Source organism: Gracilinanus agilis, chromosome 1 (assembly GCF_016433145.1).
Source record: "Gracilinanus agilis isolate LMUSP501 chromosome 1, AgileGrace, whole genome shotgun sequence".
Classification (NCBI taxonomy): Eukaryota; Metazoa; Chordata; class Mammalia; order Didelphimorphia; family Didelphidae; genus Gracilinanus; species Gracilinanus agilis.
The window spans coordinates 599,194,282-599,266,370 of NC_058130.1; the positions used below are offsets into that span (position 1 = coordinate 599,194,282).

At 37.5% G+C, this 72,089-nt stretch overlaps 1 protein-coding gene across 1 annotated transcript; it reads right to left on the reverse strand.

The window, feature by feature from the left end:
• Positions 1-30,539: 30,539 nt before the first annotated feature.
• STMND1 (stathmin domain containing 1) lies at positions 30,540-59,758 on the reverse strand. Its single transcript, XM_044658134.1, has 5 exons — positions 59,678-59,758; positions 47,714-47,894; positions 42,329-42,480; positions 34,669-34,800; positions 30,540-30,834 (listed from the first exon to the last, which is right to left on the reverse strand). The coding sequence occupies exons 1-5, from the start codon at positions 59,756-59,758 to the stop codon at positions 30,544-30,546; spliced, it is 837 nt and encodes a 278-aa protein (XP_044514069.1). The 3' UTR covers positions 30,540-30,543.
• Between the last annotated feature and the right edge of the window lie 12,331 nt (positions 59,759-72,089).

Consider the following 72,089-nt stretch of genomic DNA (forward strand, 5'->3'; position numbering starts at 1 on the left):
TGCTTTTTACTTTGCCGCCATCTTAACCTGGACATCTGTCCTGACTCTTGATAGCAAGATTCTATTATCACTGTGATAGGACTAGAGCAGAGCTGCCATTGCTATCTCCAGAACCTTCTGAGGACTAGCACTTCAGATACCAGGCCTCTACCACTAGGATCCTACCCAGGACCAGAGCCTCAGACACCAGACCCCCACTTCCAGGACCCTGCCTAGGAGTAAAGCCTTAGACACCAGGTCTTCACCTTCAAGACCTTGCCAAGAGCATGGTTTAATTTAATTTTGTTCTTCCTGACTTCCCAACTAAAGGTCTGATATTCTTTTCACTTTACATAGTTGTCTCATGATTAAATTTAAGGGTATTTGCTAATTAAGACAACCTTTCCTTCACTGTAAATAGTTTGGGGGCAGCTAGGTGACTCAGTGGGTAGAGAGCCAGACCTGGAGACAGGAGGTCCTATCTTTAAATCTGATCTCTCACACTTCCTAGCTGTATGATCCTAGGCAAGTCACTTGACCACAATTGACTAGTTTTTAATGGCTCTTCTGTCTTGGAACTGATATTTAATTTTGATTGTAAGATGGAAGATAAGGGTTTAAAAAATTTATGAAGAATTATGAAGAAATCATAATTATCAATAATCACATGAAAAAGGTTCTAAATCCCTAATTAGAGAAATGCAAATTAAAGCAACTCTGAGGTAGCATCTCACACCTAGCAGATTGGCTAATATGAAAGTAAAGGAAAATAATGTTGTAGGGGATGTGGCAAAATTGGGACACTAATACATTGCTGTTGGAGTTGTGGCAAAATTGGGACACTAATACATTGTCGGTGGAGTTGTGAATTGATCCAACCATTCTGTAGGAAATTTGGAATTATGCCCAAAGGGCTTTGAAAGAATGCTTGCCTTTGGACCCAGCCATACCACTGCTGGGTTTGTACCCCAAAGAGATAAGGAAAAATGTTTGTACAAAAATATTCATAGCTACACTTTTTGTGGTGGCAAAAAAATTGGAAAATGACGGGATGCCCTTCAATTTGGGAATAGCTGAACAAATTGTGGCATATGATGGTGATGGAATACTAATGTGCAATAAGGAATGATAAATTCCTTGATTTCCAAATGAGTTGGAAAGACCTCCACAAACTGATGTGAAATGAAATGAACAGAACCAGGAGAATATTGTACACAGAGTCTGAAACATTGTGGGATGATCATATGTAATCAACTTTGCTACCAATAGCAATGCCAATGATCTAGGACAGTGATGGGCAAACTTTTTAAAGAGGGGGCCAAAGGAAAGGAAATGCTCATCTGTCAGTCTGTTTCTAAGGTAACTCATTCAAAGTTTCATTGTATTGTATCCTACTCATTGTATTTGTCAGATTAGGAATAATGTTGTGGGGTGATAGACCATTTCAGGGGGCTGCATCTGGCCTTCAGGCAGTAGTTTGCTCATTACTGATCTAGGACAATCCTGAGGGACTTATGAGAAAGAATGCTATCCATGTCGAGAGAAAGAATTGTGGGAGTAGAAATGCAGAAGAAAAACATTTGATTTTTCACTTGTTTATATGAGTATTGGATGTGGGGTTTTGAGTTTTAAAAGATTATTACAAAAATGAATATGGAAATAGATATTGAGTGATGATACATGTATAACCCAGTGGAATTGCTTGTCAGCTGTGGGGGGGGGGCGGGAATAAGAGGGGAGGGAAAGAATATGAATCAGGTAGTCATGGAAAAATACTTAAATAAAAATTTTTTAAAAATGCAAATAGAAGAACTGGAAAAAATAAGGAGGAATCTATGGGCTTAGAATCAGGAAAAGAAGCTCAAATCTGATTTCAAATATATACTAGCTGGGTGACCTTGGATAGGTCACTTAATTTATATTTGCTTTAGTTTCCTCATCTCAAAAATAGGGATAATAACCTACTTCCCAGGGTGGTTGTAAGAATCAAATAAGATAATTGTAAAGCACTTAGCATAGTGCCTGGCACATAGTAAATGTTCTATCTTGTTGATGTTCAGTTGTTTTCAGACATGTCCAATTCTTGGAGACCCCATTTGGGGTTTTCTTGACAAGGATGGTTTTCCATTTTCTTCTCTAGCTCATTTTACAAATGAGGAAATTGAGGCAAAGTTAAATGACTTACCCAGGGTCACACAGTGTCTGGGACCAGATTTGAGTTCAGATCTTTCTGACTCTAGACCAGAACCTCTAACCACTGTGCCACCTAGCTGTCCAAAGCCTTATATAAATGTCAGCTATTATCTTTAGTATTTGCTTTGCATTGAATTAATCCCTCCCTTAAGCTATCCTTCCTTTAATTCCTCTCCTCCCCTTTTCCCCCTTTCCTCTTATTTCACTTTTGAAATGAAATGTATTTCTGTATCGAATTCTGTGTATGTATATGTTCTTATCTCCTTTGATAATTTCAAAAGAGAGTGAGGTTCAATTCTCAGCCACCCCACCCCTTGTTTATATATATTTACTGGTACACATTATGTGAGATTGTTTTCCCTAACCCTCTCCCTGTCTCCCAGTGTATTTCTCTTCCCCTCTCTTTCCATTCTTTTCTTTAACTCTAGACATGACAGAACCACTCTCGGGCTTTGTCCAATTGGACTCCTTCAAATGTTGATGATAATAAGGATGAAGGAGGACACATATATCAACTCCTTGTATTTGAATGTAAGCAGTTTATATTGGTTTAGTCCTTTATCTTTATTAATGTTTACCTTTTTATGTTTCTCTTCACTTTTGAATTTGTACTTCAAAGTCTCTATGTAGTACTAGTCTTTTCATCAGGAATGTTTAGACGTTCATCTTTAAAATGAACTGAAGAAGGAAATGGCAAACCATGCCAGTATCTTTGCCAAGAAAACCAAGGATGGAGTTATGAGAATCAGACATAACTGAAATGACTCAGCAGCAACATTACATTAAGGGTCCATTTCCCCCCTGTAGCTTTATACTATTTTGCTGAGCAAATTGTTTGTGGCTATAAGGCCAATTCCTGGTCTTCTGAAATATCATGCTCCAAGTTCCCTGCTCCTTTATAGTGGTGGCCGCTAAATCATGTGTGATCCCGATTGTGGTTCTTCAGTACTTGAATTCTTTCTTGATAGTTGTTTGCAGTATTTTCCCTTTGACCTGGAAGTCCTGGATTTTTATTATGATGTTCCTAGGAGTATTGATTTTGAGATTTCTTTCAGATGGTGACCAGGGGATTCCATTTCCACTTTTCCCTCTAGTTCTAAGAGATCTGGTAATTTCTTTTCTGATTTATTGAAACAGGATGTCTAGGCAATTTTTTTTTATCATGACATTCAATTAAAACAGTGACTTTTAAATGTTTTTTCATCAATCTGTTTTCCAGGTCAGTTGGTCATGTTGTGAAACATACTTTCATCACTCCTTAATTTTGTTTTAATATTTCTTGTTGCCTCAAAGTCTCATTGGCTTCTATTCGGTTCATTTGAATTTTCAGTTAATTTGTTAATGGGCAGGGATTTGTACCTCTTGTGTCAAGTTGTTAATTCCCTTTCCAGTTCTTTCTTTCTCGGCTCTCATTTCTCTTTCAATGTTTTCCTAAAATGCTTTCATTTCTTTTCCACTTCCTCCCAATATTCTCTCATTCCATTTATAAAAACATTTTAAGTTTAAAAAAGTTTTTACTTCATCTCTACTAGGAATTCTAGGTGAGTGTATGCTCAAGTTGTATTTTTCTCTGAGGCAATGCTTGTGGATATTTTAGAGTCACTTTTTTTTCTTGTGTCTTGAGCATTCTTGCCACCATAAGTCATTATGGTGTTTTTGTTTGTTTATCCCTTCTTGCAACCTTACTTCCTAACTTCATGTTTAATTTTAGGGCTGAGATGTGGCATAATTTTGGAGAAAAAGTCTGGGCTGATCCTGTTGCCGTTTTCTTGGGGTATCGAGTGTTGTTATTCTAGGATCTCAGAGACAGGCTAGAGATCTGCAAGTTTTCAGTTTTCCCAAATGTTACTACCTCCCCACACACCCCCCAGACCTGCAATGCCTGGTCTGAACACTACAAGCTCTTAGCCTGGGTTTGAGTTTGAGCAAGAATACCCTGTTACTGGACTATCAGCCATCTGGAAAGCTGCGTTGACTCCCCTTTAGTCTGAGATTCCTAACTTGGTTATTCCTCTGTAGATTAGGCTTCACAATGGAAGTGAGACAGTGCTTTACATTTGAGGTCTGAAGCACTCTACTACTGCTGCTACTGGTAGCTTCCTTCTTTCTTCAAACACTGCTCAAGGCCTTTCTAGTGCCATTGCTGTGAGTGGTCTCTTCATACCACCCTGGATGTATGTCTAAGGGCTGGGTAGTAGGTGACAAAGCTTCCACTTGCCAGCTATCCCCATTACAGTATCACAGTGTGGGTCTGGAGGTGCCCTAGAGTTGGTCAGATACCTCTTCTTGCCCTAGTTCATAGCCTTTCTCAGGGCCAGTGCCCAGAGTGCTCCAAGCTCAGTGTCTTCATAGGCTCAGAGTCCACAGACCCCCTTATCTGTCTCCCTGTGTGGATCTGGACTTTATCAAGGACTTAGTATGACTTTTACTGGATCTCCCCATCAGGAGTTGGTCTGGTCCATATACTAGCTTTGTTAGGAGAAATTTGTGGAGAGAAGCTCACTGAATTGCTTTCTATCACTCCATCATCTTGGTTTTAATTCAACATCTATTAACTGCCAAATCTTTTTCTCGGTCTTGATAATTCTTTAATTCTCGCTAGCATTTGACACTGTTGACCTCCTTTTCCTCCCTTAACTTTCATGTAACTGGTTCCACTACTGGTTCTTTCCCCTCCCCCAACCCCATTACTCTTGGTTGTTTGGCTACTTCTATTTCTTCTTCGCAATATCATCATCCATACCCCAATCCTGTATTTATGTGTACCCCAAATAACATCTTCAGGACTTTTCTTTGTGTACACCCTTTTTCTCAATTATTGCATCAACTCCTGTGGATTCAATTTATCCTCTATGTATGATTCCCAAATCTATATATCTGGTTCTCTTTTTCTTTTCTGAGATCTAGTCCTATAACACCAGAAACCTAGAGGACATTTCCTAAGATATTTTTCACAAACATTTCAAGTTCAATACGTCCAAAGCAGAACTCATCTTTCCCCCTCCAAATTGTCCCCTATTCTTACTTTTTTATTTTCATTGTTGTTGATAAGGGTGCTACCTTTCTTCTGATCATCTGGGTTCACAGCCTGGGAGTCCTCAGCTCCTTACTCTCCATTATCCCAGTATTCAATCAGTTGTCATCTTTTTACTCCTGCTTCCACAACATCTCTAGTATCTGCTCTATTCATTCTATTCATATGATCACTACTCTAGTTTAGACTCTCATCATTTCTTACCTGAATTATTACAACAGGCTTCTAATTATACGCTCAATTTTCAATTCCCCCACTTCCTCTTATTCTCCATCCAATTTTATGAGTAATAATTCTTATGCTAAAGTCTGACCAAGTCACTCTCCTGCCCAGGATTCTTTCATGCTTTTCTTTTCACTTGCTTCCAGGATAAAATACAAATGTCTTAGCTTAACCTCTTAATCCCTTTAGAATCCAACTTCTAATTCTATATCACACTCTTCCATGCCCCCAGTGTTCCCATAAAACTTATCCATTTATTGTTTCTTGAACTTAGTGTCACAATTTCTGACCCAGTACTTTTACACAGTTTGTCCTCAGTGCCCTCCCTTCTCACCTCAGCCTCTTAGAAACCTTAGCTTCCTTCAAAGCTCAGCACAAGTGTTATCTGCTGTGGGATTTTTTTCTCCTGATCCCCTTATTTATTAGTTCTCTTTCTCCTCAAAAGACCAAATATGTATTTACCTACCTATACTTAGAATGTAAGCCCCTTGAGGGCAGGAACTTTGTAAGCCCATCACTTAGCCCAGTGCCTTTCCTGGAATAAGTATTTACTAAATGCTTTCTGGGTCAGAATGGAATTTTACTGGAACTCTTGAGTGGAGCATAAATCTGATGTTTCCTTGAGAAAAGGAGGCTGGGGTTTTTTTTTAGCCTTTGCCTTCCATCTTAGAGTCACTACTGTGTATTGGTTTCAAATCAGAAGAGCAATAAGGGCTAGGCAATGAAGGTTAAGTAACTTGCACAAGATCACACAACTAGGAAGTGTCAGTGACCAGATCTGAACCCAGGACCTCCTGTCTCTGGGTCTGGCTCTGAATCTACTGAGCCACTAGCTGCCCCAGGCTATTATTTACCAATTATTCTAGTCTCCTGTCCTATTGATGAATCTAGCCACAGTTTTATGATTAGGGATGCAGAGGAACTGTAGTCAATAATTTTGACATTGCTTTTGTTATTAAAGAGGTCTTCAGCAAACATTAATATGTAAATAAAACCAAAGGAAGGAAACTATTGGACTGGAAAAGTAGGTTGAGATTGATTGACCACAAGAAGCAATGTGGACAAAAAGTAAGTTCAGTAGTTATGAAAGCATGAGAAGGGCTAAGGAATAGGGCAAAGAGAAAGATCTCAAGATCTTAGAAGAGAATTGTTATAAGGAATTCTGTGCCTATACTAGTGAATCCTAAAGTTAAATGCAAATTGGAATTATTGGAACTAAGAAAATCCAGGTCTTGTGAACCTAGATTATTAGTATCATTAGTATCTAGCAATTAGAAGGTGCCTTAAAGATCACCTAGACCTGTGGTGGTGAACCTATGGTACCTGTGCTAAAGAGGGCATCCAGTGCCCTCTCTGTGGGCACTTTTGCCATTGCCTGCCAGGGTTCATAACTAGAAAGGCAGAAGGGCTTGGCTGAGCTGCTGCCTTCACCCTTTCCATTGTGCCTGGGGACATTTTTTCATATCACCCACCCCTCTGCCCAGCAGCCCAATGGAGGTACTTCCTCCCTCCTCTATCTGGGTAAGGGGGTGGGGGAGGGGCACAACTTGCAGTCTCTGGAGAGGAGAGGCATGGCAAGGGGTCTCTAAAAGGTTCACTATCACTGAACTAGACCAACCTCCTTCATTTTAAAAATGAAGAAACTGAGGTCCAGAGAGGTTAAATGAATTATTTAAGGTGACTCAAAGAACAAGTGGTGGAGTCAGGATTTGAAATCATGTCTTTTGATTACAAACCCAGCCTTCTTTCCACTGTACCTTATTACTAGCATATGCTCATAATTAGGGAACTCAGAGATCATCTAGTCTAATGTCTTAATTTTATAAAGGAGGGAATGGGTTCAGAAAGGTTGAACAACTTTTCCAAGGAAATAGAAGTGATAAGTAATAAAGCCAGGAAGCAAGCTCAGGTTCTATAATACTCTCTGTCTGTCTCTGTCTGTCTCTTACTCTATGTCTGTCTGTCTGTCTGTCTGTCTGTCTGTCTGTCTGTCTCTCTCTCTCTCTCTCTCACACACACACACACACACACACACACACACACACACACACATACACACAAAATTAAGTCACTGGACTAGATGACTTCTGAGCCCCCTCCCAGCTCACATGAAAGAAGATTGGATTTGGACTCAAAAGACATGATTTCGAATCCTGGCTCCACCATTTGCTCTTTGAGTTGCCTTGAATAATTTTTTTAAACTTCTCTAAACCTCTGTTGCTCATCTTTAAAATGTAGGGGATTGGTTCAGATATCTATTCACCGTGCCATCTACCTGTCCCCACAGGGCCCTTCCAGGGGAGACACCAGAATGGTTTATTAGCCAAGTTTTACTGAAGGGGAACCCAAAGCTCAGAGAGAGTAAGTGACTTGCTAATGTTCATCTAGATCAGTGATTCCCAAAGTGGGCGCCATTGCCCTCTGGTGGGTGCTGCAGTGATCCAGGGAGGCAGTGATGGCTACAGGTGCATTTATCTTTTCTATTAATTGCTATTAAAATAAAAAAAAATAATTTCCAGGGGGCTAAGTAATATTTTTTTCTGGAAAGGGGGTGGTAGACCAAAAAAGTTTGGGAACCACTGCTCTAGATATTAAATGCCAAAAGACAGGATTAGATCCCAGTTCTTTAGGGTTTCAGAGTCTTCACTCTACTCTCCCACAAAAAGAGAGAATCACAGTCTTGGGCTATGCAAACTGCCACCATCACTCCCACTGCCCAGAAGATAAAGGCTGTTTTTATGCTGTGCTAATCACCTTTGAATTCCAGTTTTGTTTTAAAGGAATTTGTGTTTTTGGTAAGCCAGGCAAATAAGGATTTGATTCTGAAAGTGGAGCTGGGGCTGGGACTGGGGCTGTATTTCTTGGTAATATTTTGTAGTTCCCGGCCAAACACCACAAGAGTAAACATGAACATGGCATGTCCCTGGAACATCATCTCTAAGCATGTGCTTGCTTTGGGCAGTTCTGTACTCTGTGCTTAGAAGGGGCTCCAGCCTCATAGAGACAGTGAGGAGGGGATATGATAGGATAAAGTCATTATAAAGCATGCAGGTTAGAGGAGCCCCTTCTGTGCCTGAGGCCTCACCTGCTACAAAGTATGGCCAAAGTGCTTTGAGATCAGCCTGCGTGGCTGCTTGAGAAACACAAGAGCATTGAATTATTAAAAATCATTCTAGTAAGCATTAGACAAGAACCTGGATGGAAACGATATTTGGTGAGAGATGTGTTAATTCAGCACTAAGGGATACAGACCTAAATAGGCTCACTGTTCCATTCACTATCTGAACTTTTGATTACTGTTCAATCAAATGGAAAAATGAAAACCCTGGTAAACAGCCAATCACTTTTCCTTTAACTGCAATGTTAAATTCCACGACATGCTCCTGCTACTGTTAGTTATCCTGCAGTGACACCTACAGGACACATGAAAACCAGAGCCACTGAAGAGTTGTTTGAGTAGTTGATCTATAGGAGACACACAGAGAGAGAGAGAGAGAGAGAGAGAGAGAGAGAGAGAGAGAGAGAGAGCCTCCCATGTTCAGTGTATCATTAAGAGAAGAGGTTTGAATCCAAATGAAATCTAAGGAAAGGTTGTCTTTCTTTTCTTCCCTCCCACCCCAGCTTTTCATATAAATTTTCCAATGATTTCATAGGTGTGAATTTCCCACATTGGAAAAGGCCTCCACCAAAGCCAACTTCTCTGAAATTTATCATCTAATAGAGTTATATAACTAAGGGAACTGAAAGGGAATAGGAAAAAACAATCTGAAAGCTTAAGTGACTTGTCCAAGGTCAAAAAGCTAATAAGTGGTAGGGCTGGAATTGGAAGAGTTTCTCTGATTTCAAGGTCAGCACTTCTCTCCCCAAAAGAAAAGAACAAAAATGGTGAGGGCAGGGAAGATTGTGGGGAGGTAGAGGGGGAGAGAGGAGGAGGGAGGGAGAGAGACAGACAGACAGACAGACAGACAGACAGACAGACTGAGACAGAAACAGAGATATAGACAGGGAAGGGTGGAATGAGTAGAAAGGGGGAAGGGAGACAGACAAGCAGATTTAGGGAGAAAATTAGAGAGAAGTATAAAAAGTAAAAAAAAAGGGGGGGACAAATAGAATATAAAAAAAGAAGGAGAGGAGAAAAAGAAGAAATGAAGCTTACAATCAAGAATAAGTATAATTCTCAGGGGGGAAGGCATTTTGTTTGTTGGTTTTTTTAATTCAATAGAAGACTTTCAAGTTTTCAGCAGAGATGAGTAAGAAACTTTGAAATGCACACAAGGAAATTAGAGGAAATAGAAAATAAAAGTATTCAAGCCATTGGAAGAGGTTACATGATGCTGTGCTAACATTTTAAAAGGATGAGAAAAAATGGTTTCTCTTCAGAAACTTCTTGTGTTTAGAAGATACTGATGGAGTAAAATGAGAAAAAATAAGTCCTGGGACCAATTAGTTCTATACTAAGGGTTTAAAAAAGGGAAGGTTAAAAAGTAGAATAGACTAATATAAATAATAATAATAATGATAATAATAGCTAACATTTATATAATACTTTGTGATAAGCACAGTGCTAAATATTTTACAATTATCATCTCATTTGATCCTGATAATGATCCTGTGAGACTGGCGCTATTGATATCCCATTTTATAGAAGCGGAATCTGAGGCAAACATAGGTTAAATGACTTGTCCAAGGTCACACAACTAGTGTCTAAGGTCAAATTTGGATTCAGGTTTTCCTGACTCCAGGCTCAGTGTTCCATCCACTGATCCAGCTAGCTGCCTCAAAAGGAAAAATGAGAAAGAGAGCACTTGCTATTTCTTATAATTAGGGTGCATGAGACAAAGAGTATATAAACAGAGAACGAAGGGTGGGGGAAGTAGGCAACAATTTTTAGGCAATCTCATTCTTTGAACACAAAAATGGTGGTGTAGAAATGCATCAAATTGAATAGGAGGGGGCAGCTGGATGGCTCAGTGGATTGAGAGCCAGGCCTAGAGACAGGAGGTCCTAGGTTTGAATCTGTCCTCAGACACTTCCTAGCTGTGTGACCCTGGGCAAGTCACTTAACCCCTATTGCCTAGCCCTGTAACAAATAAAATTAATATAGAAGGATATATATATATATATAAAAGATATTAGGGTTTAAAAAAATTGAATAGGAAATGGGTAAGAAAAAGAAAGGACAGGTTAAGAGAGAAGCTAGCAGCAGGGAGCGAAGAGTCCCAGGCAGAAAACACTTTCTGATCCCAAAGGAACTAAAGGAATTAAAAAGAATAAGAAAGGAAGGGAAAGAAAGGGAAACTTAAGGGGTGTCCACAAATTGGAGAATAGATGAAAAAAGTGAGTATGAATGCTTGGTGAAACAGATGATTTCAGAAAATACAGGCAAATTAGGAACTGCTGCAGAGCGAAGTGAGCAGAACCAGGGGAACAATTTATATGATGACAACAGTGTTTTTGAAGCAAAGTAACTTTGCAAGAATTGAGAACTCTGATCTCAGCAACTAACCACACCCCAAGAGAATCCATTATGAAATATCTTAACATTCCCACTTCCCCAAAAAATGTAAGACATTCAAGGTGCCAAAGGGGGCATACACAAAAAAAAAACATTTTCCCATATAAACTAGAACACACAAGGACTGCATGTGAAAGTGTGAATCTCTATTCCATACTGCTTGCTTTTAAAAATGTACAGTGGACCCCCCTTATCCCTGGTTTCACTTAGCACAATTTCAGTTACCTATGGCCAGCTACGAATTCCAGGGAAAGGAAGGACTCAGGAAGGGGTTGCCACTGGATGAGGGAGGAGGTGGGCACATGGTTTAAGGACACCTGGAGGCCAAGACCCAAGCTGGGACAGATAGAAGATAAACATAGCGTCAGGCAGATACACAACGGGTGGAGTTGGGCCAAGGTCTCCTCTCTTTGTGCTTCAGGTCTGTCCATGGTTGTGGTCTGCCTATGGCAGTGATCTCTCCTTGTGTCAGTTTTTCTGATTTTACTTGGAGGTTTTTTTTTTTTTCGGGGGTGAGGGAAGCCATGGAATGCCAAGATGAGGGGCAGGAACAGAGTGAGAACAGAGTACTTACTATACAGTAAAGTTAACAGGTTTTAAAATTTAAAATTTTAATTTAAAGGGAGAGCTGTGTGGTTTCAGGTATCCACTGGGGGTCTTAGAACATATTTCCTGCTGATAAGGGAGACTACTGTATAATATTGTATAATGTACTTTATTATTATTATATTTAATATTGGTAATGTCTTACTGTGTATTTATCAATTATATTTCATTATATATATGTATATGTGTGTGTATAAGAAAATCACATTATATATGAGGTCAGCAGCAGTTTTAGGCATCCATGGGGGTCTTAGAATGTATCCTCCATAGGTATGGGGACCCTACTGTATATAATAAATTCAAACCATTACTTTCAAAACTATACCAGGGACAAGTAAAACATTTAAATTCTCTCAGATCTCCCTGATACCTTATTAGTATAATTGCGGGGACAGAGCCTGGGAACAAGAGAAAGAGAAGACAGATCAGAGTGGGAAAGAAAGTTTCAAGAAGGTATAGGAATGTTTTTGTCCATATATCAATTTAAGTAAAGACTTATTGTAGATAAACTCCAAATAACAGTGGAAATTTTGCTCAGATTGATGGTTGGGAAAGATAGTAGTCTTTCAGGGAAGTGGAACAGATGAAACTCACCCCAATTGTCCCTCTTGATTAGAGAAATTCAAATGAAAAGAACTCTAAGGTACTACCTCATAGCTTTCAGACTGACCAATATTACAATAAACAAATGTGATAAATGTTGGAGGGGATGTGGCAAAATTGGGATACTAATGCATGGTTGGAGCATTTGTAAAACTGATCCAACCATTCTGGAGGGCAACTAGGAACAATGCCCAAGAGGCTATAAAACAATGCATATCCTTTGATCCAGTAATACTACTACTAGGTCTGTATCCCAAAGAGATTTTTTAAAAAGTTTTTTTAAAAAAGGACAGAAGAACCAATATTTATATCTATTCTTTTTGTGGTGCAAAGAATTTGAAATTGAGGGGATGTCCATTAATAGGGGAACTTGCTGAACAAATTGTGGTATGTAATAGGGATGGAATACTATTGTGCTGAAAGAAATGATGAATAAGATGATTTCAAAAAGAAGTGGCAAGACCTACATGGACTGATGCAGAGTGAAATAAGCAGAACCAGGAGAACATTGTATATAGTAACAACAATATTATGGAATAACAAACTGTGATAGACAGCTATTCTCAGCAATACAAACATCCAGGACAATTCTGAGGGACTTATGACAAAGAATGCTATCCACTTCTAGAGGAAAAAGTGTTGGAGTTGGAATGCAGATAAAGGCATACAATTTTTCACTTTAGTTCATTTGGGTCTTTGTTTGGGGATTTTGGTTTTATGTGATTATTCTCTTACAAAAATGATCATTATGGAAATACATTTTGCATGATAATACATGTATAACCCAGATCAAATTGCTTATCAGCTCTGGGAAGGGCCAGGAAAGAAAGGGAAAGACACAATTAGGATCCTATAACTTCAGAAAACTTATGTGGAAATTTGTTATTATATATAATTGGTGAAATAAAATATCTTTATAATTAAAAAAAGAAACACATTTGGATTATCTGAGGGGTAGAGTTAATAAAGAAGGACAAGTAGGTGAAATATTGGATACAGTGGCATGTTTGGAGTCAGGAAGACTCCTCTTCTTGAGTTCAAATGTGATCTTAGACATTTCCTAGCTATCTGACCCTGGGCAAGTCATTTAACCTGTTTGCCTCGTTTTCCTCATCTATCAAATAAGCTGGAGGAAGAAATAGAAAACCATTACAGTATCTTTGCCAAGAAAATCCTAAATGGAATTTTGAAGAGTCAGACACAGCTCAAGTGCCTGAAAAACAACAGAGTTGGCCAGCATTAAGATCCCCAAAATATAACATTCTTTTTTGTCTTTTTTACATTGACCCACATGTAGCAAGCTCCTCAAGAAGTTCAGCAATAACATCTTAGAAAATTCCTCTGAGTTATTTGCAGAAAGAAGTCATTAGGGCTCAAAGTCACAGCTTTCTGAGAAGTGGGTGGTGAGAAATAGTTGGCAAATTCTCAAAGATGATAAGGTAGTTTAGTATCTGGGGAAGTTACATGTAAGACATCCTACCAGCCCTGTTTTTGTCTTTGTTTCTCACTTAGATGTATATGCAAATGAAGTAACTTTACCAATGTCCTATTTGAACATGAAGAGCAATGAAAAGACAAATTTGTATTCATATGTGCATATTCGTTATGTGCAGGCAAATAAGTTCATTATTTTTAATGACAGGAATTATAGGCCAGTGAGGAGATCATGTACAGTTGGTTAGGATTTGAATTCTGAGGGTCAACGGGCCTAATAGAGCCGAGTGAAAAATTAATAACTTACTAAAGATCATCAGAAAATACAGAGTCAGATTTATAAGTTACCTTCGGGATTTTTAAGTCTTCTCTTCTGCAACATCTGTCTTGGTCACAAGCACAACTCAGACTTGTTGATCCACTCCTGAGAATGGAGTTAAGCAAAAAGTCTCTCATACCTATTCTCATACCTGGGAAATTTTACTTTAGTTAAAGCAGAGGCTATTGGATGAGTTAGAGATGATAGGAACGCAGTAATGAATAACTAAAACTGAGAAATTAAAAACTCATAGGGAATGTAGCCCAATAGAATGCAATGGAGCTATCATAGTCTGTTCCATTAGATAACACTGGAAGGGAAAAAAAGGAAATCTTGAGAAGTCACCTCTTTAAAGATGAACGAGTACATAATAACAGTAGGTGACATTTATATAACATAGCTCTATAAGATTTGCTAAGTCATTATGTGAATTTATCTCATCTAATCCTTATTTAACCTCAAAGATTTCCTGAGGTGTGTAGATGTGGAAAACAATGGATATGAAATAGTGAATATATGCTACCACATTCAGATGTAAAGGTTCTCTATTTGTTGGTAAATCTGGCAATAGAGTGGCAGGATTAAGGGTACTACATCTTTCCAATGTGATGTTCTCATTGACTAAAAAAGTGACCTCATATCTGATTAGTCACTGATCTGAGAATGCCTGAGTTCTGTATCTCAGTAACAGTGCTTCTACTTCATGAGGATGCATAATTGTAGGTGGACATCCTAATACCAGGTCTGCAGCTTTGGTGACTAACAGAGCAGTGGCAGCACTCCTCTGAGGCATGAGGGCAGCTCCAGCTGCAATAGGATCTATCTCTCCCTTTGTGGTCGCCACTTGTTATGATCAATATTGATCTTGATCTTATTTAGCAGTTGCTTGTCAGTTGATACTGATACTACCTAAAGGTAACTTTCTCTTATAGATGACGGCTGATAGATTTTGCCAGAGACAGACTATAAAAGGAGCAGGGAAAGTAAAAGGAAATAGAAAGTTCTTAGATATATATTTCCCTAAACTAATAATTCTAATCAATATCTTCCCAATTTCTAAATCCTCATGGATTTGCTTCTTGATCACCAAAGCTGATCCTTCTTAAATTTACTTTACAGCTTTCTACCTAAGCCAAATCTAGCTATCTACTTTATTCTAATACATAGATTATAGAATTATAAATCTCCTTAAAATATACTTTCAACATAGTCAGTTGTTTTAATAGTTCGAGGTCAAAAATGACTTCCTCTCACTCTTCTCAACAGGATTGCTGTTAGAGATAAAAATGGTATTATCTCCCTCTCCTCAGCAATGTTGCTGTGAGAGATCCAATGGCAGGTTCTGTAAAACTGACAAATTCCCCTCTCTGAAGACACAGCACCACCTGGTGACCCTTTATCTCTCTCCCAGAGAAAAAAACTCACAACGCCTTTCCTTTCTCCTGATCCAAGATGATATTATAGCCTTCCAAGTTCAAGTCTATCAACTCTTACAGGAGTGATCTCAGGAAAACCAAAACACCTCCACTCTGAGCATCAGCTTCCCAGAGTGTCAGTTACTTCCAAACCACTTTTCCTAGGGCTCCCTGGGAATTCCACACCTCTAATCTCAAAATTCTTTATTTACTTAAAGGATCCCAGGTAACTTTATAATCTTATTTCTAGGCTGAAAACTTACTTTTAGAAATCTAGAATAACTAATTACTCACTAATTAACTAATTAGCCTTTACCCAGATGACATTAGGCGATTCTGTCGAATTGCTTCCTACCCTCCCTCTCTTTTTAAAATCCTGTAAAGAAATGACGAGTAGGTTAATTTTGGAAAAACATGGGAAAATCAAAGGAAATTATGAAGAGTAAATCAAGCAGAACCAAGAGAGAACATTATATACAGCAAACAGAAATATTGTTTAAAGAATAACTTGTATATTTCCATTTCCAAAGAAAGAACTGATAAATAGAAATAAGGAAGACATAGTTTTATATATACATGTATCTGTTTGTCAAATGATGATGCCTTCTCTAATGAGAGGAGAAGAGGGAAGGAGTTAACTGGGTATTTTAATGTGACAAACAAATAGGAGTATCGACTGCCCAACTGCTACAACAACAAAAATATCCAGACCTCCTTCAGTTTCTCTCATGTTTAATGATTAGCAACTAAACAAGGAAATGCAGATTGATAGCTGGGCATCATAATGGTTTTAAGCAAATGGTGGATGCTCGCATGGTGCAGATGAAACTAATCTTTTAATGCAGTCACATGATTCTGTCCAACAAAAGCACAATTCAAAGGTCCAAACAGAAGTTTCATTTTGTACCAAAAACGAATTTCATCCTGATACTAAAATTTCGGGGCTGATTTCAGGAAGAAGGGAAAATAAGGAACTATTTGGTCCTTGAGAATAAATGATGAAGAAGTAGGGGGCTACAGTTGTCATGAGTTGCAGTCACTGGGCTAATTGATTTTGCATAACCATTTGCCTTTATTACACAGGAGGCTTTTGTAGGGTGAGTTTAGCTGGAAATGACTGACATGAAAGCAAAAGTCATTAACAAAAGTCTATTTTTAAAAAAAGAAAGAGAAATGATATTTGAATAAGGAGAAGAGGGAGAGAAATAGTTTATAGGTGCTGTGAATAACATGCTGAACCTGGAGCCTAGAAGACATGAATTTGATTCCTGCCTCTATCATTTCCTAGCTTTAGCTGTGTTACTGTGGGGAAATAATTTAACATTGCTTGTATTCAGTTTTCTCATCTGAGAAATGGGAATAATAATAATAATACCTCAGAATTATATACAAATGAGATAATACATGTAAAGCATTTTGTAGACTTTAAAATTCTACATAAAAATTAGCTATTATTATTATTATTATTTTAAAATAAAAACATCGTAACAAGATTCAATAAAAAAGATTTAAAAATCCAGCAAGAGAGGTGCTTTTCATTTTTAAAACCAATACTATAATTTCATATACACAAATCTCCCTAATGAGGAAATTTCCTCTACTAATGCAGGGTAGCACCTGCTTTGTCACTTATAGTCTTAGTTGCCTAAGGCCCTTGAGAAGTTCAATGATTGGTCCAGAATTACAAAGCCAATCTGTATCAGAGGCAGCATTTGAAGAATAATAATAGCCAATATAATATATAGTTATACAGTATGTTATGTGAAGAGAGACCCTGTTAGATTAAATAAACGGGTGACTGGGATTTGACGTAACCCAGTCTGACAGGGCTATCTCTTCAAAGACTAAGAGCAAAGAAGGTGACACTCTCTGTCCTAGGCCAGTATAGATCCAATCTGACTGTGTATTAGAACAAGGAGGTTTATTTAGGAAGTAACAGGAAAGGTAATTAGGTAAGTGGATTGTAAGTGAGTCCCTATCGCTGAAATGTCTACCTTAAGGGCCCCAAACTGACTTTTAGACAAAGTCTCTTTGATTCCTGGCCAGGCCAGGGCTATTCTATCTTCTCTCTGCCTATAAGTTTCCCTGCTATCTATCTAATTCTAAGCTAAAACCCACATGGGTTTCTCAGTCTTTTAGAATATACATGGAGTAGCGTGGACAACTGGAGTCAGAAGTGGAGTGAGTCCACCCCAGAGAGGAAATCTTCCCTGAGGCAAACTTGACAGTTCAATCTGCTTTTTCTCTCAGTTTGGAGCTCTCTAGAAGAGACCATTTTTGGACTGCCAACCATTTTGCAGTTGACTGTGACTGAAACCAATGAAAACAAAACCTTTTTTTCCTCTGACTTAACTTGATTCTTACTGGCTGGTGCTCCTAAGCCAAAGAAGTCATGGACTTTTCCCATTCACTGTCACTATTCCTATTCCTTCTCTTGCAGATTGAACATGACTCTCTTTTCTGAAACAAAGTGGATTATTCAAAAAGATTTATTTAGTGAGGGAATGAAAGAAACTTTTTTTAAAGCCTTCCCTTCTATGTTAGAGTCAACACTAAGTAGAGGCTCCAAGGCAGAAGTGTAAGGAATAAGCAATGGGGGTCAAGTGATTTACCAGGGTCACACAGTTTAGGAAGTGTCTGAGGTCAGATTTGAACTCAGCACCTCCCATCTCTACACTAGACTCTATCTATCAGCCATCTAGCTGTGTCCAAAATGAAAGTAACTTCAAGAATTCATCATTATATCATTATCTTTGTATCTATAGTACCTAGCATAGTGCCTGCCACATAGTAGGTACTTAAAAATGCTCATTTGATCTGTATGTGATGATAGAAAATGAATACACATTTCTGTTTAGCTCAACTCCAGCTGTTAATTATAGTTTTAAGGCATTCACTGAATATCAAGGAGTGATCTTTTGAAACAAGTGTTTACTTTATAAATTATCCTTCAAAAGGTAGAGTCTTATTGATGCCTGAATAAAATATGGAAATAAGCTCTGTCTTAAATTACTGCTAATTGCTACAGCAACTCACTCTAAGATATTCCACCATTGTCCTTTGCTGACAAATGGACCCATTAACATGTTCAAAAAATATACAAACTTTTCAATAAACATTATGTGGGTATGTTTGAATAAATCTGATATTAAATTTATACAAATATTTACCATAATTTAGAGGATGGTATATGGAAAAGACTCAGGTTGAAATCCTTGTTCTGCATTTTAATAGGTGTGTGATTCTGGAGCCAAGGTACTTTCCTTTATTAAGACTCCTCATATGTTAGATTAAAGGGTTGAATGCGGATAAGGAGGTTGGACAGTGATGATGGATGAGGGTTCTTTTAGCTTTAATGTTGTATGTCTCTAACAGACTAGCATCCTTCACATCATTTTATCTAACTGCTCATAATTTATGTAATGAAACTGAAGACTCAGAATGTAGCTTAAAAAAAGCATTTCAAAACAATAAAAACACCAACGGCCATTACAAAATTCAAAGGTGCTTTCCTTGAGTTTATTTTACAACTATGATTAGCTCCAGATTCTTTCTTATATCCTACATGTGATAAATATGGCCTCCTTCTCCTCCAGTTGCTTCCTGCTACTTCTACAATTAAACATGAATTTCTCTGTGTAGTTTTTAAAGTCCTTCATGATATGGCCCCAAACCATCTTTTCCCCTCATTGAATGTTACTCCTTCTCCTAAATCCTACAATCCAGCTGACCTGGCCTTTTCTCTGTTCCTCACAAGCAACACTCATCTTTTATCCTATATGCCTCCGCATGAAATAAAATTAACACAAAGAGAATAAATATGAATAAGGAGAAAGTATTTAAATCCACTCTAATTAGGGAGGGAAGACACTAGCAGTTGGAAGTATCAGAAAGTGCTTCTTGCAGAAAATTTTGCTTGAGTTGAGTTTTGTAGGAAGAATGGGAATCTCTGAGACAGGTAAAGAAAAAATTCACTCTAGTCATGGACTGCCATTACAAAGGCATGCAGGTTGGGCTAGATCCAGCCAAACTAGCTTAGGAGAATGCATGCTAAATTTTCAGGGTGAGCATTTACACTGTTGCAATTGGCAAATGTTCCAAATCAGGACTTGATTTAAGTTTTGTTATCACTTAAGAAAGTGATGGAAAAAATGTGAATAGTACAGATTAAATTTAAAAGTGGGTCTAGCACATTTAAAAAAATCCTTACCTTCTGTCTTAGAATCATTGATTCTAAGACAGAAGAGCAGTAAGAGCTAGGCAACTGAAGTTAAGTGACTGGCCCAGGGTCACACAACTAGGAGTAGCATACTTTTTTTTTAAAGAAGGTCAATTATTAAACATTCACCCGCACACGCTTGGTTGTGAAGAACAGAAACAAGACTCATTTACCTTAATTCTAGAGATTAGGAGACTAAGTAATGTACAGTGAGACTAGAAAGACAGATTGCCGTCAGGTAGTGTCCGGCTTTAAAAGCTAAGCAGAGGAATTTTATATTTTATCATAGACACACAACAGGGAAATAATTGAGTTTATTGAGTAAGGAAATGATTTGGTATAATCTCTGTTTAAAGAAAATCACTTCAGCAGCAGTGTAAAGAATGGATTGGAATGGGGAGAAACTTGAAGCAAGAAGACTAATTAAGAGCTTTTTCAGTAATCTAGGCAAGAGGTTTTTGAGATATTTCAGTAATATCTGACTTTTTTTTTAAACCTTTACCTTCCATCTTAGAATCAATACTGTGCTCCAAGGCAGAAGAGTGGTAGGGGCTAGGCAATGGGGGTTAAGTGACTTGCCCAGGATCACACAGTTGGGAAGTGTCTGAGGCCAGATTTGAACCTAGGACCTCCTATCTCTAGGCCTGGCTCTCAATCCACTGAGCTACCCAGTTGCCCCTCATATCTGACTTATCATGATCACATTTGGGGTTTTCTTGGCAGAGATATTGGGGTAGTTTTTATTTCCCTTTCCAGCTCATTTTACAGATGAGGAAACCAAGGTGAACAAGCTTAAGTGACTTATCCAAGATCACACTGCTAGTATCTGTTAGGTCATTTTTGAACTTAGAAAGAGGAGTCTTCCTGATTCCAGTTCCAGAGCCTTATTCATTTCACTACCTAGCATCTGTAGGCAAAAGGTGATAAAAGCCTAATCTAAGGTAGTGACTTTAAAAATAGAGAGAAATGGTCAGAAAGATATTGTGATAGAAAGCAAGATTTGGCAAAAGATTGGCTATGTGGCAGAAAAAAAGTCAGGATCTGAAGATAATCAAGATTATGAACCTGGGGAATTGGAAGAATGGTGGTGGCTGTTGCAGAAATATGGAAAAGGAGTTGTAGGTTTTAAGGGGAAAATAATGAATTCTATTTAGAATGTATTTGATGTTTCTCCATAGCATCCAGTTTGAAATATCCAATAGGCAATTGGTGGGCCTGCAGTTCAAGGGAACAACTGGGGAATGGATACTACATAGAAAGGAGAGGACTTTCTCTCAGGAGATAATTTAGGCAACATTATAGATGTCTTTCCACCCACATCAGCTAAGAGAGCTATGCTAAAATCCACTCTAATCTAATTTTCACTTGCTTTGTGTCTGCTGGAAGATTCATATCTGCTTTTAGCAGAAATTTCCTGGATGTGCCCAAAATTTATGCTTTGAAATAAACTTGAATTGTGCCTGTGTAATTAACATCATGCATTTTAAGAGTCTAATAAACCAAATGTTCAAAAAATATGTTTTATTACTGTCTTTTGTTTTTACATCCCAGTCATTTTCAGATATTACCCATCTGTACAAACCAAATCCTCTCTTGTAACAAAAGATAGCTAAGCAAAAACATCAAGTAAAATAACTGAGTGACAATGTATACAATGTTGCATCATGGTAGATCCCGCCTCTCTGCCAACAAGAGGGAGGTATGGTTCATTATCTATTCTCAAGGAATACTATTGTTTCTTTGCAGTTCTTCCATAGTTTGACTTCTTTTAAATGTCCATAATTGTAGTTGAAACCCTTGTCTTGGTTCTGTTTATTTAATTCTGCATCTGTTTATAAAAAACTTCTAAAGTATTTTTTAAAAATTCATTGTGCTCAATGAATCAAAATTTAAAAAGTCTAGCTCTAGTTATTTGGGCTAGTTTATAGTACAACCAAACTATCTTATGCTATTTTAAGAAGCATGGAAAAGATCCTTTTCACATGTGAAAGAAAAATAAAGTTTATGGTTCTTGTTCCTGGCATTTGTGCTATGCAGGAAGTCTACAAACAGTCATACAATTTCTTTACAATAGAAATTAATGGTTATCAATTGAGGATACTTGGTTTACTCAAAAGCATTTTTATTCTTGTTGATTCCCAATTCTAATGTGAGACACAGAGAACTTCAAGTCAGTGATGTAAACAATAAAAAGTGATTCTATTATTTAGGTCCCAGATCACAGGATCACAGATGCAGAGCAAGAAGAAAACTCAGAGAAAAAATAAGCTGAGAATAATATCAAAAAAGGACTGAAGTTTAAGACAATACACCAACTTCCCAGAAAACAGAGCCTACCTATAATTAGACAGAAAATTAGCAAATGACAACAAAAAAAGCACCTAACTCTAAAGAATTTTTATGGAGACAAAAGCAAGGTATAGACACAGAATGGGACAGCCAAAGGAAAGGAAACACATGCAAAGTTCAAAAGAAAAATATGGATTGGACACAGAATCTGGAAGACCTCAAAAAAGACTTCAAAAACCATTTAAGAGAGGTAGAGGAAAAGTGGGGAAGAGAAATGAAAGTAATGCAAGAAGAAATAGGCCAATTGAAAAAAAGGAGAACCAAAACATGACAGAGGAAAACCAGGCTTTAAAAATCAGAATTGACCATCTATAAACTAATGATTTCATGAGAAATCAAGAAACAATAAAGCAGAATCAAAGTAATGAAAAAAAACAGAGGAAAACATTAAATATCTTATTGAAAAAACAACTGACCTAGAAAATAATTCTAAGAGAGACAATTTGAGAATTATTAGACTACTTGAAAGCTATGATCAAGAAAAAACCTTGGACATCATATTGAAAGAAATTATCAAAGAGAACTGCCCAGAGATCCTCGAGCAAGAAAATAAAAATTGAAATTGAAAGAATTCACAGATTGCCTCCAGAAAAAAAAATCCTCAAATGACAACTTCTAGGAATGTAATAGCTAAATTCAAGAGCCACCAAGCCAAGGAGAAAATACTGAAATGTGTAAATGGAATTAGCTCATCCTCATTTATTCTTTAGACTTTAGCCACCAGAAATGTCACCCCGCCCAACTTAGAATTAAGTGGGAAGGGGGAGGTCTCTGACCCACATGTAAGTGACTAATCAAAAACAAGGGACTGCCCCCTGGGCAGTCCAAAACAGTATTGAGGCTGCCATTTGTCTACGTGAAACTGGAGGTGGACGCAGGAAGTGATGAAAGATGCTATCTTTTAAAGATGATGGTAACTTCCTGTGGGGAGTTGTTGGCACTTTGAACTTGGTGTTGAAGGAGCTCTGGTGAGACCTCAGACTGCTTCCCTTTGAATTGTCATGTGGGTAAGTTAGGCTGACTCTCTTTCTCTTCCCTTGGCATTTCTGGAGGCATTAGCCTCAAGGAGGCCTCTCTTCCTAGAGGAGGCCTTGTGGCTAGAAGCCTTGTTTAATTAACCTCTGTGTCCCTCTGCTGGGGCCTCTGAATCTCTACCTGGTTCGGGCCTCTGGTTGGGGCCAGAGTTTCTCTCTCTCAATTTCCCTACCTTCAACCTTCCTAATTGTAAATAAACCATCATAAAAGTCATCCTGACTTGGGTCTATTTTATTTCAAAATCAAGTTAATCGATTTTTGGCGACCAAACCTTAAATATCTAGTCCAAACATAATAATTCCCATTTTCCCCTCTTACATCAAGCAGCCAGAAAGAAACTATTCAAATACCATGGAGCTACAATTAGGATCACACAGGACCTAGTAGCATCTACATTAAAGGATCAAAAGGCTTAGAATATGATATTCAGGAAGGCAAAAGATTTGGGTTTAGAACCCAGAGTCACCTATCCAGAAAAACTGAGTATATTCTTTCAGGGGAAAAATGGACATTAAATAATATAGATTTTCAAGCATTCATGAGGAATAAGCCAGACCTAAACAAAAATTTTTGAAGTCCAAACACGAGACACAAGTGAAGCCCAAAAAGGAATAATGAATTTGAAGAGTTCTATGTGAACTGGAAAGACCTCCAGGAATTGATGCAGAGTGAAAGGAGCAGAACCAGGAGAACATTGTACACAGAGACTGATACATTATGGCACAATCGAATATAATAGACTTTCCTACTAGCAGCAATACAATGACCCAGGACAATCCAGAGGAACTAATGAGAAGGAATGCTATTCACATTCAGAAAAAGAACTGTGGGAATAGAAATACAGAAGAAAAACATGTGATTGATCACATACTTCCATAGGGATATGATTGGAGTTTTGATGTTAGATCACTCTACTGCAGATATAAATAACAGGGAAATAGGTTTTGAACAATGATATATGTATAACCCAGCGGAATTGCTTGTCAGCTCCAGGAGGGGGCAGGGAAGAGGGGTGGGAAAAATCATGAATCATGTAACCATGGAAAAACAGTCTAAATAAATTTAGAAAAAGAAGAAAAATCAGAGTTTATGTACAGTACTTTCATTTTATAGATAAGGAAAATGAGGCTTTGGAGGACTAAGTGACTCACCCATTTAAGTCACTATGATAATATACTTAGAATGCATGAGAGAGGTATAATGTTAACCCATATTTTTTGCTCCAAAGGCCCGTGCTCACCCAATTGTATCACTGTTGCAGATGTCTAAAGTAAAATTATTAATCAAAAAATAAAATATATAATGGCAGAGGTTACCATTAATCTGCCATTATTATATTTGTATTTTCCAGATTAAAACAACAACAAACCTCTCTAGGATCGAATTGTGTTCCTATTTTTCATTTTTTAGAGTCTTTTTAAAAAGTTTAACAGGCCTTTAAAAATAAGTAAAGAAATACAGAATCTTCATACTCATAGGTCAGAGTTCTGCTCTCTCTGGTGTGAAAATTTGTTTTAGCCATTATCACATTTTATAACATTGGTAAATGCCATTACCAAGCATCATTCTGAAATGGCTACTTGCTGTTCCCAAGTACTTGAATTAAAAAAAAAAAGACAGATTCTTTAAGTAACATGCCCATAATACACATTTATATGGGGAAATTAGCTAGCATTGTTATTGTGTAACAGTGATTGGACTCATTCCACAGATTGTAAGAAATGTATCATATTGTTACATGAGACTTTTATAATGTTCTAAGGAGTGTGGGTGAAACAAACAAAAAACATACATCCTAGCCTTGGAATTGAGAAGACCTGAATTCAAATCCTGCTCCAGACAATTATACTTTTTATGATAAATCAGTTCACTTAAACTTCAGTTTTCTGATCTGTAAAATGAGGATAATAAATAATATCAACCTCAGAGGGTTGTTTGAAGACAAATTTTTGTGAGGTAGCATGTGTAAAGCTGCTTTGCAAACCTTAAAGTTTAAATAAATGCTAGTTATTATTTTGTAGAGGTGTCCTAGAATGAAGTGTTGATAACTGGATGGATTTTGAGACTCTGAAAAGAGTAACAATAATAATAATAATAATAACAACTACACTTTACATAGCACTTTACTTTTCACAAACACTTTTATAGGCATTACCCCTTGCCTGTTGTCAAATATACTTCACAAGATGCCAACACTGAATTGTCCCATTCTCTCTTCCTTTATTCCAGGCCCTGATGAAGAAGTAACAGTAAGGATCACTCCTCTACTTGTTCCCTTTATGCCATCTCCTTCAGAGTCATGTCTCTTCATTCATTCTCATTCTCTAGTTTTGATTCAATATACTAAAATCCTTCACTAGCTGAACTCACTTAATGCTAATGCCTTCCCTCTGTCAGCTATCTCCAGTTTATCTTGTCTATATCTTGCTTGTATGCAGTTTGTTTGCCTATTTTCTTCCCCATTAGAATGCAAATTCCTTAAGATCAGGAACTGTTTTCTGCCTTTATTACATGTATCCCCAGTGCCTGACACATAGTAAATGCTTAAAAAATGCTTATTGATGGATTCTCATTATTTTTGAGTCTTCAGATCAGCTGTCTGTATTGCTCATGAATAAAACAAACTAAAATATGAATTAACTGCACATTAATTTAAGTTACTGCCCTCTTCCTTTTCATAGGCTAAGCTCAGAGGAAAATCTGTCTTGACCCACTGACTTCACTTCTGTAGTTGTTATTTCCAAAGTTACAAATAATCTCTTAATGGACAAATCTGAAGGCCTTGTCTCAATCTTTATCCCTTTCACCTGGCTGCAGCATTTGACACAGCTATTACCTTCTTCTGGTTCTCTTTCTTCTCTCTCAGATTTCATTCACTTTTCCCCCTTAGTTCTCTATCTCTTTCTCTGGTTGCAACTCGGTATCTCTTGCTAGATCACCATCCATTTCTTGCCCACTTTCTATGAGTATACATCAGGTAATGGATTAAGCCTTTATCTCTTCTCTTTTTTTCTCTCTTTATTTTATCCCTTTATACATATATATGGAGAGAGTGTGTCCTATTATCTCTTCTGAACTCCAGCTCAGCATCACCAACTGCCCATTGAATATTTCTAAATAATGTACTTAGCTATCTTAAACTGAATAAGCCCAAACAGAACTCATTTCTTTTTTAAAAATCCTTACTTTAACATCTTAGAATCAATACTGTGTATTGGTTCCAAGGCAGAAGAGTGGTAAGAGATAGGCAATGGGGGTTAAGTGATTTGCCTGTGGCCACACAGCTTGGAAATGTCTAAGGAGAGATTTGAACCTAGGACCTCTCATTTCTAGGCCTGCCTTTCAATCCAGAGAGCAGTGGTTCCCAAACTTTTTTGGCCTACCTCCTCCTTTCCAGAAAAAAAAATATTACTTAGCCCCCTGGAAATTAATTTTTTAAAAAATTTTAATAGCAATTAATAGGAAAGATAACCTGTGGCCATCACTGCTTCCCTGAATTGCTGCAGCACCCACCAGGGGGCAGTGGTGCCCACTTTGGGAATCACTGCTAGAGAGTCACCTAGCTGCCCCCAGAGTCATTACCTTTTATACCAAACCCTTGCCTCTTTCTCCTTTCCTTCTTTCAGGTCAATCAGGTTTATAACCTGGTAATAATCCTCAATTTCCCTCTTCTTTACTCTTCCTATCCAATCAAATATTAAGTTTTGCTTATTCTATTTCTGTATATGTTCCCTATTTTACCCTAATTCAAGCTCTTATGCTTCACATGGATTAATGCAATAATTTTTAAGTGTTTTTCCTGTTACTAGTCTCTCTATTCTCTAATCCATTCTCTACATAACTACAAAATGATGATATGATGGTACATTTAGAGAATCCTAGAGAATCCACCAAAAATATCTAATTGAAACAATGAATAATTTTAGCAGAGTTTAACAAAACGATTTTAGGGAAAAAAACCCCAAAATTTTAGCAAAATTTAGCAAAAATAAACCCATCAAAATCATTAGCATCTTGCTATACTATCAATTAAGTCCAACAGCAAGAGTCAGAAAGAGAAATCAATTTAAAATAACTGTAGACAATATAAAATACCCAGGAGTTTATCTACCAAAACAAACCCAGGAACTACATGATTACAACTACAAAATACTTTTTCACACAAATAAAATCAGATTTAAACAACTGGAAAGACATTAATTGCTCATGGGTAGGCTGAGCCAATATAAACAAAATGACAATTCTACATAGCTGCAAAATGATACTCCTACAACACAGGTCTGGATATGCCATTTCCCAGTTGCCTCTACTCTAAAATATATACTTCTCTCTTTGGCATTAAGGCCTTCACAGTCTGTCTCTAGTTTACCTTTCTAAGCTTACTGTATATTGATTTACTTTAGCAATATAGAGTATGGTAAAGTGAATGATTCTCAAAGTGTGGTCCACCAACTCTTGATAGTTCCTGAGACCTTTCTAGAGGGTCCATAACATCAAAACTATTTTCATAATAATATTAAGGAATTACTTGCTTATTAAAATACTCCTCCATTTTGCAACTACATGTCTATGTGAGGCCATATTTTCTTCATATACTTCAACCAAAACAACATTAACACAACAGATTGAACATAGTTACAAATATGAGAATCCAGTTGTCTTTTATTAAGAAAGACATTAAGGAGATTTTTCAAAATATGTGAAACAATGCCTCTTTTCTTACTAATTGTTCTTTGTTTTAGTTATTTTTCATAGAAATGTGTTACTTATATAAACACATAATGGGGCTATTTTAAAGTGAATTAATATTTTTAAGTGATCAATTTTAATTTCTCACAAAGTAAATATCCATAAGTATGACCCAATAAACAAAAGCTCTTCAGGATTCTCAATAATTTTAAGAGCATAAAGAGGTCTTGAAATCAAAACGTTTGAGAATATGACTTTAGATACTCTACACTGCAGTCAAAGTTGTCTATTTCATTGGTCCTCTACCCACAAAATTTCACCTCCCTTCTCTGTGTTTTTGCCTAGTGTTTCTCCCATGCCCATAATGTAATTCCTCCCCATCTCTTCTTTTTAAAATGTTCTTGACATATTTTGTTTTCAAATCAAAAACACTTAAAGGTTATGCCCACTTTATAAGATGTCTCGTATAATAAAAATTAATGATCTGTGAGTCTCATCTGCAAGTGCATGCAATATTTTAAATTCTTAGTCCTTCACCTCTACCTTTTCATTAAAAAAAGAGAAACTTATTTTCTCTCCATCCCATTTCCATCCCACTGGAATATATTATGAGCAATAGGGGCTTAAGGAAATGGTAGTGATATTAGCTCAAGGAAAAACCCTATGCACAGCTTGATATGAGAATAAGATTTGTTCCCCACACCTGCTGGGCTAAGCCTCCTTTAAGTCTGAGAATTCTCTTGCTAACCATAAGCCTTAGAAACCAGTCTTGCCAGTCAGTTGGGTAGAAGTAACCAGGAAGTAGAATGTTGGTTCTTGAAACTTTTGGTTATAACAAAGGGTTAGCACTGGCTTGAAAAGGCTATAGCCAGTTAGAGATGTTACCAGGATCTGACTACACCAATTTAAATATTGTCAACAAAGTAAGTTGTTGCCTTTCAAAGATTACTATAGGCTTTGAGATCAAATTGGGCTTATTTGTTAAACTAAGGATACGTAAAAGGGAGGAGAGTGGGTGATGGAAACCCTGAATGATCTTTCAGGAAAGAGAGCTCGATAGATACCTCTTTGAATCTAGATAGAAGATGAATTGTTTGAAGAAGGCACCATGAAGATACCTGAAGAAACCTCCATAGCATCAGAAGACCCAGAATGAATTGTAGAGCATAATTGATTGAACTGTGGGAGGGTTGAACACATCTATTTTGAATGTAAATTTATATGCCACAAGGGATTGCCCCCTAATTGGCTTATTGTCAATGCACCTAGCTAACATTGGTTTGCTCTCTCTCTCTCTCTCTCTCTCTCTCTCTCTCTCTTACCTCTAACTATTGTAGTTTAAAATGAGCCATTGGGGAGACTAGCCACTCCCAGGATCACAGTGGGGATTGTGAAAGAGAATTCTTTACTCTATTGTCTATCCTGAGTTAACACAATAACTTAAGTACCTCACTAGATTGTGAAGACAGAATTAACTCTCCTTTCTCTACCTTTTGATTGAATCAACACAAGCTTGAACTAGGTGGAGGAACTCACAAACCACTTAGTGAATTCACATCTTCAGAAACTCAGTCAGCTAGAAGGCATTGGTGCAAAAGGCTTCCTTTCAAGGCTGCCTCCCTCCTCTTGATCTTTCTCTTCCTTTGAGTTGCATGGATATGAAATTTCTAACCTTGACATCAGAACTCTCTGTAGCCCTGGGTACTAACAGTAGCACTAAGCAACACATATCATTTTCACTGGACCAGCCACTACTTTAAGAAGATCTGTAGGAGGAGAGGGACAGAGCAAGGACTTAATTTTAAGAATTAGTTGTTGGATTTAAAAATCAGTCTGGCAGTCTACTGAACTATTTCTGGCCTGGGCAAGCTACCCCCAGCCCCAAGGTTTCCCAGCACAGTCTTCCTTATCTTCCCCTATCATAAACCTAAAACTGAAGCTATCTTATCTGATGAATATTAACCTTCTTGAATGTTTGTCTATGTTTGCCTGCTTTACAATATTTGCCAAATGCTTCCAGCCCCCTGACCCTGAAACCCCACCCCCCTCCCCAGATGCTTCCTGACCACCTGTCCCTGACACTACCTTGATAATTATGTATGTACCAACCCCTTTCCCCAAACATTTCTATATAAACTCTTGGCTGAGAATTCCAAGGGGTCGTTCAGGCATGCCTCTCTGCCTAGCGACCCTAGCTATTATTGCTAGTAAAGAATGAGCCTCTTCTTGCATATTGCATTGTCAGTGTGATTCTTCCTTCGGCCATGAACCTGGGTTAAGTATTAAAATTTGGGTTCAACATAGTGAAATGTCACATGTATAGTTTACATTGAATGAAGTGGACCAGACCTTATTCCAAATGCATTTAGTTAACTCGATGATACCCATCAAACCAATGTGCTTCCCCCTTTAGTGATATTTAAGTAGAATATCTCTTTATTGTTATTTAGTAGTTTTCAATAATGTTTTACTTTTTATGAACCCTTTAAAGGTTTTCTTGGCAAAGATATTGTATACATTTTTCCCTCCAGCTCATTTTATAGATAAGGAAACTGAGGCAAACAGGGTTAAGTGTGATGCCCAAGGTCACACAGCTGATAAGTGTCTGAAGTCAGATTTGAACTCAGATCCTCTAATTCCAGGGCTTGTACTTTATTCCCTGCAACACCTAGCTGCCCCATTATAGTTCTTTACCCTTTTGAAAGGACAGGCATTTAATTTACCCCCGCAAATCTTTTCTCATGAAGTTCTTGGCAACAATCTATGCTCCAAAGTGCAAAATTCCCAAGTCAGTGGCAAAAGTCAATATGTCATTATAGCTGATTTGCTGTTTGGTTATGTTTTGTTTGTGTAACAGATGCATTAACACATCAGAAATGGGGGTATATGGATTAAATTAGATTTGGATCCCCAAAATGCATCACCAGTGTGTCAGAATGCATCATCAGAAGTGTTGTAGTGTGCGTCGGATTCCACAAGCCCAAAGCCTTCGTAGGTTTGATTTATTTCACTTGAGACCATATTGCCTTTCCCAATACTTTTTTTCCTTTTTGCTTGCCTTCCTGTTTCCATGGTAGAAGTCTGAAACACTCTATAGTCTGTACTTTTAAATCCTTTGGTAAATGGAGTGTCATCTTCACTCAGCACTGCTGTGCTCGAACGGACAATCGGTGGCAGAGGCCTGTCACTTCTCAGCCTTTTTTTCATTTCTTCACCTTTAACCTGCAGAATAATGTTGAGGGCAGAGTAAATGAATGAATAGTTTCTTTTGGAATTTCGGTACATTGCCCTACTCGCTCCTATCCCCAGTTAACATTATATTCTGGGATATCATAAAGAAAATCAATACAAAGTATTATATTTGGTTCTTTGCACCTCATTTTGGGAAGGATACTGACAAACTAAAGAAATGAAAAAGCAAAAACGATAGGCTGGTTATATGGCAAGGGCAAAGGAGTAACCATCGGACAGCCTTTGGGCTTCACTGACATTTTCACAGTATCCAAAGAAATTGAGGAAGGCTCCTAGAATGGTTGGTGGACTACCTATGTCAAATTTATTGGAAGACACCAGCAAGAGTCACCCCAAAATAGACAAGCGTGGACGGATCACACTGTATATCAATGGCGATCCATTAGAGGAATACCTACACGAGATCACAGATTCATTTGAGTTTTTAAGATGACAAAATGGAAAGTGTCCAGAAAAGCATGATCATGAACTAAAGACTATTAATTACATTTTTAAAAACATTTGAAAGTTATGGAAATTAGTCTGCAAAAAGGAGGATTTATGGGGCATTTGACAGCTGCCTTTGATATCTGAAAGGCTATAACTTAGGATGTGAATTATACTTTTTCTGCTTTGTCCCTGACAGCAAAACTAGCAGCAAGTAGAAGCTACAGGTGGAAAGATTTCAGCAACACATAAAGAAAACTTTCTAAAAATAAATTGTAAAAAAAAACTGTAATGGTTTGCTTTGGAAAGTGGTGAATTTTTCCTCCCTGAAGGTCATCAAGTGAAAGGTGGATGACCACCTTCTTGGGATATAATAGAGACAATGATTATATGACCTCTGAGGCCTCTCCCAGTTCTGAGATTTTTGAGAAATGTCCCTAGAACAAAATTTGTTTGATTGCTAGTTTTGCTCAGAACTTTTAAATATTGCCACTTTTCTCTGATAGAAATGGTGGTGGGAATGAGAGTAGGAAAAGGTCCTCCTTGAATGTGGTAGATTAGGGCTCTCCCATTCTCTAGACCAATACGTGAGTAAATCACTTCATTTTTTTGTCTCATTTTCCTCATCTGTAAAATGAGTGGGCTAGATAATTTCTAAGGTCCATCAATAAAGTTCTACAGTTCTAAGAAGGAAAAGATGACATTTTTTATTTCAAAGATATTTCATTTTCCCAATTATAAGAAATAATTTTACACATGTTTTCTGAAATTATAAGATGCATATTGTCTTCCTCCCTTTCCTCCTCTCTTTCAGAGATGGTAAGTAATTTGGGGATGATACTTCTTGATGAAGGATCGTCCTAAGATCATGGCCACTGTAGGGGCATCAAGGTCAACTAATTCATTACCATTATCCTCTCTCCAAGATGGACAAACCTTGAATTATTCCAGTATAAGAGCCAGTTTACATATTTCTGCAAAATCTCTGAATAAGGAGACTCCATAACATTATAAAGGTAATAATGGTTAAATTTTAATTTCCTTAAAATTAAACTGTTATCATTATTTACTCTCCTCTTTTTAAAAAAAAGAGAATAAGAGCTTTAGAGCTAGAGGAGACCTTAGGGGTCATCTCATTAGCTCTTCTAATTTTAGGGTGGGGATATTGAAGCTTATGGAGGTTATGTGGTTTGCTCAAGTTCATATGGATAGTGTTGGGGCATAATTTGAACACAGGTCCTCTAAACACCAGGTCTATCACTCTAACCACTGTTCCATTTTTCTGCTCTAAGGAGGGAGCTCAAATTAAAATAAAAACAGTCCTGGGACAAGTCACTATCCTATTATTCTTTTATATTTAATGTTCTATGAACTATTTTTGCAAAGTTGGATAAAATAACTGCTTTTATAATGGAATAAAAGCGTTAGGATATAACTCATGGCAGGATCCCAGGGATGATAGGTACCTCATCCTGTTCCCACAGCATTTTTATGTCCTCTGCTAGGTCTCCATATTTTGAAATTTTTTCCTTCCATGTGTCTCAGAGATTATGAATCTTTGTCATGACAGCATACATTAAAACATTAATCTTACATTTTAGTAGATCATTGTTATGTCCAGACAACTCTGGGCATCAATTTAGTTTTTGATAAGGTTCCACTTTAAGGACAATTTATCTGCAGAACTTTCAAGGGTATTTTGAGGTCTATATTTGTATCATGGGAATTTATTATCTGTCAGTTTATGAAAGATGGCAAGTTTATTATTGTAATTCTTTATCATCATCATCATCAGTGTTATTTTCATCATTATGAATCTAAGTTCAGTCTTGGTTAGGTCATTCTTCCCCTTCTCTTACTCCTTCTCCTCCTCTAATAGTTCAAGAGCTTTCTTTCTTATTCATTTCTAGTTTGGCAGATTGCTGCTCAAGTTATAATGTATCTTCAAGGACCTGAAGACTCAGCTCCAAGGTAAATAGACCATATTCCTCATTGCCAAACTTTTTTTTTTTTTTTAAATTTTTTTTAATTTTTTAAACCCTTAACTTCTGTGTATTGACTTATAGGTGGAAGAGTGGTAAGGGTAGGCAATGGGGGTCAAGTGACTTGCCCAGGGTCACACAGCTGGGAAGTGTCTGAGGCCGGATCTGAACCTAGGACCTCCCGTCTCTAGGCCCGGCTCTCAATCCACTGAGCTACCCAGCTGCCCCCCATTGCCAAACTTTTGCTTATTTCTGTTTTGCTTTTTTCTTCTTTTGTGCCAGCTCTCTATTATCCAAACAACCAGAATGCTTCTAAGGGTAAGGGCCAAGAGTGAGGAGGACATGCCTAATGGGACAAATCCATCTTTATGGCAATTGTTCTCAAACTCTTGGGTCTCAATGTTGGAGGGGATTGTATTTCTTCTTTTGGCTCTTGAAAAATTACTCAGGACACCAAAGATCTTTAGTTTACATAGATTTTTATCTATCAATATCTACCATATTAGAAATTAAAACACCTTAGCACTATCATGAAAATAGTTTTTACCTTGAGGACCTCCAGAAAGGGTCCTGGGGATCACTGGAGATCCCTAGAATTCACTTTGAGAGCCTTTATCCTGTCAAGATTGGCCCAATGTCTCAGACATCTTGGTAGTGTGTCCAGGCTCATAAATCACAGGCCACAGTTCTTCTAGAGTCAAAACTGGAGTTCCAAAGGTCTGGTTTGAATCAACCAGATAAAAGGTTCAGCTTGTATAAATGGAATTTAGTTGGTGACTAACCAAACAGTCCTTCCACTTAGGAAATCTAGAGTCATAAAAATTTGTGCTGCTTTTCCTCCAACTCTACTCTTCTAATTAAAGCTTCCCATCATTGAGATTTCCCTGTTACTACTTTTTGGGGATAGAGGGAAGTGACAACTTCCTTAAGTTGCATAGAGCACATAATTTTTTTTTCTTAGCCTAAACCTTGAATTTTGTTGTAGGGAAGTTCTGGTGGAGACACTCTCTGTGCCAATGTAGAACAGTTACTTTGGCAAAGTCGCTGATAATAACCATTTGTAGTCTATATCCTGCAACAAGAAGTGGTTTGGCAGAGATGGGTTTTGAACCCAGATTTTCCTGATTTCAGGGTCAATTCTCTACTTCTCCACATGGCTTCTCTCAGTTAAAAATGGCATATCATTAATTTAAAATTACTTTATATTTTTCCTAGGTAAAAATAATTTTTAAAATGTGAACTCTATTATAACCCAAGTATTCTTATAATATTCAACCAAAACTGGGAGGATGTATCTCAAAAAGACCAAATCCTATAAGAAAGGTTTGAGAATGACTGATTTTTGTAAGCAGACTATCATTCCATAAATTTCTGTTACATACAAGGGCTAAGTTACCTTCCTCCTTTCATCTGCTGCCTTCATCTTCTCTTCTATATTTTTTATTGTGAAACCATTTGTTTCCCTTTTGGTCTTAAGTTTTTCTAGTCTGGCAGGTGGCTTCCTGAGAGGTTTTTCATCCATGTTCATCTGGAGGAAGAAGGTTTTCAAAATGAAAAATAGAAGGAAAATACACACACACACACACACACACACACACACACACACACTTTGGCAGCAGGGTAAGAGAGAGGATGTGGCAAACAGATGCCCAAATTTTGACCCTGTCTAATTCTTTTTTTTTCAATGTTGGTATATTATTATTTAGGAGACCCAGCAGGCAGGGTTGGAGAATTATAAATACTAATTAAACTTCCTCATAACATCTCAAACTTTTCATAGCTGTGTGACCCTGGGCAAGTCACTTAACCCCCTTTACCTAGCCCTTGCCATTCTTCTGCAATATTGATTCTAAGATGGAAGGTAAGGGTTTAAAAATAAAATAAAATTTTATTAATAGAATACATTTCCAAATATCTCAAACCCTCCTTCCCACTCCATACCATAAAAGGCATCATCCAACATTCAACATTGAGATATATAAAAATAGATTATGCCTTTTGTAATTTCATTTTTTAGTTCATTCTCTGGAAATGAATATTCATAAGTTATTCTTCAAATATTAAATCTGCACTTCTTTATAATGTTCTCTTAGTTCTACCTGTTTAATTCTTTATTATTTCATGTAGTTCTTTCCAAGTTTTTTAAAATTAATCTTCTCCTCATTTCTTATGGTATAGTAATATTCCATTCCAATTTGTTTAGTCATTCCTCAATTGATGGACCTCCCCTTGATTTCCAGTTCTTTGCCACCTCAAAGAGAGCTACTATAAAAATTCTGAAACATCAAGGTTCTCTTCCTTTTCCCTTGATATCCTTGGCAAGCAGACAAGCAATCCAATATTACCAAGTCTCAGGATATATAGTTTTATAATTCTGGGAATAATTCCAAATTGCTCTTCATAATGGTTGGATTAGTTCATAGCCCCACCCAAAATGTATCAATGTCCCCGTTTTTCTACATCCCCTCCAACATTTGTCACTTTAGTTAGTCTGATGGGTGTGAGATGATACCTCAGAACTTCTTTGGTTTGCATTTATTTCCCTAATCTGTAGCTATTTAGAGCATTTTTTCATATACCCGTGCATAGCTTTTATTTCTTCATTCAAAAACCATGTGTTCATATATTTTGTTCATTTACCAGTTGGGGGATAGCTTTTATTCACATAAATTTTACAAAGTTCTTTATGTATTTTAGATATGAGGCCTCTAACTGAGAGACTGTCTATAAACATTTCTCCCCAATTTTTCGCTTCCCTTCTAATTTTGGCAGCATTTGTTTTATTTGTACAAAAACTTGCCCCTGCCTTAGTCTTGAGGAAGCCAAAACCTAATGAATCGTGGACGTTATTTCATAGTACCAGGCTAAGCAGCGAATGTTGCCAACAATGGAATGTCCTAAAAAGGATGTAAAAGAAAACTTACATGTTTTAGAGTCTTAAAAATCACAAACTATTTGTGACAGAAAAAAATGTGGCAATAAGGGAAAACTTTTCTGAAATGACATGGAAAAGAATATAACATCAAGTAGAAAGGAGTCCTGGGTATAAGCATAAGATGGAGAAATTAGGTGAAATGGCAATTGATTTTTGTTGTTGTTCAGTCATTTCAGTTATGCTTCACTCTTTGGGACCCCATTTGGGGTCTTCTTGGGAAATATACTGGAGAGGTTTTCCAATTCCTTCTTCATCTCCTTTTACAAATAAGGAAACTGAGGCAAGCAGGATTAAGTTGCCCAGAGGAGACAGCTAGTATCTGAGGTCACATTTGAACTCAGGTCTTTCTAATTTCAGGCTATCCACTACATTATAGGTAAATAGTCCTTCCACTTAGTCACCGTAGGTGTTGAAATTAGTTTTGACTCATATTGCTACATCTTAAATAGACCATTGGTCTCAGACAATCAGGACAGAGTTTAATAACTGCACATTCTCCATGAGGGTTTTCAATATGGTCCTTTCCATGTCCTACTGCAATAGCTCTAATGGTCTCAGAGAAGCTAGATGAATTCCTGAATGAGGTCTTTGTATTTCAAAGTTTGATCAATCTCTGGGATAAATTTCTATACCTTTCTCTCTCTCTCTCTGTCTCTCTCTGTCTCTCTGTCTCTCTCTCTCTGTCTCTCTGTCTCTGTCTCTGTCTCTGTCTCTCTCTCTTTCTCTTAAACCCTTACCTTCTGTCTCAGAATCAATAGAGTATTGGTTCTAAGGCAGAGAGTGGTAAGGGCTAGGCAATGGAGGTTAAGGGACTTTCCCAGGGTCACACAGCTAGGAAGTGTCTGAGGCCAGATTTAAATGCAGGTCCTCACATCTCTGGGTCTGACTCTCAATCCACTGAGCCATCCAGCTGCCCCCTAGCCCTTTCTCTTGAGTCATTGCTGGACAGGAGTTAGGCTCTTAGACCATAATCACTTGACTTGTGAGAAGACAGACCAGAGGTTTTTCTGACTTAATCTTTTCCTATTTGACAAACTGCCTTAACTACATCCTCTCTTCTTTACTTAGCACCCTCTCCTTCCTACTCTGCCCCTTCTCTAGGAGCTGCTTGTCACCTATATTTGAAATTTTCATCCGAAGCTAGATATGTCAAGGATGGGAAATTAATCAGACACCCCTGAGAGATATCTTTTTCCTCCCCTCTGATCCAAGAGCTGTCCAAACTTTCCTAAAGCATGGAATACAGACACATTCAGGAATCTCAGGAAGAAACCTCTCCTAAGACCATTATGAATTTGCTCATGATACCATGGCCTTTTAATGAAGGCTCCCTGGTGACATCCCTACTTGTGTTCCTTCTGGTCCTTTCTCAGTTCCACACTGGAGGAATCCTGACACCCATAATCAGAGGCAGTGGCCACGTAGGGGTCTTGCTCTAGCTTGGAGAAAATCATAGAACTTGGAATGTCAGTTTCATTCATTGAAAATGTTGACTATATGCACAATACTGCACAATACTAAAAATCACAACTATTATACTATATTTACCTAGAAGAAAAAAGTGAGAGTCAAAAGAAAGTCATGAGAGCCAAGAGTCCTGAATTTCTGTGGTGGCTCTGACATGCTGTGTGACCTTGAGTAGATTTCTTAACATTTCTAGACCTTATTTCATCAGTGCTCGAATTAAATGATTTCTCAGGTCATTTCAAAAATGTCCATAAAATTTTATGATTCTATTAAAGTTGTTTGTTTATTTTTTTAAGAAAGGAGAAAAAAATTGTATTTGCTTTTTGGCTCAGTTGCAGCTATTGAAGAGTTCATGTGGTGAGAATTTCTTCACCACATATAGACCGTGGGATGTGTTTGACAAACCAGGGTTGTTTTTTTTTTAAGTTTTTTTTTTTTTTTTTTTTTTTATGACGATTGGCACTTGGGCCTCCTGCTGGTAAAAGCCATCTGCTGAAAAAGAAACTACTTGTTACTCTAATAGTGTTGGGGCTCAGAGATATTACAATCTACATTAGACAGTTAAGTTAGGTGAAATTCTTCAATAGTAAAAACTAAAAGGAAATTTAATTTGTAATCTTATATAATAAATAAAACCCACAAAAAGAAGACACAGTTGGACTCTAGAATTTTGGGTGGTTTTAATTTAGCAATGTGAATCTGAAAGGAGAGAGAAAAGTGTGCATTTGTATAAAAACTGGACTTTTCTACCTTATCAAATAATAGGATTTGGTTCATTCTGATAGACCTAAGTTTTCACTGCACCCATAGCTCATTCCTTCTAAGAAGAAAGAGTTCTACCCATTACCTCTATCTTGAGCTTATTTTTTAAAAAAACATATGTAGGGGGCAGCTATATTGCACAGTGGATGGCATGCTAGGCCTGGATTCAGGAGGACTTGGGTTCAAATATGGCCTCAGATAACTCCTAACTGTGGGATGCTGGGCAAGTTACTTAATCCAGATTGCCTACCTCTACTACCTAGCCCTTGTTGCTCTTCTTTCTTAGAATCAATACAAAACACACGTAACTGAAAAAAAAAGTTTAAAAAATGTTAAAAAAAAGAAATGATACTAAGTTTTGAGAGATGGGGAGAGAGAGTGAGAGAGAAAAAGAGAGAGAGAGTGAGAGAGAGAGCAAGGTAGGGGAGAGAGACAAAGAGAGAGACAAAGACAGAAACAAAGGGTAGAGAGAGAAAGAGAGAAAGAGAGAGGGTAGAGAAGAGAGAGGGAGAGGGAAAGAGAAGAAACTTTTATAGGAGGGAAGGGGAGAATTTGGAAATCAAAATTTTAAAAATGCTAAAATTAAATAAACAGTAAGTTTTAAAAAATTGATACTAAGACAGAAGGTAAGAGTTTTTTTAAAAAGCCGTATGTGGGATGGTTGCTTTTTTTTCTGTTTGAATATTATGCTAGTCTTTGTAATAAAATAATAGAAAGCCTACTGGTTTTGGAGTCCAAGGGCCTTGGTTCTGTGTTTTTGAAATTTTGGAGTCTCTGAACTAAATTTCCTGTGAGTCCACTGGCTTCCTGTGGAAGTTTAGGGGTCTTTGAACTACATTTCCCATGAGCTCAATGGCTTCCTGTCTTGTGTAATGATGTAGACAGTTATGTATAATGATGTATACAAGATAAAAACAAGCGCCAGGACTGGCACTGCCTCTTTTTTCCTCCTGAAGCAGCATGATGGCGGCAGGTAATGGTGGGTCTTTCAAATAGCCTAAGCTAGCATGGCATGTGGCTTCATTTTTTCTAATGGCTACCAATAAATCTTTTAAAATGATAATATTTTAAAATCTATCCTTCTATATTCATTTCATTTTTTACAGCTCAAATCTAACTTCATTACTAATTACCTGTGTGAACCTGTGTAAATCACATTTCATTTCCTTGGATTTTGGTTTCCTCTTCTATAAGATGAGGGTTTGGACTAGATGGTCTCTGTGGTCTTTCTAGCTCTAAATCTCCATTTCTGTGCTTTCTTAAAACAATAGCAAAAATAATAACATTTTGGGGATCACCAGTCTAAATACAACAAAGTCACCTTCAAAATTATCACCAAACTGGTCATCAGGGTCCATTTCATTTTTGTCTTTGTATCCTTAGTCCCTTGCACAGTATCTGGCATTAGTAGGTATTTAATAAATGTCTCTTGATTGATTAATTGACACATTTTCAGGTTTAATAGTCCAATATCCTGGGAAAACATTTGATTCTTACTCCTCTAGTCAGCTGTATTTCTCCGTACGGCATCCTGAATCTCCTAGGCATTGCTCAGAAGTCTCCTAATTAGCTATTGACCCAAGTCTGAACCTACCTTGATTCAAGTGTCTAACAGGAACCCTGTGCACAGAATGGCAGTGGGCCAGAGCTTCTCTGAAGAGGTTTGTAGTTCTTGTTCTGCCTCTCCACCCTCTGGGAAAGGTCGCTGGGCATTAGCTAGTGTTATTCTTTCTGCGCCCAGTCGGACTTCCTCCCTCTTAGAAAGCTCCCTTTGAGGTTCAATAAAGAGTGTCATATAGATTGGTTGGAGGTCACTCAAATCAGTCACGTTTATGACAGTTTCACTTCCTTTGAGAGTGATTAATCTCTCTTTTCACCCCTCTCCCCCCGCCACCCCTAGTCATATCAGGCAGTGGACTCTCAATGATCCACCCCAACGAAAAAGACCAGTGACAGAATACAGAAAGCCTAGATCCAGAAAGGCATTTATATTTATCTTGATATTTCTAACAGAGAGAAATAGTGTGGCCTAGTAGTGATAAAGCTTCCCTAGAACTTTAGAAGACTTGGGTTCGAGTTTTGCCTCTGAAATGTAGTGGATATGTGTAATGGACAGGCAGAGAGAGCGAGAGGGAGAGAGAGAGAGAGAGAGAGAGAGAGAGAGAGAGAGAGAGAGAGNGCTTCAGAGCCTAGAAGACCAAGGTTCAAGTTTTATTTCTGTGTGACCCTGGACAAGTCACTTAAGTGTTCTTTTTGAGTACCCCAGCTAACACTCTTAAGACTTTAGTCACAGAGAAAGTTGATTAGTAGAGAGAATTTTTTTCATTGAAAAGCTCCCAATATTTATGAATCATAGATCCAGTCCCTTATCTCTTACATCTAGACACTTTTCCCAGGGACCATCCTGTTCTCCTAATCACCAGATGTCATGTTTGACATTCAGTGCTGTATTTTACAATTGATATATTGAAAAATTTTTACTATATATCTTTATTTTATTTATTATTGTTTATTTAATTTTATATTTATTTTTATGATATATCTATATATTTATTTATTCATTTATTTATTTTTTTATTCTCCTAACTCTATACTGAATTGGTGCCTGGGGAGGATTGGATGTTGGTGAGATTTCCAGGAATACAAAGACCTCTTAAGTGTGGTACATCTCAATCCTGTCCTATGCCTGGTTTATCCTGGGCCACTCTGGCACCCTGTTAGAGCTCCCAATTACTGTTTTATTTGTGTTCTGCTCTACCAGTCTGGCCACCCACTTATATCCCCTCTAACAATGCCTTAGCTATGTCTCTAGCAACCATTCCATTTCTAAATAACATGTAAACAGTCTTTCTCCTCAGCTGCCCTAATGGCATTGCTACAAAGTCAAGCCAGAAGTTTTCTCTTTTTTTCCCCTACGGATATATTTCTTCTGAAATACATCCTCTATTCATTCTATCCCCAACTTTACACTTTCATCTTTGACACCTAAGTCACAGAGAAATATTTTAATGGTATTCCTTCTGGCTTCAGAACCAAGATTCCCATGATATCCCCCTAGGTGGGCATTTGCTGACTTAATTTTTTTTTATTACCAATTACACGTAATAACAAATTTCCAAATAAATTTTCCGAAGTTATATGATCCGAATTGTCTCCCTCTCTTCTTCCCTCCCCTCTTCTGCAGCTGGCAAGCAATTCAATCTGATTTATACATGATGTTGACTTATTTTTTGAATGACTGTACATGAGCTACCACTTTCCACAAAGACTGCACAGTGTGTTATCTTCTTTCCTCTGGTGGTCCTCCTTTTCTGTTCTGGGAGACTCACCATTACCAAAAGTCATGCTTCCTTTTTTTCTATCCCTGCTATTGTGCTTTCCTCTTCTTGGTACAGTGTTCTGCACATAGTAGGTGCTTAATAAAGAGTGCTCAATGAAGGAAATAAATTCTCCCTGCCTTTGTTTACTTCAAAGTCTATCAGACTTCACAGGCACTGAGGCAGCTAGGTGGCTCAGTGGATAGAGCACCAGGACCTAAGTTCAAATCTGGCCTCCAACATGTCTCACAATTTGTTGTGTGATTCTGTTTGCCTAGCCTTTGTCCTTCTGTTTTAGAGTTGTTTTGAGGCAGAAAGTAAGGGTTTAAAAAGAAAAAAGTCTTCACAGGCCCTTCAGTATCTCATGAAGGTTTAAGGCAGGCCAGGAATTCATTGAGAATATGGCATGGTAGGGCAGAGGGAATTCATGGCAGGAGGGGGACTAAGTCCAAAGGATACTTTGAGAATTATAGCCAACATGCACTCGCTAGAATTTATGCTTTCTGATAATCAATCATACATACTGCTTTTATTTTGAACTATACTCTAAAGTTTATTATAAATTAGTTACTTGCCATGACATTATATGATTCTCCATTTCTAAATACTTTACTTTGACTTTGTATTATTCCTTGAATGATAAGTTCCTCCAAGATATCTGATGACTTCAACCTCTCTTGACTCTGAAGATGCTGGGATGTATTGATTAATCCACTGATTACTGGTTCTTAAAAAAAGACAAAACAAGCATCAGATCCCCGTCTCACAATCCATCACACTACTTCATTCCTCAGAGCTCTAATACTGTGACCTCTAGATTGTTCTGGGCATGGAATACAAGCTGTCATTCTTTGAGCAAGTTCAAGGAGGCCCCACAAGGAAGGGAATACCCGGTTTATTTGGGAGGCCACTTGTTAGGAGAACAAAAAAACCTTTTCTCCCTGCCACCCTGCCACGCCCGATGATTGTGTTGTCACAACACTTATACACTTGGGTATGGCTCCCTGTGTCGCTTGTCCTCATTACAAAGCTAGAGTGCAGTGAAGAAAAGGAAATTCTTTGGGTAACTCTTCAGAGTTGCAGCTTGGTTTCTATGCTTTGGATACAAATGATAAACAGTGTGATGTTGCCAAGAGATTTCTGGTTCTGCAACCCTGAGTTTACAATTACACCATCTGCTAAATCTATATCAGAAGAGCTTAGGTCTTCTCTGAAAAGAGTCTTTGGACCATATCAGACTCAGTCATATGACATCAGCCAATCCTTCATGAGAGCTATTTTAAAAAATCAATATTGAAACAATTTAGAGGAGGGTCTTTATCACTGGCACCGGCAATAGAGAAACCCCATTGCTAATTACTTAAATACAAGTAAGCAAATAAGCTTCATTTCTCTATTATGCAAATGGACTTTGCTGGTTTGTTTTGGGCAAATACAGTCCTATTTTGTTGTGTTTTGTTTTTCTGTCAGTGGCAACACTTTGCATTCTCCTCAGAAATATGCTGTCATCTATTCTTAAAAAGTGGAAGAGACATGGGATGGTAGAGAGTGTGCTAGACAGAATCAGGAAAACCTGGTTTCAAATCCCATCTGTCACCCGCCTAGGTGTGGGACCCTATGCCTGTCCCATCACCTTTTTCTAAATTAAGCAAATTCCAGAATACTCTCTATGTATGTAAATAGGTAGTGATTGGCCCATGTTGGTAGAGGTAGTTAGTTTTCATCCTGGGAGTTCCTTAAGTCTACTTGGTTAAAACAAAAGAAAACAAAATAAAAAACCAGAAAAAACAACCACAACCAAACTAGTTTCAATAGAAAATACGTTCCCTCCAATCAACTGGAGGGATTTCAGAGGAATTTTTACCTCTATGGGTCAGTGTAGAAAGAGTAAGTGAGATTTTATTGTGAAGTTGTAGAGTAAAATCGAATCAGATATCACAGATTCATGGCTTCAAGGAACCTTAAATAAAGTCACTGAGTCTCCACCCTCTAATTTTGCTTTAGGAAACAGAGAGCCTGAGAAATTAATTGGCTTATCCAAGATCACACTCCGTAGCTAGGTGGCACAAGGTAGGGAGTCCCGAAGACTTGAGTTCAAATTCAGCATTAGACACTTACTAATTGTATGATCCTGGGTAAGTTATTTAACTCTGCCTCAGTTGCCTCATTGTAAAAATGAGCTAGAGATAGAGCACAAGGTAGGGAGTTGGGAAGAGGAGTTTAAATCCAGCCTTAGACACACTTACTAGTTGTATGATCCTGGGTAAGTCATGTAACTCTGCCTTGGTTGCCTCATTTGTAAAAATGAGCTAGAGAAGGAAATAGCAAGCATTTCCAGTATCTCTGCCAAGAAAACCCCAAATGAGGTCACAAAGAATCAGATACAACTGAAATAAGTGAACAACAAAAAGATCACAAAAGTTGCACCTGGAAGAGCCAGGATTTAAGGGCTTTGCCTTCTGTTCTTTTCATTGTTCCATATAGTTGTCACACCAGCAAGTGAATATTTAAAAAAAAAAATCCACTCCTCTCTTTCAATACTGCCTTCTAATATGCCACAAGGTAGTAGCAAATACAATAAGAACTTGGTTTCAAAGTGTTAAATAAACCAAGGATTTCACCATTGAGAGAATCAAATCCATGACTGTCATCAGAAATGGTTCCCAACTAGAGGGAATCCTTTTCCCACATAAAAGTAAGTGTGTTCCCATATGGAGATTATTCTCTTAGTGTTGCAATGATTAAAAAAACACAATGACCAAAACCATTTATGAATTTATCAAAATTTTTAAATGAATAACAACTATACATATTTGAAACTCATTGTTCATTTAGCGCGTTTTGTTGGACCTAAATGAAGATCGAGACGTCAATGCTTGGGCTACATGTGAATTAGCAGTTTAGCAGACTTCCAGAAATTGCATAGCAGGAAGGTAGAGCCTGGGAATCATTGGGTCCACAAGAGCTCTGCCCCTGGAAGTTTTCTTAGTATTTTGAATTTATGATCCTATTCCCTAGGCCTATTCTTCCTGTTTTGTGACAATTTTGTCTATGGGACTCCAATTCACTCATGTTTTAAAAGCTTGCTGTTACGTATAACTTTTCTCCATCACATTCATCCATTTAACAAATCTTGTTCATTTTACATCTACATTAACTTTTCAATGTCTTTTCTTCTCTATTTCCATGGATAACCAATCCATTATAGACACTAATTACCATCTACCTGGGTTCCTGCAATAGCTTTTTAACTGGCCTTATCACTTCCACTCTCTCTTTCCACTAAGATTTCCTTTGTACCATTGCCAGAATAATTCTTAATTCACAGAGCTGGTTATTTTAATCCACTGCCCCAAAGTTTTTAGGTGTTCCTGACTGCTTACTGAATAAAGCTCAAACTTCTTTGCCTGGAATTTAATACCCTCCATAATCTGATATCCATCCAACTTTTCTAGGTCATTTAATTTTATTCCTTTCCACGCATGGTACAATTTAACCAACTCTTTGTCTCCCAAATTAAAATTGCTCTCTACCCTTTGTACCTTTGGCCATACTATTCCCTTTGCCTGGAATGCCCTATTTCCTTTTTTATTGATTAAATTATTTCATACTCTAAAGCCCAATTCAAATGCCACATTCTTCATGAAGCTTTCCTTGACCTACTTATTAGTAACAACCTTTTCCTTTGAACTTTGAATAGCATTGGGGGCAGCTGGGTGGCTCATTGGATTGAGAGTCAGACCTAGAGATGGGAGGTCCTGGGTTCAAATATGGCCTCAGACACTTCCTAGCTGTGTGACCCTGGGCAAGTCACATAACCCCCATTACCTAGCCCATACCACTCTTCTGCCGTGGAACCAATACATAGTATTGATTTTAAGGTGGAAGGTAGTAGTTTAAAAACCCCCCAACAACTTTACATAGCACTTTGGTTTTTTTTTTCTATTACATAAATTATAGTTATCCTTTATTATATCTTATCCCCTAACAAATCTAAGTTTCATTTGGACAATGATCCTTTCTTACTTAAATGTTGTTTCTTCTCCATTGTCTACTGTGGTGCTTTGCATTCAGTATGTATTTAATAAATATGTATTGAATTATCAATCAACAACTTTCATTAAGTGCTTACTATGAGCCAGGCATTGTACTAAGCAACAGAGTACAAAGAAAAGGAAAAACATTCTCTGCCCTCCAGGAGATCACATCATTCTAACAGAGGAGAAAAATGTGAAAATAATGAAGTACTACATATATATGAAATATGTCAAGAATAGTTGGAAGGCAATCTCAGAGAAGAAGGCATTAGCAGATGGGGGACTGAGAAGGCCTCCTATAGAACTGAGTTGGGGTACAGCTTGCATGAAAATAAAATCTGTTCTCTGTTTAAGATGGGTTAGATTCTGCTTGGAAGTGATTCAGTTTGCTCCATTTCTTCAACAGCCAGACCAGAATTTAAGAAAGCAATATCCTCCCTAATTGAAAGAACTAGGATTACTGTAGGTCAAGGCAGTTGGGTAGCACCATAGATAAAATGCCAGGCCTTGAAGTCAGGAGTCTGAGTGAGTTCAAATTCAGCCTCAGACACTTATTAGTTATATGACCCTAGGTGAATCACTTAACCCTGTTTGCCTCCATTTTCTCATCTGTAAAATGAGCCAGAGAAGAAAATGACTAACCACTCCAGTATCTTTGCCAAGAAAATCCCAAATGGGGTCACAAAGAGTTGGAAATGACTGAACAACAATGTTATTATTATTCCAATACCAAGGAGTAATTTAAGAGAAAGGAAATTGTGCCACAGAAATAAATTATAAAGTTTCTCAATACCATAAACACCAAAATAAAATTACTTGATTTTTAAAAATTTGTTTAAAATATTTTTTCCTTTTTTTCCCCCCAAAAAAAATAGTGTTTTACTAACTACCACACGATTATAATATACTTTAAATGTACAATAAGGTGGTCTTTAAATCTGAGGTGGTCTCAAGAATAACAAATGAACAGAATTTCAAATTTTTATAAATAGATGAACTGCTGCACTTATTGGTATACATTTTAGGAAAATGGCATATCTCTTAGAGACCAGCAATGTAACTTTATTTTGTACATTTTTTATATAATTGAAAGTATAAACAAAAATTGTAAAAAATATAGCATAATTAAAATATATTTTTCAGTTAAATGTATTGGATACATATAAATTTTAAGGAAAAAGCAAAAAAAATTAAAATTTTACTTTCCATCTTAGAATTGATACTAAATATCAGTTCCAAGGCAAAAGAGCAATAAAGACTAGGTAACTGGGGGTAAGTGACTTACCCAGGATCACATAGCTAGGCAGTGTATGAGGCCAGATTTGAACCTAGGACCTCCTGACTCCAGACCTTGCTGCTCTATCCACTGAGCCTTCTAGATTCCCTAGAAGTACATGATCTCTTAAGGCCCCTCCTACTTTGAAGTCTTATGATCCTATGACTAGACAACCTCTAAGATCCATTTTCAACACTGTTCTTTCATCCTAGGTTCCTTTCTAATCAGCATCTAGGAGGAAAAATTCCCCTACTGTTTCATTCAGATCCAGCAATGTGAGGGAGCCAGCTTTGACCAACTGTTAGCCAATTGTTAAATTTTCAGTGTGAGCATTTACAAATCAAAAATTGACAAATGCTAGAAATCAGGGCTTGATTTATTAATCTTAATAATGGACCTGATGAAATAATGAATTAAATATGAAGGATAAAAATTAAACTTGAAAGTGTGATGCACACACACACACACATATATACATACACACATTAATATGTCTGTTGTTAAGCATTTAACCAGATTATCCTGAAATGTTACTACTAAGTTATTTTAAATTTACTCATTTTATTGCATGAATTGACTGTCAGAAAATCTGAGATTTGGAAGGAATCTAAGGAATGTATTGCTCCAATTTCAGATGAATTCTTTACCTGTATTTACTTCTTCATTTCTTTCATCAAGAGAAAGTGAATTTTCTGGAATGGTTCCAGGTAAGCTTTCCATCAAGACCCGTTCTTCCAGTCCCACTCCACTATCTGTAGTGCTTCTAGGCCTTGCTGATCCATTCCAAGGCTCAGCATCGACCGATATGTGAGATTCACCAATATCAACCTATGAAAAAAACAGCAGAGAAATCTTTTTATTTAGTAATAAGACAGGTTACTTGGAAAAGAAAACATTGTTTGGGGCTCTATTTTGGAGGAATAATTCATTTGCTCAAATTTAGTGAATGCCTTTTGTACACAATGATAATGCAAAGCTTTGGGCTGGCCAGGATACTCAAATTATTTACAAATTTAACATCACACCAATCTAACTGCCAAGGTTTTTACTTTATGGATCTAGACAAAATAATATCAAAATTCACTTGAAAGAATAAAAGATCTAGAATCTCAAGTAATATAATGAAGGTAATGCAAGAATTAAGAGAATTATATTATAAAGCAATCATTCATAAAATTATTTAGTATTGGTTAAATAAATTCAAATAATTGACCAGTAGAGCAGACCAATTTAGTAAGACCTAGCAGTAAACCAATGTAGGACTCCAAAATCTGATAAATCCTTAAACCCAAATGGCTGAAGGAAAGACTCTTTGTTCAACAATAATTGCTGTTGAAACTGGAAGGCTGTCTGGCAGAGATTATGTTTAGACCATCATAAAAAAAAATAACAGTAACATTTTACAGTAAATTCCAAAGGAATACATAACCTTAATCTGAAATGTCACATCATTAAAAAAATAAGCAGGAGAATTCTTAACCAAAGAATAGACATGATTATAAAAGATAAAATTCTTAACTAAGCAAAGGATAGAAGTAATCACAAAAAAAACATATTATTTTGATTTCATAAAATTAAAAAGGTTTTGCATGAAAATAATCACTATGGCTTAAGAAGGAAAAATGTTAAATTATAAGGCATATCTGTGATAAAAATGTGCTAAGTTATTGTTTTAGTCCCAAGCTTTTTTTAAATAAGGAATTGTCATAAACACATAAGCCATTTCTTGAATGATAAGCAGTCAATGAATATGAACAATTTTCAGAAGAAGAAATAGAAAGGAGAAGCAACCACATGAAAATAAAGCTTCAAATAACCACTAAGAATAAGAATACATATTAAAACATCTTTGAAATTTCACATAACATCCACAAAATAGACAAATATGATAAAAAGCAGAAAAAAAGAAAAATATAGAAAAAACAAAGTTGATATTGGAGACACTGCAAGAAGATAAAAATCCACTCTTGGTAGAATTGTGATCAAAAAAAATTTTTGTTAGTATCCCCATTTTCCCACATTCACTATATATGGCTTTGAGTTCTTCATTGAAAAATTGTTTATATCTTTTCCTCATTTATCAACTGGAGGATGGCTCTTCTTCCTATAAATTTGATAAAGTTCTCTCTACATTTTAGATATGAGACCTCTATCCAAGAAGCTGTCTATAAAGTTTTTTCCTCAATTTTCTGCTTTCCATCTGGGCATATTTGTTTTATTTGTACAAATACTTTTTTAATTTCATGTGCTCAAATTATCCATTTTACAATGCTTTCCATCTCTTGTTAACTCATACATTACTCTCCTCTCCATAAATCTGATGAGTAATATGTACCTGGTTCTTCTAACTTACTTATGATATCGCCTTTTATGTATCCATTTTGATCTTATCTTAGTGAATGATATAAGATATTGGCCTATACCTAGTTTCTATTTTTCAGTTATTCCCGTAGCTTTTAACAAATAGTGATTTCTTATCCAAAATACTTGGATCTATGCTTTTAACAAACACAAGGTTATTATACTCTTTTTTACTACTGTTTGTTGTATATTTATACAGTTCTACAGATCTGCCTTTCTATTTCTTAGTATCAGATATTTTGATAATTACTGCTTTATAATACAAGTTTAAATCTGGTACTGCTAGACCTCCTTCCTTTACATTTTCCCATTAATTCTTTTGATATTATTGATCTTTTATTCCTCCAGATGAATTTTGTTTAATTTTTTTCTCTTGATAAAATAATTTTTCCATAATTGGATTGGAATGGCATTTAATAAGTATATTAATTTAGGTGGAATTGTCATTTTAATTTTATTGGCCCTGCCCATCCATGAACAATTAATATTTCTCCAATTATTTAGATCTGATTTTATTTGTATAAAACTCACTTCATGATTATATTAATATAGTTCCTGGGTTTTTTTAATGGCAACTATACTCCCAGGCATTTTATTCTATCTGTGGTTATTTTAAGTGGATTATCTCTATCTCTTCTTTTAGGATTTTGTCAGTAATATATAAAAATTACTATGATTTTTTGGGTAGCCATTTGGAAATCAGTTTGTTACTATTAACTTTGGATATGAAGCTTAACAGAAGAAATGATATGGCTGCCTTATAATAATTCTTTGGTCTCAAAGTTTAAAGAAGATAGGAGTCATGGGACTTGTTCTAATTCTGATTTTGCCTCTGACTAGTCACATGGCCTTGGGCAAGACTTTTAATGTCTCTTGGACTTCATTTAAGTCCAAGAGATATTAAAGATTAAAGACATCTAAAGGGGTTGTATTAGATAAGGACTCTTCCGTATTTCAGACTCTATGATTATCTGAAATGCTAGAGAATTTCATAAAATCAGTCATTAATAAGTTTTGAATGGACACATGACTTGAATATGAAAGGTTGCATAATGAAGAAAGTAGAAGAGAATAAAAAGAGGTAAGTTTCATAAGTATGACTATGGAAAAATTTACAATAAAATAAGCATTAGTAGAGGCTATAAAAACAAAAGAGGAAATTTTATTATATAATTTAATTAAATGACACTATTTGATTTGACTTTTTTAAAACACTAATTAAATAGCTCTTGTATTAGTAAAACTATTGCAGATAGAAAAAGAAGAGAAGCTCTTGATTAGGAAAATATTTACATCACATATTGATGACAAAAGTTTAACTTTCGAGATATAAAAGGGACAGTGTCTCTAGCACTTAACACAATGCCTGGTATATAGTAGGTAATTAATAAAAATTTGCTGAATTCAATTGCCGACACAAATATGTAACACCAAAAGCTACTCTCCAATAGATAATTGGTGAAAGGATATGAACAGTTTCTGAAAGAACTGCAAACTGCAGCATATTTGAAAAATATCCTCCAAATAACAAGTAACAAAAAAATGGAAATGTAAAAAATTTTCACTTCATATTCTACCAATTTGAAAGGATGACAAAAATGGGAACAGTTCATGTTGGAGAGAGAGTGGCAAAATAGGCCCATAAATAATCTGTTGGTGGAGCTGTTCCTTGGTCCAACTATACTGCATGCCACTTTGAAATTATGTAAGATTCAACCATCCATGCCCTTTTACTCAGTGACATTACCATTAGTTAAATACTCTAGGAAAGTCAAAATCAGAAAACCAAGGTCCAATATGTACCAAAATAATTATAGTAGCACTCTTTGTAGTAGCGAAGAACTGAAACAAAAGTGGATGCTCATCAATTTGGGGAAAACCAGAAAACAACCGTGGTATATGAATGTAATAGAATTTTGTTGTGCATCAAGAAATGACAAATATGGGGAATCAAGAGAAAGATATGTATGAACTTACACAGAGTGAAATACCATAATAGCAATAAATCCATAGTGAAGATAATAGCAATATAAGTTCGGATTATTTGAAAGACTAGTGAAAACCCATAGTGAAATACGGTTCCTTTCTCATGATAGAAAGGTAAAAGACTACTAGAACAGAGGTTTGGATACATTGTCAAATACATTCATTATATTGGATGTTTGTATTTAATTATTTTTCATAATGAAAGTTTTGTCAGAAGGATATGCAAGTGATTTCTTCTTAGAAAAAAGTCTGTGACAAAAGGCATCAATAATTCTCAGGAAAGAGCCTTTTTCTTGGGTAAGGAAACATGTAAGAGTCAAAGACACATAGGTTTAAGGACCACCAACCAGTTGCCTTACATCATTGACAGGCCCACAATCCTAGATTAGAAACAATGATATTCAGGCTATGGTCACCCTCTCTTTGGGTAGGAACTTTGTACTGGCTATTGATCACATGATTTTGGTGTGCATATAGAAAGTCTAACAGACAATGAAACTTCTAAAAGAATGGCTTCTCTTTATGAATATGGATATAAATTGGTGATGGATTTTGTTTTTAATAATGTACACATCAAGCAAGTTTCTGAGATGAGGAAAGGGACACATATATAAAAATATCTACAGCAGCTCTTTCCATAGTAGCTCAAATTAGAAACAAAGAGGGTGTCTACCGTCTTGAGCATAGCTAAATTATTTGAAGTATAGAAAAGGAATATTTGTGTGCCATAAAAAAAATAATAAGCCAGAGAACTGGAAGAAACTGGAAAGACTTCTATGAATTGAGCAGAAGTAGGAAAGAGCAGGATGACTGTGCCAGGCAAAAAAGATGCTCATGAAGGGTAACACTGATGATATGACAAGAGAGCTGAAGAAACTGATTATCACTTAGACAGGACACCATTGGAAAAAGATCATACCCAAGAAATGGTGCAAAATGTTCCCCGACTATGCTTCCCTGGGCAACTACGAGATCTACGATAGAATGAACCTGAAGTTTTTATACCAGCAGGGCAGAAGGCTTTCCTGCTTTGCCACCCATCCTTTGTGTCCCACCCCTACTTCCATTTTAAAAGTCTCACTAATAAAGACAACTTAATGCCAATATGCACATTTTATTTATAAATGCAAATAATGAAAATATAATAGGGAAAATGTCTTTGAAAAACTTTATTCCTCTGACCAATGCAATGGCAAACAATTCCGGAAGACTGAAGGTGAAACATGTCACGCAACTCCTGCCAGAGAGAGGATGATGGGGCTTAAAATACCGAATGAGAAATAAATTTTGGACATGGCCCAAGTCAAGCAGAGATTTATTTCTGTGAAGATCTGTGAGCCATGGATTTCCTTCTCTCTCAATGGACTTCCATCATAAGACTTAAGGGAGCAAGGATAAAGTAGCCTGTCAACTGCCCCCCCTCTCCACACACCTGTCTTTCTTTGCCTTCTGACTCTCTTTTCCCTGCCTCTTCTTTTTTTTCCCTTTCCCCAGACCACAAGTATAATAAATATGGCCAGGGGTGGTAGGAGCCTGTTTGAGCCAGCTCAAATTAGCTTGAGAGCCAATTGTTCAATTTTCAGGATGAGTATTTATACTTCCAAATCTGAATCAGAGCTTGATTTATTGTTTTCTTGATTTTCTGGACTTTAAAAAGTGATTAAGAAAATAATAATGTAGATTAATAATGAAGATTAAATTTTAAAATGTGCCATAGATACCATCTCCCTCGCCCAGGAGATCCAGGTAAATATTTACCAGTAGCACATCCCTGAAAACAGTATTTCCATTTTTTCAAGGAGGAAAAGCGATAGATATTTTGTAATTTACCTCTTCTTCTGCCTCCCCAAAATGGAGATCCCTTTCTAAGGGGTTGGGGTAGGGATGGGATAGGGCTGATTTTGAAATACATGAAAACAAGAAAACCAAGTTTGCTAATCATTCCTGGCCTTTCCAAACAGATATCTGTAACAATCAAAGGATTGTCACTGCATCGTTTGGGGGGATAGTATTCATTAGCTTTTCAGACCTATCATTTTGTATACCTAGCAAAGCAAAACCTCCCTTAAGAACTAATTAGAAATTATGAAGTTTAGCATTTCTAAGTGGAGAATTAAAAAAATCTTAATTGAAAATCAAGACTTAATTAAAAGAACACACTCAAATTGAGAGCAAACTTGAATTCTTTAAGGCTAAAAAGCCACATTTTAAAAACATGTCAGAAACTACCACTGAGAATAGACTTATGCTTTCCCCCTCCTGTTATGAAGTAGCCTAACATTACATCTTAAAGACTATGTCATAAATAAACTAGGATTCCTAGGATTATAGGATCATGGGTTCTTATCCAATTTTGTCAGCAAGTATGCATATGTTTTCTTCACCTACTACCTACCATTGAGAGGTTTTAAAGATGAAAACATCAAATACTAACATAACAGATAGGGGACTTTCATCTTTGACTTAAGAAAATAGGATGTGAAAGGCTGTTTCCACAGGCTGAAGTCAGGTCTTCCTATTTTCAATTTGGGGATATTGAGAGGTTCTCTGACATGCCTTACCTCCTAACAATACTTTAGGTAAAAATTAAAACCCTTTAAAAATAGCTTCTATTTCTAATCTGGGGGGTTGAATTTTTTTTTTTTCAGAGTATAGATGGAAGCACAGAATCCAGAAAGCAGGAGGTGATGATAATTCACTTCTCTGCTCTCAATAGATCCTATCTTAAGGAAAGATACTGACAAAGAGGAGTGAATTCAGAAGAAAGCATACAGATGGTGACTGGGCTGAAGATCATTACATATGATGCTTTGTTGAGGGGTCCAGGATGATTTGTTTTGGAGGAAAAAAATACTCTCTAGGCTGTAAGAAGATTGTTATTTAGTTATTTTCAATCATGTCTGATACTTCCTGACCCCTTTTGGGGTTTTCTTGGCAAAGATATTGATTGTCATTTCCTTCTCCAGCTCATTTACCGATAAGGAAACTGAGGCAAACAGGGTTAAGTGACTTCTCCAGGTTCATACAACTAGTAAGTTTCTGAGGCTGGATTTGAACTCAGGTCTTCCTGATTCCAGGTCTGGCACTCTATCCATTGAGCTACCCAGCTTTCAGAAGTAAGGATGCCATAGACCCTCTCTACCTTGCCCTTCCCATACTGGAATATTGAGTTCTAGATACCACGTTTTAGACAGGACACTGATAAACTGGAGATCACCCAGAGGAGGGCAATGAGGATGATGAAGGGCATGAGTTTGTGTTATAGTGTGCCATATGAGGATTGGTTGAAGGGATATCATGCAGAAAAGAGATTTGACTTGCTCTGTTTGGTCTAAAGCAGGGGAATGAAGAAGGAACAATGAGTAGAAAATGTAATAAGGGCTTCCTGATGATTGCTTTTGTTTCGTCATTTTTCAGTCATGTCCAAGTTTTTACTACCCCATTTGGGGTTCTCTTTGCAAAGACACTGGAGTGGTTTGTTATTTGTTTCCCTGGAGAGCTCATTTTACTGATGAGAAACTGAGGCAAACAGGGTTTAAGTGACTTGCTCAGCGTCACAGAACTGGTTTCTCAGGTTAGATTTGAACTCAGGTCTTCCTGACTCCAGGCCTGGAACTCTATCCACTATACCACCTAGCTGTCCTGACAACTAGAGTTATCCAAAGCTCTGGATTATCTGCAGAAACAGTAGGTTCCCCTATTTTGGACATCTTCAAGAAGGGACTGGATGACCACTTGTCAGATATGTTCTTGTGGAGGTGTTTATTGGATATGGGTTTGGACTAGGGGGCTATGGAAGTCTCCTCCAACATGATCATGATGTGGGTGAGGTGGGGAAAGAGAGGGTACTTTTCATTTATCCTCAACTATTTGAAGGGTTCTTCAGGAGGTGGAATTAGACACATTTGCTCTACTTTCCGCAGAAGGCATGAGTGGAAGAAATATAGTAGAATGTAAAGTTTTTGTGAATAGGAACTATTTGTCTTTATCTGTTGTACATCATAGTGGGCATTGATTGTCAGACTGAATTGAACTGGAACAGGAGGAATTTTAGAGCTAGATTTCAAGGAAAAAGTAGGTAAAAAAGTTTCAAGGTAAAAAATAGGTAATTTCTAATTATAATGGGGCCTCTCCAGAGGTGATGGGTTGATATAGTGCTTAGAGCCCTGGGCTTAGAGTTAAGAAAACCTGAGTTCAAATCCAGCTCCAACATTTATGCATTGTATGATTCTGGGCAAGTCACTTAACCCTTGATTGCCCCAGTTTTCTCATTTTTTAAATGGAGATAATAATAGCACCTACCTCACAGGTGTTGTTGTGAAGATCAAATGAGACATTTGTAAAGCACTTAACACGTAGTAGGAACTTTATAAATGCTTATTCCCTTCCCTACTAGAAATCTTCAGGTAAAAGAAGAATAACCAATAGTTGGTAGGGATATTGTAGAGAGGATTTTGTGTTGAACTCTATAATCACTGAGGTTTATTCCTTTTTCAAGTTTCTATGATTCTGAAAGACAGTTGTTATATCTTTGCCTGCCAGTAATCTGGTGGGGGGGGGGGGAGGCTTATCTTTTTCATTTATAGGGCCTGGGCATAGTGTTCAATGCTTGTATTTCTTGCTACTGGGAAGGAAGAGGCTGGTGAATCATTTGAGTATGGGACTTCTGAGCTACAATGAACTAAGCTGATTGGGTGTCCATACTAAGTCTGTAGTGACTCCAAAATGGTGGGCCCCTAGGAATGAGGGACCATGATGCTAGCTGTAAAGGGACAAATTAGTCCGAATTTGAAAAATGGAGGAGATCAAAGTTCTTAGGCTTATAAATAGTAGAATCATACCTGTGAGTGGTCACCATATATCTCACTGGGTGAGATAGGGAAACCCAGTCTAAATATATTACTTATATATTTTATATTTATATACATACCCATATGTACATACATGTTACACATATGCACATATATGTATAATGGTAAAAATTGCATTTTCATCCCAATATTCAATTTACTTGAATTTTACACAATGACATTTCTGGGAGGAATGGAGAAAAAGTATAAGTTTTTGTATGGAGGGACATAGAGACAATTAAAAAAAAATCTTACTTCCATTCATCTTTCTTGGAAAAAAGGAGTATATTTGGAACTCAATAAGTATAAATCTTAATTCAAGCTGAAACCTAATTCATGCTGTCATTATCAGGGTGGTGTAGGTGGTAATGGGAATATAGGAACACTTTGCCTTAATTTATTGCCATACATATCTTTCTTTAGGTAGGATGCTTTTATCACCAGTTGCGATATTGAAAAGTCATGGCTTTTAAGTTATCAGGTATAGAAAGTTGTCATAAGGAATCTAAAATAATGGTTGTATGAAGTCTGAAATTTCTTTTCTAAAAGTCCAAGTCCTTAGAGAAGCGAGTGTTTTCTATGTGGTCTAAAGGAAGCTATTTCCTAAAGGTTGGAGGAGCTGAGAAGAACTCCCAAATCAAATAACCATGAAGTAGTTTGTAAATGGATTGAATAAAAGCTAAAAAAATACAAATTATAGGTACAAAAGAGGGTAAGTATTGTTTCAAAACTTGATTTTTAAAAATAGCTTGATTTTAATAAGTAAAAATGTAGAAGTTCATAAATGCATCCAGAAATGAGTTCTTAGACACAAATAGATATTTTAAAGTAATTTAGTCCACCCCCTGCCAACACTAAAGGTTATTCTTATCAATGTTTGGAGAATTTATTAGGTAACCTTTGAATTATGCATGCAGGAAAAGTACAATTCTCCCACTGAGAAGAGTTTCAGATGCTTTACTGCACATCATACATTATTCTATTACCATTCCTTCTCATTGCTTCAGACTTAGGTAAGAGTGAAGACAGAGCATGTAAACAGGTCTTACTAAGTCTTATTCAGAATATTTTAAGGTTGTACAGTTAAAAAAAAGATACTTCATGCAAGGAAATATGTTCATATTGACTCATTTTTAAGTCACAGCTGAAAGGCTGAATTTCTAATAAGTATATGCTACTCCGGGGTCTATGCATTTATGTAGGCAACTGAGGTATGGCAGAACTGTACTAGCATACTAACAAGGCTTTTCCTGAAACAAGATTCAAGATTTGAGTGTTTGTTCCTCTCTATGTCCTCCTCCCTTCAAAAAAAGGTATATATTAATAGACTAGCATATAGAAGAGAATTATCAGGGCATTTAAAAATTACAGCTTGGTTATTGCTATATACTTTTGGCAACAACCTAGATTCAGGTCCTTATGTCTCACTGGATTCTTGGCTGCCAGCTTCTCCTTTCTCCAATTCCATTTCCACAAAAGTTACCAAAATAATTTGCCTAAATCACAAATCTGACAATCTTACACTTGTAACTTCAGAAACTAACATGACTTCCTCTTGCCTCTATAATAAAAATACAAACGTATCAGCTTGGCATTAGACCTCCACAAAAGAACTCCAGTTATCTTTTCAAGTTAATTGCAAATAATTTCCCTTTGTATGTTCTGTTGTGTTTGATTCTCCAAAAACCATATCTGGGGTTTTCTTGGCAAAGATCCCAGAGTAGTTTGATATCCTTCTCCAGCTCATTTTATGGTTTAGAAACTGAGGCAAATAGGGTTAAGTGACTTTTCCAGAGTCACACAGCTGGTAAGTGTTTGAAGTTGCATTTGAACTCAGATCTCCCTGACTCTACACAGTTAATAAATGTTACAGGCTGGATTTGAACTCATGAAGGTGAGTCTTTCTGATTCCAAGTCCAACACTCTATCTACTGGGCTACTTTGCTCCTTCTAGAATACTCTACTTCCTACAACCTACTTGCTGTACCCCAAACCCAGTACTCCCTCATTGGTCAAATTATAGTTTCTCAACTTCCATATTATTTTCTCACCCTATGTCAGAGATTTTAAAATACAGAAGCCAACTGGTAAAAGGTAAAATATACTTAGTCTCTAAAGTTTCAGCCTCAATTAGTTTATTCAGATTAGGTCCAGATTTATTTAGCAAAGCCATAAGGGAAAAGGGCCTAGGTCAGGAATACATGAACAGAAGGATATAATCATTTAAGAGAATAAGGATAGCACAGAAGAAAGGAGTCCCAAATTCAACTTTAGGGTAAATGACCTTGGGTCAGATGACAGAAACCCAGCAGAAGGTCCCTCAGAGTCTGTCCAGTACCACCAGATACCTGGTGAGGATGGAAGGTATCTTGAAAAAGTACAATAAGATGATAATCAATTTGGAACAGTAGGGAAGCCCAGAAATCCTTTTGCCCATCTCCTTCATTTTATAGATGAACTGAGGTCTAGACAGGTAAAGTGAATTTGCATCAAGTTACAAGAAGTCAATAGCAAAGCTGGGATTTGAAATGAGACTTTCTAACACCACCCAGGGATCTTTCAGGGATGAAGGTTACCTTCTACTACAGAATTTCAGTTAAGGCCATCCTTATCTATGACCATTCTCTAGTGAATTGAAAAGACTTCTGAGAATGTGAAACTGGGGATTTATTTGGAGGAGGGGGGAAGTAGTAACTTTTGACATTTCTACCAGGTCCTCTTTTTTACTATCTCTCTTTCATTCCAACTTATATATTTCTTGTAAGTACAAAGGAGAAAGCACTAAGTCTAGAGTTCAAATACCACCCCTGAGGTTTACCCACCTCCAGGACCTCAGTTTACTCATCTGTAAAATAAGAAAGTTGGACTAGATATCAATACCTTCTGGGTATCCCAGATATCTTTCTTCATCTATGACTTTATGATTTATAGAAATTTCCATTTAATCATTGTAAACCGGCAGGTGGCAGCTCTGTGAGAGATCGCAGCTCTTCCATTTTCTGGGAAACTCCCTACCTGCCTAGCGAGAAATGCTGCTAAGCCCAGCTATATGCAAGACCCACAGTACTACAGCCCACGATCCTGTCCCCTCCCTTTAGTTCGACCACCTTTCCCCTTCCCGCTGGCGCTCATTATATCAGAAGACTGCAGACCTCCTCAAGCTGGATGGCATTCGTCCCAAAGCTGCCCGTACAAAGTGAGATGCCCTCCCTCCCTTTCAAAGGTGCCCCACTCTGGCTATTTGTTCCCAGCGGCAAGCCTTGTAAGCACCCACTTGCTCAGTCTTAACTCCCCGCAGTCTGCAGAGGCTGAATTCCCTTCCCACTTCTCCTAAAACGGGTAGAGCGGGGAGAGGGTCGCAGTGGCCTCCACCGGGTGAAGTAGCTTGCAAGAAGGTTTTGGTTTTTATTTTACCTTGCTCCCTTCCTCCCAGCCCTTCTTAGGCTCCGGCACTGGTCGCTGCCCTTCCACAGGCTTAGAAGCCCCGCACCCCATCACTCTTGTAGCTCGACGTGGCCCCCTCAGCCTCTCGCTCCCGTGTCCTCTCCTCTCCCCCTACTCCACTAATTCCAGTAGGCTACAGCAGGAACCCTATCCGCCGGCAGCGGCGCCTCTTTTATAGGCTCAGGAGAGGAAGGAACTGGGGATTTCGGGCAAGCGACCTAGAGCTGTTGCTACAATAAAAGGCGTCACAAAGTCCCGGCGGGAGTTCGGGACCCGCTGCAGGTTTCGGGCTGGGGGGGTGGGGTGGGTGGGCTGTCCCACTTTCTTTTTTAAGTAGGAACTCGAACGGGTGGCGTTTACAAGAAACTAGAAAAGTGGGGTGCATTCCTGGGAGCTCCAGCGTGGAGGCGATTCAGATTTTTGGGGCTGGTGGGCCCTATTAGAGATCTATTAGAGGTCAATTGTACAGTCAGTTTCAGTCAACCAGTATGCATTTATTAAGCGTTTATTATGTACCAGGGACTGTGCTAAGCACTGGGCATATAAAGCAATTTAAAACAAATGAATACAGAAAAATGAATGAATAGATAGATTAGCTAGAGGAATAAAGAGACATGATATAGACAGATAAAAGGACAGATAGACAGACAGATAGTAAAAAAACAAACTCAGACAGACCCTGTCCTCAAGGAGCTCACATTCTAACAAGACAATATTCAAAGAACTATGAATATACAGGACAAACTGAGTAAATGGGAGATAATCTCAGAGTCTAGGTCTTGGGAAATCTAATGAGAAATGGGGGATGGGGGCAGCTGGGTAGCTCAGTAGAGTGAGAGTCAGGCCTAGAGACAGGAGGTCCTAGGTTCAAACCCCGCCTCAGCCACTTCCCAGCTGTGTGACCCTGGGCAAGTCACTTGACCCCCATTGCCCACCCTTACCACTCTTCCACCTATGAGACAATACACTGAAATACAAGGGTTTAAAAAAAAAAGACTATGAGTCCACCTATGAGACAATACACCGAAGTACAAGGGTTTAAAAAAAAAAAAGAGAGAGAAATGGGGGAGACTAGGAAAAGTTCATTGCAGAAGGTGATACCTCAAGTTAATCTTAGAGGAACCCAGAGAATCCAGGAGGTGGTTTAGGGAGGGGTTAAGTAATTTATTCCAGACAAAGGGCACAGAGTGTGAAAAGGCCTGAAGACTGGAGATAGCCTGTGGAGTTTAAGAGACTTCAGGACCAGTGTAGTTTGACCAAAGAATATGTGAATGGTAGTAAAAGTATAAGAGGCCTTGGAAGGTTGGAGAGAACAGGTTGAGCATGAATTGATTTCTCTTTTCTGATAGATAAAAACCTGCCCAGAAGCTTAGCATTAGGTCCACCAAGTCTATTTCATTTTCACCCAGAATAAGGGATCCTGGGGAGGATATCTGTAGAAAACAGAGAAATAGTTCTCAAATGGACCAGTGACCAGTGAAGACACATACAGCCAGTTGGTCATAGAAGAAGCACTGAGTTTCCTCTGAAAGTGCCCATACTATGAAGTGGCAATTACTTGAAACAGAAACTCATAGACTCAACCAATAAACTTTTATTACATACTTACTATGTACCAGGTACTATGCTAAGTGGTAGGATACAAAAAGCAGCAAAAGATTTCTCTTGCCCTCTGTGATCACAATCTTTCATTTCACTGAAGAAAATCAGAAATGGGGCAGCTAGGTGGCTCAGGGGATTGAGAACCAGGCTTAGCAACAGGAGGTCTTGGGTTAAAATGTGGCCTCAGACACTTCCTAGCTGGGTGACTGTGGGCAAATCACTTAGTCCCCATTGCCTAGCTCTTACCACTACCATCTATACCACACAGTATTGATTCTAAGACATAAAGATAAGAGTTAATAAAAAAAAAAAAAAAAAAGAAAATCAGAGGAAGACCCATAAACAACAGCTTCCAAATAGTGATGCAAATTATTTCTATTGAAAGTCCAAAGAAAGTTAAATGACATAAACATATAAGCTTCTCACCACATTACATTAAAACTGATAAAAGCCAACAAGGTAGAAATAAGAACATCTAATGAAATGCACATCACATCTGCTCCTTAGAACATAGTTTATTCTGGGTCTTATTGAAGCTTTTGGATTTCTCAGTGCCAGAATGCTAAAGTGATAATGGACCTTAGAGATCATCTAGGCTAGTGATGGTGAACCTTTTAGAGATGGAGTGCCAGGCACTGCCCCCATCTCATCCCTTAGACCAAGTGCCAAGCCAGCCCACACACCAGAGACTGAGTGCCAAATAGCTCCTCTTACCCCAGGCAGGGAAGGGAGGAAGTGCTTTCATTGGGCTGCTGGGTAGAGGGGTGCTTGTAGAGAGGTGCATGTAGAGAGGGGGAGGGAAGTGACCTGAGCACTCTGCTTCCCTCCAACTCTGCCACCTGTGAGCTGCCTACCTTACCCTCTGTGCGCTCCCATTGGGCTGCTGGGCAGAGGGATAGGGAGTTGAAAAAATGTCTTCAGGCACAGTGGAAAAGGGGAGGGGAACAGCCTCCCATCCACCAGTCCCTCTGCCTTTCTAGTAACAAATTCTGGGGCATGGGGATGGGGAGGAGGGTAGCCTGTGTGTCCACAGAGTGTGCTCTGTGTGCCATCTTTGGCACCCATGCCATAAGTTTGCCATCACTGAACTAGGCTAACTCCTTCATTTTAGAGTTGAGAATACTAAGCCCCAAAGAGATGAAATAAAATGTCTATTATTGCAATTAGTGGTAAATCTAGATCTAGAACTCAGATCTCCACCATAAAGCCACTTATTCTTGGAAGCAAATATAGTTAAAAAAAAAAAAGTTAAAATGGCATCAATGCATACTTCTCTCAGCAAAGTACTTTAAAATTTATATAATCCACCAGCACAACATGTTATAGATAAGCTTTATTTAAAAAGCAGTGGTCAATTTTATTTTCTGAGGCTGAACATTCATTATGTCAATTATCCAGACCTATTCTAACTTCTTTTCCTCCTACTGACTGTTTATCTTGTTAATCATTAGCACTTTTACCAGAATTAGGTTAGAGGAAAGAAGAGGAATGAACATAAATAAATACCATTTGCTACTTCATTAGTTCATCTTTTACTTTTCCATCTTTGTAGCTTCAATACTGCACAATACATAATACATAGCACATGTGACTAAATTATGTTGGACTGAATTAAATTTTCTGAAGGAAGAATTTAAACTATTGGATAAAATAAAGTTTGGGTATTTTAAAGGATTTTTGAGAGATATTTGAGAATTCCAAGAAGAACAATTTACTAGGTATTGGATCCATGAAGGCAGAAATTAAAACTTATCAAAATATTTCATCTCTCAAAGATGGCTCTGTACTCTGCACAGAGTAGGGGCTTAGTAAATGTTTGTATTTCTCTCCAATTCATCCTTCATGGACATGACAAAATCATTGAGAATGAATGATCTTTCAGATATACAGTTCTGCCCAATATCACTTTTTTCTTCTATTCTTAAAAGTATTCAGTAGCTCCCTATTTTACAAAAGGATTTTACAAACTCTTTAGCCTGACATTTAATATATTTCTCAATCTGATTCCAAAATATCCTTCCAATCATTTTAAAAATGATCCCCTTCAAAAAATGTTCCAGTCAAACTTGACTTAGTTTTTCCCAGCACTGTCCCCACTTAGTTGTATTTATAAAAGTTTGTTCTTTCCCTCCCTAACCCTGCCCACTGAAATAATTTGTGTCCTTTAGGGCAGAGGTTTTTAACCTGTCTGCTTTACAATTCTCCCTCACAACCTGAGTTTCCTTTCCATAAATATGTATTTAGACTGCAGGGGCTAGAGTCCTTGTAGTTATGCTCTACATTGACTATTCAGAGTTGGCAAGCTAACTTTTAAAGGATTTATATGGGTATAGCTCATTCAGACAGCCAATCAAAAGTCACCTTTTTAATTCTATCAGAGAGAAATTCACACTTTGTAATAGTTTAACAAAATATAAATGTCTTTGTAACAGGCCCTCTTTGTGATGTTATTAGTGGGGAAAAATTGATTGGCAGCATCCTTATTAATTTCTACCTTATAACTACAGTCCAAATTTGGGCTTCATCAAATGACATGTAATTCCATATATATGAACAAAATATCTCTGTTGAGCTTTAGTCCATCATCACCAGTTCCCTGGCACTGGTGTCTGACATCTCAACATTCCTGGAACGAAAAGGGCAGGGACAACTCCCAGATAATCTTCTCCAATTGAAGTTTCTATCAGCATCCCAAATTCAATTTGGCTAAAACTTTGCTCATTATCTGCCCCCTCCCTAAGCTACTTTTCTTTTGAATTTCTTTTTCTGTTAGAGAGTAACACCACCTTCCCAATTACCTGGATTTGTAATCTTTGAGTCATCCTTCCCTCTCTTTTGTTCTTCAATTCAATTGCAATGTCTTGCCAATCCTACAGCCACATATTTCATATCTATGGCCTACTCTCCAATTATACAGACACAACCTTATTTGCAGAACCCTCATTACCTCCTTTGTAAACTACTATAATAGCGGAATATAACAGCTAGTCTTTTTTCCCTCTTAAGCTTTCTCATCTCCAGTCAGTCCTCTGCACAACTTGTCAAATTCAAGTAGAAATGGGGCTACCAAACCATACATAAGGATCCCTATACCACATATTAACTTAGAATACCACAGATTAGCATTATCTATGTTTACCATTTTTTCATTTATTTTGTTAAGCACAGTGTAGAGCCTTATACAAAGTGGATCAACAGAATTACATATTTAGCTTTAAAGCTACCTCGTTCAAGCTTTTCTCAATTATATCCAACTCGTCTTGACTTCATTTGAGGTTTTCTTAGGAGAGATACTGGAATCACTTGCCACTTTTCTTATCAAGATCATTTTACAGGAAAGTGAGTCAAAGAGGGTTAAATTACTTTCAAGGGTCACACATCTAGTAAGTGTGTCTGAGGCTGCATTTGAATTTAGGCCTTCCTAGTTCTGGGTCCAGTGGTTTATCTACTGTTCTACCTAGCAGATCCTCTAAACTACTTTATTTTTGTTTCTTTTTGAGTTTTAATACAATTGGGAAGCCAAAATGAAGAAGGCAAACTGGTAACTTCCACTGGCTAGGCTATTTATTACATAGTCTTTTTGCCCTTTTGGGGCAAGGAAGTGGTGGCAAAATTCTTGAACTCAAAGGCAAAAGATCTGAATTTAGTTTTGACTCTGTCATTAACTCACTGTATGAATTTTTGCAAGCCTCTTAAACTCTCTGGTTCTCAGTAGTTTTATCTGTTAAATAATGTCAATGAATATTGGACTAGAATCCAAGATCCTTTCCAGACCTAAAATTCTATTATTCTAAATTTAGTACTTTTCTAGCACTTCCCCCTCTCTTCAAGAGATAAAAGTATTATATGGAGAATTTCTAAACAGTATATAATCTAAAAAGAAAAGAAGGAAGAAAAGATAAGATGTAGTGAGAATAGCAAAGAAATATTCCTATAGCATCTTTTGAATGTCTTCTCCAGAATCTAGGACAGTACACAAAGTCTACATTTGTTGCAGTTTGATTGTTGGATAGTTGATGTGAAAGATGCTAAGTAGAGAGAAAATCCATGTAACAATATCAAGTTTTTGCTTATACATAGTCTTGAACCAAAGGAGTAAAAGCCTAAATCTAGAATTTCAGAAGTGAGTAAGCTGATGGGTCAATTATGAGGATGAAGTTGTTAAGTCAAGTCAAGCCAAGTCAATTAGTATCTGGAATTCCTGTTGCTACCAATCACACAATGAGTACAACTTTTTCACTTAATCAGCAAGTGTTTATTGAGCACCTACTATGTATTAATCCCTGTTCTAGGTGCTAGCGATATAAAACCAAAAGGAGAACAGGTCTTGTCCTCAAGGAGCTTCCATTTCAAGGGGAACAGCAGTAGGCATATATATTTGTATACACAAAACAGGTACAAAGTATCCTTGGGGAGGAGAGCACCAGCCACTGAGGGAACCAGAGAAGACCACAAGCAGAAAATGACCCTTTACATCAGTGATTCCCAAAGTGGCTGCTACCGCCCCCTGGTGGGTGCTGCAGTGATCCAGGAAGGTAGTGATGGCCACAGGTGCATTTATCTTTCCTATTAATTGCTATTAAAATTTAAAAAACATTAATTTCCAGGGGGGTAAGTAATATTTTTTCTGGAAAGGGGGCGGTAGGCCAAAAAAGTTTGGGAACCAATGCTTTAGATGAACCTTGAAGGAATTCAGGGATTCCCAAAAACTTAAACAAGAAGGGAGTGAGTTCTAGGCATGGAAGACAGCCAATGCAAAGGTGCTGAGAAAGTCATGTTCTGTGCTAGGAATAACAATGACAGTCTGACTAGACCATAGAGCAGTGATGGGCAACCTTTTGAGCTTGGTGTGTCAAAATTCGCCAAAAAAACGAGCATAACTTGGGTGGTGTGTCATTTCAAGAAAAAAAACATTATTTTGCAATATTTATACTTTAAATAACAAAAATGTATAATTGTAATATATAACTATTTAATAAGCCAAAAGCTAATTATTTAACTTACCTGCTTAGTAACTTCTTTGTTCATCTGTCAGTCAGTTTCTTTTGTTGGTCTTGATATTATTTAACTTGTGTGGGGTGCCGTGAACTAAGATAAATGAGGGAGAGGGGGACTTCTTTAACTAACCTGCCTTTTAGTGACTTTTTTGTTGCTGAATTTCATTGGCTAATGAAAATTCATTTAGCCATTAAATCTTCAACTGAAGGTTGGTATTTTATACACTTCAAGCCCAAACAAGTGCTACTAACTTCATCTGTCAATCTGTTTCTTTTGTTGGTTTTGATATTATTTAATGCTGAGAATAAGGTCTTACAAAATTATGTAGAAGGAAAAATTGTAAGTAAAGTCATTGCTATTTTTCAGGGTACTAAAAGTGTCTGGTAATCAGTTTCAGGCACTCAATTTCCTGTTCATAGTGGTACTCCTCTTGATTCTCCAAGTGGCACCTTTCCATATTCTCAAGCCTTGAACTCAAGTTGACAAACACCTGAGCCCAGATGCTGTCTTGAAATTCGGCAAGATGCATCTTCAAATCTTCCAATTTGCATCCATTGGAAACCATTTAATTTCAAACTACTGTAGACTACTACATCAGGATACTTAATTATTTTCATGGTCTGTTCTAGGCTTCTAAATTAATTAAATCTATCACTTAACTGGTCAAGTAACAAGTCTAAAATATGCTGGTACTTTATATGTAAGGGTTCCACTTCATTTTGTACAGCTGCACTGGCCTTCTCAAAATACTTTGTTACTCGAGGAAAATACTTATAAGTTTTAGTTTCTACATCTCGCTTGAAAATTTTAAGTTTACTTTCTAAAGCTTTTATGTATCCAAATATAACTTCAATACTTTTACCAAAACCATGTAACTTTAAATTCAGTTCATTAATATGAACAAAGAGATCTGTAAAAAATATCAGGGTGTTGACCCACTTATCATCATTGAGCTGAGGAAAGTTTCCCAGATCCTTATCCTCAAGAAATACATTAATTTGTTCAAAGCACTCCACAAAGTGCTCAAGAACTTTGCCTTAGCTCAGCTATCTTACATTATTGTACATCAGCAGTCCACTGTAGTTAGAAATAACCTCCAGTAAAAGTGCAGAAAATTCTTGCTTGTGAAGGGAGCAAGTAGCTATTAAATGAACTATTTTTGTAACAACTGACATTGTCATTTAAGTCGGTGAATCCTGCCTTGGCACATAAAGCCTCCTGATGGATAATGTAATGAAAAGGCACAATTGGATGTCCAATAGCTTCTGTAAACAATTTGACAAATCCTACTTTTTCCCACCATGTTTGGTGCCCAATTTGTCATCACTGACACAACTTTAGAGATATTAATGCTTGAGTCACAGAATGTTTGTATAACAACCTTCCATATTTTGCTTCCTGATGTACTTGTTGGCACTTTATCAACTCTTCTCTTATTGTGAGACCATCAGAATATCAACCAATAATGGCCAATTGAGCATTTGATGTGATGTCAGTAGTTTCATCAAGAGAGATGGAAAAATATTTACAATTACTTATGTCTCTCTTTAATTGATGTTGTACATTTGTGTTCAGTCTTATTATTTGGACTTTTATGATTTTCTACTGAGTGGTAACTCAGATATTCTCTTAATAATTGCATCTTTATTCTGCATATCATGAAATAGAACTGGTGCACATCTTAGGAGAGTTTCTTTAATAAATTCTCCCTCACTGAGTCCTTTTCCATGCTGAGCTATGGAGTGAGCAATGCTCAAATTTGCAGATGTTAAATTTGTAGAGCCTTTTACAAATTTAAGGATGGAATTATATTGGCTCTTATAAAGGTGTAGCTTCCTAGAAATGCATTTCTTCCTTTCATCCCCACTTTTTTTCAAGAGCTGGGAATGAAAATTTTCAAAATGCCTATATTCCACATTCTGCTTACTACCATTTCAGTTCATAGGATGCAAAATGATCTGCCATTTTTTTCTATAATGCCATACATCTCAGTCCATGTCTCTTGAAAGGGTCAGCTACTGCTATTACCACTTCCTTTACTTAATCTTGTCTTTTTATTTTTTGGGTTCTTCATTAGGGAGGCAGTGACAGAAGATAGAATTATAGATAGCCTGTTAGCCCTGCAGGTAATTAGGTGTTAACTAGCTTAACTGACTACAAGATGGCACATGTAACTGTCTTTTAGGAAATGGTAAGGTAAATAAGCAGGAATAGGGGTTAATCAGGATGCACAACAGTAACAGTGGTGAAATGGAGTCTGCACTATGCTGCAAGATGGCGTTCCTTATGCAATTTAAGATGGCTGCCGCTATTTCTAATGGCGGGAAACAGCATCCATAGCACAGGTCCTCACCTCTCCCAGCCTCCCCTTCACTTATCTCAGTAATGATGGTCAATTAGAAATCCATGACACCCCAGAACAGTAGATTGGATGATGGTTGCTATGGTTATGTGGATGCTGGCAATGGCGATCACAGGGTGCCCAGAGATATGTCCCCTGAGGCATTCCTCTGTTCCCTGTTCTGCTGGCCAGAAGTGAGGTCAAAAGGCCCCTAATGGCCCAGAAGTCCCAGAACTAGATGCTCTGTGCCAGAGTTCTGTTGTTTTGGTCTATAGACCTCTGGCACAGAGTGTCTACACTACACTACAGCAAATGTTTCATCCTCGGCATACAGCCCCGTACTTCTCTGTATGTGGCCGCATGTGGCTGTGTGTTATCGAAAATGGCTGCACATGTCAGTGCTAACATGCATGTCATAAGTTTGCCATCAGGGCCATGGAGTGTGAAGGGGTGAGTACTGTATAGTAAAGCTGGATAGGTAGTATGAGAACAGGTTGTGAAGTACTATCTAAGCTAATCTTATAATAATTTATGTTTGATGTGTAGACTAGATTGGCCATGCTCTTTCCAGATATTGACAAGAAGATGAGGACAATAGAGAAGGATGCCTGCTGGTTTAGTTACTTAACCCTTTCTTCTTAAAATCTCATCCTGATCTTGGTAGTGGTATAGAATTGAATTTATTCACCAAGGGGGTGAGATGGAGAGGGGCATAGAGTGAAGCCAATGCAAAGATAATAGCTACTGTAAAACTAATAGGTGGAGAGACATAGTGAGGATAAATAACATGGTTGGGATCATAAGAATGGGATTTGTGCAAGGGGGATGGGACAAAAGGAGCCAGAGAAGGAGTGACTGACAGTTGGTTAGAGGTGGTGACAGTTACTGGGAGTTGAGACCAGGGGAATTCTGGGAAATGGTCTGGAGAAAGGAGGAGAGAGGAGGAGGACATCTCAGCTCAGATCCAGTCCTAAGGGCTTCCTGAGGATCTTTCTTTGGACATTGAAACCCCGATTCCATGGTCAAAGGCATCCCATCTTGTCAAGATCTCTTTATCATCTCTGATAATCTGATAAGGGCAGTTTAGTTGATAAGGAAATAATAGGACACAAAGGAAGATCTTTTACCTCATGCTTCCAGCTCTGTCTCCAGGAGCATGGAGTTTATTATATATGTTTCAAGACTCATTTCACACAAAAAAATCCCCCTGACACTTTGCAGATGTGCAGAAATTACAAATTATGTCACATTAAAACACAAAACATTGGCTTCAGAATAGACCAAGGCTGAATTTTGACTGGCTTCTTATCAGGAAGCCAAGTTGGGGAGTATCCCTCTCAGGGTCGAATTGCCCCCACTAAGATTTTGGCCTTGGCTATACCAGGCAGCCGCATTCCTGGTCAAAGGGGAACAGTGTTAACCCTTTAAATTCAGGTTTGCTAGGAACTTAAAGCTTTTCAATAAGGCTACAATACTTTTCAACAAGAAATCACAAGGATCACAAAAGGGGTCAAAAGAGGAGTCTCATATTTTTATCTATTCTCTTATTGGCTTCCCACACCATTGCTTCTCACCCATCAAGACTTCAACCATTGAGTCAGTTAAGGTTTTGAACTCTATTTTGGGAGCATCTCTTAGTCGCCTTCCCCCATCACCCAACCTTCCTGAGATACCCTTTCCAGTCTAATTTACAATTATAGAAAAGGAGAGAAATAGAAACAGGAGAAGGAGCAGGGGAAGAAGCTTAGGAGTGGGAGCCACTAAGGTTCCCACCTAAGAAACAGACTCCATAGGAATAGAGAAGAGGGCACCCCAAATCCCTCTGCCCTTCACCCCTTTTCCTCAATCCCTGAACTGTGAATAATAAAAGACATTCATTGGTCAGATAGCATTCCAGAGTGCCAGAAAGACAACAAGGGGGAGGGGAACCACAGCTTAGTCTGGCAGCCTCCATTTTGGAGCCAGACCACCTGCTGTGAAGTTGACTGACCTCAGGGCAGGCTTGTGTGAACCCTGCCCTCATTCAGAATTGGATTGAGGTATCCCATACTTCATCTTATAGAGAAACCTTGTCCCCAACTCCTGTGGGGTGGCACAACCATCCAGGTCACCCAGTTTCAAGGTGATACCCCCTTAAAATTTCCCAGGGTATATTTGGCATGAGGGGAGAGCTGGAGGAGAGAGTTACCTTATAAACTCTATTTCTCCTCTATCATAACATTGGCTCTTGGCTCTCATTATTATTACAGTTTTGGCAGAGGCTCTCTTTATTCTTATAGGGTCTGAAAAAACATAAGGAAAAATGGGGTGGTAAAAAAGGCATTTTGGGGCTCATGAACATAAAAGTCGATCATTTGTGAATCATTCTAATGTCACTATTATGATTATTTACATGTAGATGAGATGTAGTGGAAAAGCAGGTCATGGAAACTGTGTAGACTGAGGAACTGGGAAGTTAGAATATTTAAAGTATATATGTGGCAGTCCCCTAATATAAGGGCAGAAGTTAGGATGGAGAGAGGCCAAAATCCGGGTATTAAATTCATTGAGGGAGGAATGAGAATTTCTTGTAGAGGGTCAGTAGATAATAGCTACCAGCACCTGGATTTGAGGATAAATTTGGAATGTATAAACTTCAAAGGAGAGGCTTTTGAGTGATGATGGTAGAAGAATCCAGAAGTGGCAATGGGAAGTAATATTTCACCTTCCATACCATCCCTGGGGTAAACTACTAGAGAAAGTGTAGCTAGGACTGGAAAGAAAGGGTAGTGAGGAAAGTAATATCTTTAGGAGAGAGCCATGTCTCAGTGAGTGCCAAAAGAGAGAAAGAGTGAGAAAGTCTAAGATAAAAGTTAACTTGTTAATTATGGAACAAAGATTCCAGAGAACACAGTGGAATAGGCAAGCAGACCTGTAGTGGGATATCAGGGAAAGGTTGAGGTGGATGGGAATATGGGTAGACAGTTGGGGGTGGAGGATAGAGTTTGTCCATTAGTAACTGAGGGTTTGATATTACTGGAATGAGGGAGAGTATAAGGATGGGTAAGTATGTTAGCTTTTGAGAAATGTGTTTAGGCAGTTTTACTGCATGGGAAGAGGTTATTTGGAGGGGAGGCAGTAATGAATTATTTCAGGTTGTGAGGTGTCATGCAATGTTTTGTGATCATCTTATTGCACTACAATGCTTCCCCTACACTAGTGCAGCAGATCTATAACTTGATGGTTATATTATTTAGGTATTACCTTGGAAAATGCCTGATCATGACACTTAATCTTACACAAGACTGATGGGGAGGAGAAAGTCAATTTAATAATTGACAATGACAAATGCAACTGCCAAGTGACCTGGATGTTGTGTTCAATAAAATTCAATTCAGCAAATATTTGTTAAGCGTCAAGTACTAGTGATCCAAAAAAAGGTACTGTCCAGATCTCCAAAAG

What these genes read in the sequence shown, in the direction of transcription:
- STMND1 (XM_044658134.1), bottom strand. Translation starts at nt 59,758, where the DNA reads ATGGGGTGCGGGGCTTCTAAGCCTGTGGAAGGGCAGCGACCAGTGCCG. An exon ending in GCTGGGAGGAAGGGAGCAAG is followed by an intron (nt 47,895 to 59,677) that starts GTAAAATAAAAA and finishes TTTTTTTCATAG; the next exon opens with GTTGATATTGGTGAATCTCA. An exon ending in GAGAATCATATAATGTCATG is followed by an intron (nt 34,801 to 42,328) that starts GCAAGTAACTAA and finishes TTCTTCCTCCAG; the next exon opens with ATGAACATGGATGAAAAACC.